The sequence below is a fragment of the Camellia sinensis genome, chromosome 4 (genome assembly GCF_055761805.1).
Source record: "Camellia sinensis isolate YWXY chromosome 4, ASM5576180v1, whole genome shotgun sequence".
Taxonomy (NCBI): Eukaryota; Viridiplantae; Streptophyta; class Magnoliopsida; order Ericales; family Theaceae; genus Camellia; species Camellia sinensis.
In genome coordinates, this window is record NC_138964.1 from 51,319,220 (window position 1) to 51,391,308 (window position 72,089).

A 72,089-nucleotide genomic window follows, 5' to 3' on the forward strand; every position below is an offset into this window, starting at 1 on the left:
AAACGAGCAGTCTCGGCTTTCTTTCGGGCGGCCATTCGCTCGACATTTTTCTTTCTTGCCATCTGCGTGAGATTTTCCCCAGCCATGCCTTCAGAAAAAGTGTCAGGTAGATCTCCCAAGTTTGTAAAAATGTCTCCGAAGAAAAACTCCACCCGACCCAAAGTGGACGAAGAGTTAGGCTCGTTAAGATCGGCTGCTGCAAACGCTGATTTGAGGGCTTCGTCGACTTCTTCGGCCTCCGTAGCGAACACCTTCGTTGATTCGGCAACTACTTTGACCATCGGCTCTAAGCCTTGCTCCGAATCGGAAGCCTCAAGACCAATTTGCCTGAGGGTCTTGAAGCTAGGGAAGACAAGAGCCGTAAGGTGCTGTTCACCGGTTGGGATCGGAATATCGTCCACGGCCGAGAATGTGGTATAAGTAGGCTCGTACCGCAGGAGAATATGGGTGGCCCTCCCTTGCTTCTGTACGTTCGGACAACCAAAGTACTTTAGTGCTGTTTTAATTTCCACAAGGACTGCGTCGTCAGCCGAGGTCAAAATCCTCTTCAGCTTATTGCCTGCAAGAATGAAGGGTAAGGCTTAAAGAAAACGCCGCATAAAAGAAAGGTCAACAGACAAAAAGTTATACGGCAACCTGGTTCACCCCTCCATCTAGGAATAGGGTCTAGGCGATCTTCGCCTTCGCCGAATTCCCAGTTACCTCGGACATTAACCATTACATCATCGACTCGTTTGCCAGAGCTGGCAAGCATTGTCACCAAGTGATGGTCAGTGTCCTTAGCCCTGAGAAAGTAATGCCCAAGCCGACCGGAGGATTTGGCCAAAGCATAGCAATGCCGAATCGGCGGAATGCCAAGGTTGATCCCGAGACGCAAGTTCAGCTCTACGATTCCCATTATGATTCGAAAAAAGTTTACATTGGGTTGCGAAGGAATCAGACTCCAATAGTGGAGGACGGCCCTGAGAAATGGGTGTAGGGGAAAGTGAACTCCGCCCTCCGCAATAGACAGGAAAGGGAAGACGATTGTATTTCGGTCGTCCCTCTCCATATCTAGGGTATTGTTCGTTACCAGAGCAAGATGGACATCCTCAGGAATAGAAAAATGTTTTTGGAATCCAGAAATTCGACCCTCGGAAAGGAGGTCTTTCAAATGCTTAGCCATTCTAGCAAGGACTCAAGGATATTCTAAAATCAAAAATAAATACCAAAAATAGGATTGCAAGAAGAAGAAAAGGAAACTTACAAAAGGCAAATGAGACAAGGAGAGAACGGACAAGAGCTACAGAAAACGCGTCGAAGAAGAGATACCGACTGGCAGTCCAGGAGGTTCGAATATTTGAAAAAGCATGTTTTTGAAGGGACTTAAGTTTCAAATCATAATAAATGCGAGAAAAGCACGAATGGGGCGGGAAAGCGTTACAACGACCCAAAAGCACGCACGCATTCTGACACGCATCGGGAAAAGGATTAACCGCCGAAGTTTTGACTTCTAGTCAAACACGCCGACTAACTGCCGCTAGCGATGTGTTTGGGGGGCAATTGTGGGAGCCGGATAATTGGAATAATCAGAAGCGTGCGCTACAAGACTGACATTACACGGCTTTATCCTGACGATAAGGATGCCGAATATAATAGATGGGCCGAAGAGATACTGAACTATGGAGCCGAGTAAATGAGAGGATAGTGAGTGACAAGTGGGCCTGGCCATGAGGCTCAGGAAACAAGTATAAATAAAGGAACAACAGACTGAAAAAGGTATGTGAGAATTGTAGTGCTTAACTTAGAATGCAAACATTCCTGAGTGTGGTTACTGACTTGTCCGTCGGAGTGCTAATTCCGGCATCCCCGACCGGAGTGTTTATTCCTTTTCAGGTGACCAGAAGAGGATCATGAGCGTTCCCCAGGATCAGAAGAGTATTTCCGAACCACTTCTCCACACCATAAAACAAATGCAAACATTTGGAATATTCCTAGAGATATATGCTTTCAGTTAATAGACCTTATCCACACAAAATATATGAAAACAAGTGTTAGTGATTCAGGCCCGGTTTGGTCGTAGCATCTTTACATGATCTTTCTTTCGATCTAATAATTCCTGATTTTGGGTTTGTTGGTCTTCTTGACCATCATCTTTTGCAAGCTGTTATATACCACTAAACCACAATTTATTGACTACATCAGTTTTTTTCGCTTCTCACTACTAAAAATTCTTGGATATGGGTGCATTTTCACAATAAGAATTCATTACTCTAGTCTCTAGTACATATACTAGCACTTAGAAACAACAATCATGACATGTCGTGAATAGACAAAAATCATCTCGATTGTGCAATTGACAAGGTGATCAAATAAAACACACATTTTGATTAGTTAAAAATGTGATGGAGATCCATCCAACTTGTTTTTTTTTAAGATATAATTCTGCTATCAAATTGCAAGAATAATTATTAAATTTTACTTAGTCACACATTATATGATTAACATGTATGCACAAATTAAAAAATATATATATTTAAAACTAAAAAAATAAAAATAAAAAGATCATTCTATAGAAATAGAATCATATGTACCAGAACAATCATGGAGGTTCAATGTCTCCTCACCGAGTGATTTTCAAATAATAAAAAACAGGAAAATGGCACATATCTAGATGCGATCAAGAAACAAGGAATGCACAATGCACAATATCATGATTGTAAAGCTAAAATTAAAATTAGAAACAAAATCATAATATATGTGAATCACAACAGCAACCATTGTGTAAGAAAGAGTTACCATACCTATTGCTTCTCCTTTCTCCTCCGGATCAAATCCTAACCTAAGATCAGTTTTTACCGGACACATAGAGAGAAACTTCTCTACTGAGGCTGGCTGCTGTTGATGAAAAGTTCAACATTACTTACTGCACACTTATTTTCACTGGTAACATAATATGAAGCTGGACCCAGAGTCCCGTTATTCCTCTCGTAAATAATATGATTGTTAGATGTAATCTGTGGACCACCACACTTAATTGAAATGTTATAATCTGTCAATCAATAGGAAAGAAAAAAATTATCAGATTGAATTCAATTAGGTCATTTAATTAACAAAAAGTAAATATCAGCCATATCTCGTTGTTCATATATGTTTTATGGGTTTAATGCACTTTATGGCTGGGGGTTCTCTCAACAATAGAAAGACAAATTTGAGTCCATTCTGTCCACTACACCAAATTATATAATCTATGTTTCAAAATTGCATATTAAAAATTTATGAGTAAAATTCATACACTGATCTCAAATAGATGTGATCCCATTTATCCTTGTATTATGGATGTACATATTCTACTCTCAGAATCATAGTTTAGGAGATTTCTAAACTGCACTTACAGACAGAAGAATTGTGGTTGCAGGGAAAATTCCTTTGAAGACACCTCACTGCTGAAGGCAGAACACTGAAAGCAGAGGAAGAATGCATATTATTGTAATAGTTTCCTTTAGTTGTCGAACAATCATAAAAATCTTTAGTGTTTCTTTAGTTATCAGGCAATCATATCAAATCCAATACACAAGACCATTATAAAGAATGCAGGAGAGAAATAATGTATACTGAAACACAAAAACATAATTATATACAGTAAATCCCATTCAACTCAATATCTAGACTACATATAAGATCAATGAAATATTCCATATCTTCAGAACTAGAAAGGTGCCCTCGTCATTATTTCACATATATTTATGAGCACATATCAGCATCATAAAAAGTTCAAAAAACTATTGCATTTAGCAGCACTGTCACGTATGTTTGACTGCTCAAGTAGGTGCTGGTAACCAACTCATGTTGTTCAATGCTAAAACAATTTAATGGGAAAGAAACTGAATGTTCATAATCGTATGTAATAAAAACAAAAAGCAGGGAGAGAATCACTTGTTGTTTGAACTTTCCACTGTGAAGTTATTGGCCACTAAATTACTGCATATTAGACCCTAGAAAATCTCAATGTCAGTTTCAGTTCCAACACTTGGAAATCTTACCTCAGTGTGCTCAATAATGTGACCATTTTCATCTCGCAGCCTGAAATAGATTTATGAATCCATTTAATCAAATTTACATTTACAATTCACAAAAGAAAGAAAACTATATCTATGGGTACAAAATGCTAAACCTCAAATGTCAAAAAAAAAAAAAAGAACCCCAATCCTGGTCCTGATTATCAAAGGTGTTGGGAGGAATAAACTAGATACAGACATAACGTTTAACACTAAAAGTCCATGCTCTTAGACCAAAACAGAAATGCTACTTTCACCCCCCCAAAAAAAAAAAAAAAAAAAAAAAAATTTGAAAAAACATTTCAAAGTAACCTCTTAGATAATTGATCTTCTGTACTACTATAATCAGGCAACACCTCATCTGGGTAACAAAAAGGGAATGGAAAAAAAAATGTTACCTACCTCTCACAGTTCATCACAAAATATAGCACACAACAAAACTTACAGTCAAAACAATTATACCAAGAGATTTGGATTGAGGAACATTACACCAAGGAACTTAAGAGGCTATGTTAATGAGCAGAGTGATATGCTTTTTTAGAATAAAGGAAAAGAAAAGTACGAATATAGGAAGTGACAAGATAAGCCTGTCAAAAGATCATTTAATCAGTTCTTGTTTTTCTTAATCAGTTCCAGAATATGATTATTTTATAGATAACAATAAAAATATATTTTTTGTTCTTTTTCTTTTCTTTTCTTCTTCAGATGGATGGCACATATGAATTCTAAAGAACTATTCTCACACTTTAACTAAACATCAGCTTATAACATGCTCAAATAGGGGACGTTCACTGCTACAATATTAGCTGTTTATATTCTTACAACTAGGATGATCATATTTATTTTCACCACATTTTGTTTACCATTTGATGTTACACACGTAATACAAATCCAACCATACAAAAAATAATAAACAAAAGGTGCAACTCTAATGATAAGCTTAACAAAAGGAGGTACAACAAATTTCATTAACTAAGCTTTTGCTAAATCAAGGGCAGGAAGAAGCGTGAGCCCACATTTTATTTGTCTTAACAATGAAATCTAGAGCACAATACAAGCATGCACATAAGAACACAGTTTATTAATTGCCAGAAATCAAAATATGAAATATGAAAACACCGCAATAATTGCTAGTTTTCTAGTTTACCTTCATTAAACACAACAAGAATCAAAATATGAAAAAAGAATTAAAATCAAAAAGTTAAAAACTTGCTAGAAAACACATAAACACAACAATAATTAAAAAACACTGAAAATATGAAAATAGAATCAAAATCAACTAGTTTACCTTCGTTAGTCTGGGCATTGGTGACGATGAGATCAAAATCACGACGAGTATTTCCGCATTTCTTGGATTTGACTCTACTTTTAAGTAAACCAAATGTTCAAATGATCAGACAAGAATCTACACGATTAGACTAACCATAACATCAGTACTACAGACACAGCTATCAAAGAACACATTTAAGATGCAGAAGCCACGCTACCTTTCATGTTCAGATGCTAAATTTATTCCTCGTTCCACTTTATTCTCAAAGTGCCTTTCTTTCAATGATTCCTCAAGAATTGCAATTGCTTCCGTGTAAGAAAGGCAGACAAAGTCGGTCGAAGCAACCAATCGTAGACGATCAATTGCACTTTTGTCATAACTTTTAACCATAAATTCCATATCATCAGGGCAATTATCAAGCAACCATTGACACATGAACTTCACGTATGCCTCTGCACACTTCATATCATTCTACAAAACATAAAAAATGTTTGGTATCTTCTAGAACAACAGGATTCAACAAAACCACAAAGCTTAAAAACCTTAACAATCAAAGATGAACTGCCTTAGCTGTCCTACAAAAGCACAGTTGGTCTATCACATTTTACATAGTAATTTAATAAAATCTTGTTTACAAGTTTCAAGTGGAGCCCTTTCCAATCTCCATCCATCTGTTCTGCCCCTTTACATGTCATCCACTTGTTTCAAAGGAAGATAGACAAGTGAAATAAGAAATTCAATAGGCCTAATATGAACTCTAGAAAAGCGATTGTTATAAATGCTTCTTTTTTTTTTATTATTTATATATGATCATGTAGACATTAGATTAACAGTACTATAATAGCATATGACACCTGGACACCATATAACTGTTCCAATAATTTATTTCAGCCACTAACATGTGAGAAAATAACACCTACTTTTCTCTTATAAATGAGGAAGTCTCAACAACCAAATCAACATTGTACTTTAATAATGAAAATGCTAAAAATGAACTAGATTTTTAGAAGAAAATTTGTCTATCACTACGACTAGATATTTCAGGGTTTTTTTTTTTTTCCCCAAAAACTCCTTCAAAACACTGATTGCAAACCCAAACACAACACTAAAAATATAGAAAATAAATTATTATTTTTAAATATTCTGCGAATAATTACCAATAAATGTAAAAGCAATGATGATCGAGGCTTTAATCAATGCATTGCCAAAGCCCTAATGCTGGAATCAGGAAGAAGAAAGAGTCATCTCTATAGCCCTCTCTCTCTCTCTCTAAAACTCTCAACGTCATCAACTTGAAATGCAAGAAACTCACTGATTTTTCTAGATCCGTTTTCCATCAAAATAACTTTCAGGAAAGAAAACACATACAGATCTTTCGTAACCATGGGAAACTTCTTTGTAAGTTCAATCGAAACGTCGAGATCTTTCGCTATCTGACCAAACTCGACAGGAAGGAAGAGCTTAAGAGAGAGAGAGAGAGACGGTGGTGCTCACCTTAGTAGACGATGGTGCTCGCTCCCCTCGCCGATGCAGATGGTGGAGGCGGTGAAGCTTCGAAATCGAGAGAGAAAGAGAGAGAGAGAACTTCGAAATCAAAATCGAAATCGCCAATCGCTCTGAGATTGGATCTGAGATGAATCACCAATCACTCTGAGATTGGATCAAACGGGGCTGAAGAAGGTTGATTCGATTGGTTGAGAGATATTAGGGTTTAGAGAGGTTGAGAGAGAGAGAGAGAGAGAGAGAGAGAGCGAGCGAGCGAGCGAGTGTTTTGGGTCCTAGGTAGGGATGGGCAACGGTTTATCCGATCCGCAAAAACCGCCCATCCCGCTCAATCTACATATAAATAGGCGGTTTCGCAAATATAATGCGGGTGGATGCAATTTGAAATATGTCATCTTTGCGGGTTGCGGGTTTAACCCGCTCTCGCAAAAAACCGCCCGCACTTTATTTATTTATTTATCTAAACTATTGATTTCATTTCTATATCCCACCTAGATATTTTTGTCCAAAACAAAACACCCTTTATTTTTTGAACTTACTCTAACATTACATTTGCTAATAGTATTATATCAACTGAAACTGAATAAATACTGATCATATTATTATTGTTACATAAATGAACTTGTCCCGGATGAAGTGTGATTTGGAATTTTAAATTCCTTAATGAATATGGAGTTATAGTTTGGGATTTTGAAATATATGCTTGTGTTAGTTTATGATTTGATTTAGGATTATGAATGATTTGTTTGTGTTACGAATTGACTTTGTTGTATTTTTAATTTTATAAGTTTTAATTCATTAATTATTAATGTTGGAGCATTTTAGAAAATGGGGAGAAAAGGGCCCAAAATAAATATTTACCAAATGGGAAAAAAATAAGGCTCAAAAATAATTTTTCAAAGAAAAAAGTCCAATCCGCAAACCGCCCGCAACCGCTCGCACATCCGCGAACCCTATCCGCACAAACCGCAAACCGCACTACGGGCGGTTGCGGGTTGTCTTTTCCCCAAACCGCATAAATGCGGGCGGGTCCAAACCGATCAGCAAACCGTCCAAATCTGAACCGCGAACACCCCTAGTCCTAGGACTCAAAATATACAACATTTGAAAAAAGAGAGAGAGAGCGTGGGATAGTTGGACATTTGGAGGTGTTTTAAAACGCCCTCTTGTATAAAAACGGTGTCGTTTTATGTTTAAAAAAATGTGACGTTCATAAAATGTCATTAAATATTACAAAAGATGACATTTAAAAAAACGTCGTTAAATAAACGCCATTAAATCTCACTTTTCTTGTAGTGTCAATTTCAAATTTTCAAACCCATTTCGTTAAATTCAACTCCTTTAATAACCTAACTACTTTCCCACACTTTCCAAGAAAACACAAATAATTTTCTCCACAAGTGGACTCTTCCTATTTCTCTTAGCCTCCCAACTTCAAATTCCCATCTTGATCTGCCTAACTAGTTGGCAATTAAGCGATGAGAATTCAAAAAGATAGTCAAATTCAATGTTGGAGGCAAGATCTTTGAAACCACAGCAACAACACTTGCCAATGTCGGCTGAAATTCCCTCTCGGCGCAATGTTCGACGAAAATTGGAACCTCTAAACCCACAATTTCGATGAATACTTCATTGACCAAAACCCGAATTGCTTTCCAGTCCTCCTAGACCCTCTCAGAATAAGGGAGCTCTATACATCCCTAAAAAGCTCCTCCAAGGAGAAACCCTATTTTATGGCCTCCTCGACTATGTTCGGACTGTGAAATGGGGCCAATTCGATGGAAACAGGCTCCAATTTTCATAGTTTGTGACGGGCCAAGCACCTGGCGACGGCACTGCCATCCGGCCCGGCCCGGATAGCGGATGCTATGTAGTACATGGTAGTATGGTACATGTCTATGATTGGATGCTAGAAGAGCACCCCCCCAGTCAATCTTGACTACCAGAGAGTTAATGATGTCGGTTGGATCGATTCGAAGACTATCGTGGTCATCGCGTGTGAGCGGTTAGGCCACAGCGGTGGCGGGATATGTCTGTTTAGTACATGAACAGGGTAGCTCAGGCATAGATTTCAAGTCACTCATGATGATCAAGTGAAAAGCTACACAGTTGGTGCTTTGAGTTTTAACTCAAATTACAAGATTTAGTAGTTGTAAAGGTAGGAGCAATGAGTATAGGATTGGTGTTTAGGACCAAATCACTGGAAAACAGATTGATTTTTACTATGAGCCAATTGGGTGGTCACTTGGTGAGGCTGATAGGCTGCAATTTTCACATAGCACTAACCGTTTGTTAGTTGTAACTCTGTTTCCTAGGAACGACAATTGTTACATTAGTCTATTGGATTTTAGGGATAAAAGTATGGTTTGGTCTTGGTCTGATGTTGGAGCTCCAGCAACCAATGAGAGATGGGTCCGGGACGCCATAGTAATGGAGGAGACTGGATCAATATGCGTGGTGAATGAGTATGAGGATTTGGGGTTCATGGACTTGAGGAGTTATGGTGGGAGTGTGTGGTGCTGCTAGAGGAGCCGGTTGATGAAAGGAAGATACCTGAGGAACTGTGTTACCCAAAACTCGCATTGCACGATGGACAGCTTTTTTTGTCGATGAATGATAGTATTTCAGTGTTTTGTGGTACAGATTGGATATTAACATCGAGGCTTCACCAGAGTTATGGTGGTTCAATTTGTGATTTTTCGGTTGGTGGTGATAGGCTTTTTGCTCTTCATAATGAGGAGAATGTGTTTGACATATGGGAGACGCCACTAGCGCAAATCACTTAATTATGTGTTTTTTAATTTTGATCTTAATTGCTTTTCTAGCCTTTTGTCTTTAAATTTGTAGATGGAGTTGGAGATGATGCTTATCGGTTATAAGTTGAGGGTATATGCTGTGTGTAAATGACAAAGTAATGAAACGGATTTCTCAACTACCATAATTTGAAATCTTTGTTTCCCTCCACTAAATGCATTTACAAGTTAAGGATATACTTGCATAGTTGCATTTATTGTCATGTACTTTTCTTTTTTATTTTGCTTTGTTTTGTTTTGTGAAGTACAAGGCACTCTCATTCTCTTGTGGACCTTATTTTCTTTTGACCGCTAGCTTTTTCAAAGTTGATTCCTCTTCTTATTCCCTAGATAGAGAGAGAGAGAGAGAGAGAGAGAGAGAGAGAGGTATATTTGATTTGCATGTGAGTAGTTCAACTGCTTGGGTGGTGAATAGATTTTGAGGTAGCTCACTTGGAAAAAAGTTGTTAGGGTTTGCATTGCTTTCATTCCAGTTTGATGTGTCAGTTTGTGAACTATATGCAAGATCATATATACATTGAATCTTTAATATCTTGAGCATTTTGGGGCACCAAATCTGCATATGATCACAACCACATCAACAAATCATGACTACTTTCTTTTTAATGTCTTTACCATTCAAGCAGTCATCCTTTGTTCGAGGGTCCCTTTGCTTTTGTCAATTTTTTATGACACTAAACTAAGAGGACTATCACTTAGGGTTGGCCTAGTGGATAAAACTCTCCCTTATCATCTGTGATGCTGAGATTGGAGCTTGATTACATCACTAAGGGTTGACCTAATAGATGAAGTGCTCTCTTATTAAGTGTGATGTCCAAATTCGAGTCTTACTATTACGTAAACTACTTAATGCACGAGACTTATACTATAGTGAGATTTGAGAAAGATAATATGTACACAATGTTACTTCTAATTTTGGAGAAATTGTGTTGTTTCTGTGACTCAAACCCACATTATGAGTGACGTTGTAGACACCCCATTTTTGACCGTCCTCAAGACTTGGACGTCACCGCTCGAACACTCGGTGATAATCCATGTTTGTGTTCGTTTGGAGTTCCCGGAGGTCTCGGCTTGCACGCCCTGCCTCAGGATCTCCGAACTTGACCGTTTAGTGTCTGGTTTCACACCGAACACTTGTGTTTTGCCTTGGAAGGGCAGGGAATGCCTTGTGAGGCATCCCCACACACCACTGGCAGTGGCTAGAGGCCACCGGCTGGTCTTTTGCTGCCGTCGGCACTTTTTGTTGCCGGTCGGCACATTTTATTGCCGGTCGGCGTAGTTTTTTGCCGGTCGGCACTTTTTTTTGTCGAAATGACATTTTTGGGCAGCCGACCACTGTTCATCCACTTTTTGGAGATATTTTGTGCCAGCTGTGATAGTTGGCACCAACTCTGCCTCCCTCCATGCACGTGTATGGAGGGATCTCCCTCTAACCAAGCTTGTTGTATAAGCTTTGCAAGAGGGAGTCTTGTAAGAGGAGGGGTCTTCCTCTTTGATCTAGGTTAGAAAGTTAGAAGCAAAAACCAGAGCTTAGAGATATAGATATATCCTATCTCTATATCTCCCTCTCTCTCCTCCTTTGTGTGTGATTTTTGGCCCAAAAGTGTGTTTTTACCTTACTTTTGCACCATTACACACACTATTACACCTTACTCTGAGATTGAGGGACTTGGAGGGTTGATTCTTGAGTTTTTGGACTGGTTTTGATCAAAAGAAGAGGGCTAGACCATTTGTTCTTCAAAGGTTCTTCAAGGGTGAGCATCTTGCTTTATATTCCCCAAACTTGCAATAGTTTTTTACCTATCTTGCTTGCTGTTTTAGCTCTTGTGTATAACATAAAAAGGGCTTGTATTTTCATGCTTTAGAACTTTCATTAAGGTTGTTTTGTGGTTTGAGTGCAAACTCACCCTTCTAGGCCTTGTTTGGTCCATTTTGGTGCCTCTTTGGTAAGGCTTTGTTCACTTCAGTGTTTTGGTCCTTTCACTACTAAAAACCAGTTGATTTTCAGTGTTAAAAAAGGTGGTTTGAAGTCTTGCATAGGGGAGGGACACCCCTCTCCCTTCATTGTTTTGTTTCCTTACTTTTTGGCTTAAAAGGGTAGCATGTGTGCTTGATCATTCTTGGCCTTATTTCAGAAGTTTTTTTAGGTGTTTTAGGTCATATGTAACCTCTGTTTTTGGCCGGATTTGTGCCTCCTTGTATGCTTGTAGTACTTGCTTTGTATTGCTCCATTTTGCTTAGAAGTGCATCTCATGATTAGGCCATGATTCTTGCGTGTGTTGGCTTAGTTCCATGAAGCTTTTAGTATTGTTTTTCCATGCTTAAAGTCTGTTGGTTATCCATTTGGTCATGCTTGACATGTTTGTTATGGGTGCTATGTATTTTGGCTTGAAAGCTTTGAGCATGTTGACCTTTAGCATGCATGGTTGTGATCACCCTCATGATTTAACATCATTTAGGACCACATTTTAGTCCAAGAATCATGTTTGTATGTGTGCATGCATGACCTCTTTTATGCCTTGAGGGTGTACCCTCTTATGCCTAGGAATGAGCCTTGGTGCACATGCCTCTTGGGAGTCACCTTGGCTGCCATATTAGGAGGGTTTCGAGTCCTATCTTGGTCTGTAAAATTCTGTTTTTACTTGTTTTAATCATGCCATGAGAGGTCATGTTGGTGGGGGTAAAATGTCTTTTTTTTGTGCCTTAACCTTGGGACCATTAGTTTGCTTGTTAGCATGAGTATTGGCCCACCTTTTAGACATCTTTTGGCCACTGTTTTGGGGCAGATTAAGGTCTGTCCCTTTATGGCTTAAGGCCCCATTGCATGCTTGTTCCATGTTTGTCGCATGGTTGCTTCATTAAGCCTCGTAGCATGTTAATCCCATTCCCAAATTGGTCCATGTTTGCATCACATTTGCACCTTGTATGCTTGGCATTACACATTTGTCATGTTGGTTGCATAGTACTTGTTGTGCCTTGCATCTTGGTATCATGTTGCATTTTGAGCCATGTTTGCATAACATGCATTGCATTTACTTGGTTTGGGGTGTCAAACCAAGTGTGGGAATCAAGGAACATTCATACTTCAAGTGATGTAATGTGCCTCGATTCCCGGTCACCGGGGCTTTTGACTCCAACTTGATAAGGCTTCGGTTCTCATTTTGTTTGTTGCATGCATCTTTATATCAAATGGCAAATTTGATTCTTTGAGCCACCATGCACCATTGATGGTTCGGGGATCGAGGGACATGCTTCCTTGAGTTCCAAGCATGATAGGAAATATGACCATGCTTACATGTGCCTGAAAACCCCATGCCATGCACTGTCTATTCTCTGTTTGCTGTCAAAACTGTCTCTGCAGGAAGTTTCTGCCGACCGGCAGAATTCAGCCCCGGCCGGCAATATTTTAAGTGCCGATTATCAATTCAACAGCCGATGGAAATTCTGGAGTGCCGGTGGGAATTCTGTCTGGCCGGTGGTGCTCTGCAATGTGTGAGGAACCTGCTCCAGGACTTTGGCAATTTTCAGAGAGACAGGGCAGTGTAAACAGAGGCAGCAATGCTATGGCAGCGAGTTTCCGGGCAAGGCGGACCGAGCATGCATCATCTGTGCATCCCGAGGCAAAGGCTGTGGCCACCCTCTTCTTTTTTTTGCATCTTTTTTTAATTAATTAGAAATTCTGTAATAATTTTATTTGTTTATTATTTGGGACTGTAATATTTATTTGGGCCCTCCGAGTGAGGGCAAATCTGTAATAAGTGTGTGTGAGTGTGTGTATGTCTTCCAACCTCACGTTTTTCTTCCCTTTTATTTACCTGCTTATGATGGTAGATTAGGGCATGTTTAATTTAGCATACCTTATGCTATGCATGTGTGCATCCATGCATTTATATTACATGCATTAGGCTCGGTACATCACGCTAACTGCATTTGTACTTCAATTCAAAAATTGAATATGTGATAGTTGATCGCATTACATATGCCATGCTTAGGTTAACCGAGCCTATCTAAATTGCATCCTGTATGTGTTGCATTAGGCAATTTAACATGAACTAGGACACGCATGTTTGCTAACTAGTTTACTGTTTTGGCACAGAGTACGATGTAAGTATTTATGCTTTAGCATCTCGCATGTATGTGAATGTTAACATGACAGTATGCTTGCCATGCGGCTAAATGCTTATATGTTAAACTGTTTGAATGCCTGTGGGTGAAGGTTGGATTGTTTGAGTTGGAAAAAACTCATTCAAATCCGTGTTTTAGCCTACTTGCGAGTAGCAAATTTCAAAGCATTTTCAAAACAAACGGATATGCAATGTTTCTTTCCAAATTAGGCAATCTAGTCTATACTTGTTTGCTGCGCGCATAACATAGTAATTCTAGGCTAATAAATGGAATAAGAACACATAACGTTTTCAAAATCGGATATCATGGTTAGTAGAGGCCGGTCTTCGGACCGGGCGAAAGGGGGTGCTCATAGCTGACCTTCCCCGATCGTACCCAAGCTCCCGAGCCGAGACAACTCCGGTGATGACGGACATGTGGCCTTCGGCACCGAGTCAGGGTTTCCTAAATTTCCCCATTTTAAAAATATTTAGGTGGCAACTCTGTATCTGGCAAAGCAGTCCATGTTTGGCACTACTTTTTCAAAAATCTGTTTCTCAAAACGATTTGCCAGATTTGGACTCTTTGGTTCAGATTAAGAACCGCGACAACAAAAATCGCGAGTCCGAACTGTAGCAGCGAGGTCCCCCTCGCGGACTTGTTACAGTTTCTGGCGACTCTGCTGGGGAGTTTAGAGAGCTTGACTCGAACTCATGATATCCTGTTTTGATTTCATTTTTGTGTTTCTTTGCATTGCATGTGCATTGGTGCGCCTAGGAACACAGTGTTTGCCATCTGCCATTCTTGAACGGTTTGCCGGAGGCTTGTCTTGTCAAGGCATGTCCATAAGGCTGACCGGCTATGGGCTCTGACAGTATGGGAACACAAACCCCGGTTTACCGGGGCACCCTTTTTGACCATTCGACCTAGTGCATATTCGGAATCCATAGTGACCATTCCAAGTTAGGACAGGTTGCTTACCCGATGTTAGGTTGTTTGAAAACCGCTGTGTGTGTAGTGAAACCCTAGCTCCTGACAAAATAGGACAGGGAAACTCTACCCCAACATAGGGGTGTTTTTGTTCTCTTTACTTGCTATGTGCTTCTAGAATGTATTTCTATAGGGAAAGTACATGTCAGTTTGCAAGTTTGAGTATCAAACCTGAGGACACCAGTATCAGTGTCAGTTATGAGAATCAGTTATCTGCGGGTATCGGGTTCAGTTTTCGGGAACAGTGATTTCTGGGAACCGTGATCAGCGGTAGGGTACAGTTGTTTGGCTACACCCGTGTTTGATCAGTTTGGGCTGAGATGCTGTCTGTTTTTCCTTTCAGTTCAGAGAGTTGCAGAGTTGATACAGAATAGCCAGTGTCTCCCCTTGCTGAGGCAAGATTTATGGCGGCACAAAATTCAGAAGAAATTGTGGTTATGACGGCTGCATTGGAGCAGGGAACCGCTCCGCAGAGTGAGGCCAGCATCAGTATGTCACATCCACCCAGGTCGCCCGTTGTGCACCCGGTCTGGGCTCCCCAGTTATATCAGGCTCATGAGCCCACCACCTTTGAATTGATGGGAATGATAGGTGACCTCCAGAGGTCCGTGGCCGATCTGGCCTATGGAATGTCGGCTTCACCGCCAGCGGCGCCATATGCCGGGAATTTCATACCACAGGAGCCCCCGCTACTGGGGCGGATTGTGATAGAGCTCAACCAGCCAGAGGTGGCTTCCGGCTACAGCCGCGACATGCCAGCACCAACCCAGACCCTTGATCAGGCTGAGGCTAGAGGAAAGGACAAGGCAAAGGTAGATGTCGATCCTATTGAACAACTGTTGTGGGCAGTCGAGGCTCTGAAAGTCAGAGGGATGAACAAGAAACAAACATCTGCGGTCGTGACCAAAGCTGTGGATGATGCTTTCCCCACTCCAATCAAAGGCAGTTCAAGCCAGGTAGAAAATCGGGATGGGCCCCGTCATGCCCAGACAATTCCTGTAGTTCCCAACCCTACACCAGGAAAGGTTCAAAAAGCCAAGGCAGTGCCAGCCGACCCTTTCGCTAGCGCATCTGGCAATAATCCTCAAACTTCAAAGTACCTGCCCCGAGGGCGCAGGGTCTTTCACGACCTCTACATGCCTTTGTCTAGAGCATTACTAATATTGGCGAAGAATGGGCATCTTAAACCTTTGGAGCCTCGGCCACTCCCGAAGAATCTCCCCGCCACTCATGATGCTACCTTGTACTGCGCGTACCACCAACAGTCCGGTCACAGTACTGATGGATGTTCCCGCCTTCGTCATGAAGTGCAGGATTTGATCGATAACAAGGTTATCCTCCCACCCACCTCAGCCAAGTCCGTTACCACCCAGTTGTTGGATTTCGAGGGCTCAGATACTGCGAGTATGTAAAGTGAACCGCCTGCGGGCGACATTTGGTATATTTTGGATGAAACGTCTGGCACGCATTTTTGAGCATCGGTGAAACCGAGTTTTGTAAATCCTGGCTTGGATATCGAGTCAGTCTTTGATTTTGAGTCTGTCTCTTTGTCTTGAGTCAGTCTTTTTGCTTAAGGGTCTGTCTTGTTGTATTGAGCCAGTCCCCTTTGTATATAATACCAGGTGATTCTGGGGTCGTTGTCCAGAACGCCGTTTTGTTTTGTAATTATCTGTTTTTGTTTTGAGTCTGTTTCTGCTGAGGGGCCAGTTGCACCAACAAACCCGAGTGAAACAGCTGTTGCTATCTCAACTTCATGCTTGCTTTCAGCATAAGTGCCAGAGAATTTGATTGGGCTGACAGTACATCTCGCCTGCTCTCCTGCGCGCCAAACTCATTGCATTAACCTAAGTTTTTCAAAAAAAACAAACCTTTTGAACACTGCGGTGATGAAAACGAAGAGGAAGGAATTCCTCGGGTTTTGAAAAATTTTGATCATTTTGAGAGAAAGAGAGGCGCGCTAAGTTTTTTTTTTATGAATGAAACCATGCTTGTCGGCGTAAGTACTGAGAAGGATCCTGGCCTGATCCAGATTGGTTCCACACTATCTTCGGCGCGAGCGATTTGTCGCTTTCTTAAAAACTTTCAAAAACAAATGTTTTACGCGGCCCTGTGAAGACTTGTGTGGAATCCCTCTTGAGGTCGCGCAGCCTAGGATCGCTCTCAGCCTCAAGATTCAACCCGTTTGTTTTCCGACTTTGAACCCGTTTAGAACGTTCAGAAAGTTCAACGGACAAACGCCATGAAAGGTCTGTATGGCCAGTTTCGAAACAGCCCTCGAGCAAGAGGCACCAAAGCCGAATCGGAAGGAGTAGATCTCACCGGAAGAAGCTCGTGGAGCAACCGTGATGGATTCTTCGCAAATCAGTGCAATGGCCGTTCTCCTAGACACAGAGAGGCTTCAACTTCAAAAAAAAACATTTGGCATGGACTTGCTACACTTTTACCCTTTGAGAGGCTCGCTGGGCCGAAAACCCGGAAGGGCGACCTAGGCAAAAGTTAGAGCAAGAGAAAAATACAAAAAAAGAGAGCAAAACAATACAAAAGAAATGAAAAGAAAAGAAAAGAAAAAAAAAAGAAGAAAAATGTGAAAAAGAAATGAAATTTATTTTTTTTGAAAAGAAGCTCGCAAGGTCGAAAACCCGCATTGGGCGCCTTGGCAAAAGTGAGAGCCTAAAAAGGAGAGGTTAATACCCGAGTGTACCTTAACCGGAACTACGTAAGGCTTGATTCCCATGTTTGGGATACGTAGGCAACTTCATCATGAAGTCCAGCCCCCAACGCTTTCATAGCGTCTCAGTCCATGCAATGGTGTCAATTTCATCCCAAAGTCTAGTCGCCAACGCTTCCAAGGCGACTGTGTCCATATATTTGTTGTGACCGTCTTCGTCATCGCTGTGTCCAAGAGCTCGACCACCGCCAATGAAGACTGTCTGCGGATTGCAGCGGCACCATCCCAAACAAGGGGCAACTTTCCGTTGCCACGAGCCGCTGTGAGCTGCCATTCAAACTAGGGGCAACTTTCCGTTGCCTCCCACCCCCCTTCAAACCAGGGGCAATTTTCCATTGCCTCCGATCCGAGGTTGCGCATCTCGAAGAGTAAGTTCTATGCTTGTTGAGCATCAGCTGTAACGCCCTTAAAAAAAACAACATTAAACCCATCAGATAAGACATGCATTTATATACAAACTAACCACATTCTTTTATTCATTAGAGTTCCATATACATATGTATTACATGTTAACATCAAAACAAAATGCCCTACGGGCTTACAGCTTTCCAAGTTAACACTTGGTTACAACAAAAGAGTACTAACTCGTACACATTAAGCCCTTGGCTTGAGGTTACATGTAATACATCAAAAGTTAAGCGACAAAGGTATGTCCGCCTCTAGCCTCCCAGCTATGTCCTTGGAGGTGGCATGCTACTTGCACCTGAAAATGATATTCCCATATAGGGTGAGCCACAGCCCAGTAGAAATACATTAAACCAACCATGAACAATGTCTAAAATATTAGCAATTGATAGATGGCCAACACTGATACATTCACATAAATTACATATTTATGTCATACGACTTATGAGTCCAAGTTACCTTTCATTTTCCCTTTTTCCAGATAGGCATATAAACTCTATCCACATACTCATCAGATATGTATAACAACAATATCCACATTCTCAGATAAGCAAATAAGCTATATCCACATTCTACAACAGATATGTATAACCACAATATCCACAGATAAGCATATGAGCTATATCCACACATCACAAAGATAAGCATATAAGCTCTATCTTCACTTCTCTAGACAAGCATATGAGCTGTATCTACGGAGTTCATCCCCTATCTTCTCCCAACACTATCCGGTTTAGAGGTACATCCCCTATCTTCCCCTAAACCGCGGAGTACATCCCCCATCTCCTCCTCTACACATAACGTATACAAACACAATGGTTCTATATACAATCACTCAATACATATAATTAATGTATTCTATTAACCGTCAAGTTCCATGACACATTCCATTGATTAGTTTCAGTTTGCCTAATCATCATGCATTGTCTACAACAATCACGACTATCCTCCACCGATAGCCCAAAGCAGTTATTTCTAAACAGAAAATAAATGCACAAATGGATATTCAATCAACATTTCATTTCTTCGTTTCTCACAATTAATTATCCCAATTAATTAAACAATGTAATTAGGTCAATTCCCATAATTAACATTTCAACCCTTAGGTCCCATTTTCATCAATGATTTAACATTTATTCCATTTCTCTATGCCAAACATGCATTCAGGTTTATTATGAATAAAACCCCAACTTTTGTAAAATTACACAAAAGCCCCAAACTTTCACAAATTACCAAACCAACCCCAACATCTCAAAATACTAAAATTTAAAGACAAAATCCATAGAGAGGAGTAGGATATCCCTACCTCGAAGTTTGAGCCAAAAAGGAGATGACGACTCGAAGACCAACGTGCTCCAAATCCCAACTTTTTCAGATTAGAACAAAGCTCCCAATGCCCTCTAACTTTTTAACAAAGGCCCTAGGCTAGAATCATACTCTAGGGAGATCAATTCTTAGAGAGAATATAAGTGTAGAGAGAGAGAGTCTCGGATCTAGGTTTTGGATCAAAAAGCAAGTAAAAAAGTGAAGTTCAAAATCGCTACTGTCCGCTGATATAAAACACTCTCGCTCGAGCGAAGACTTCGTCGCTCGAGCTACCAGACACAGAAAACTCTCGCTCGAGCCAAAAACTCAAAAGTGCGCTCGAGCTAAGGAATACTCGCTCGAGCCAACAACTCAAACCCTCAGGTCAGCAACCACAAGCACGCTCGAGCGACGGACCTCTCGCTCGAGCGAATAGCGAACCAGACCGCTCGAGCCAAGATAAGCTCGCTCGAGCCAAGAAATACAACTCTCAGGTCCAGAACTAGGTGCAAGCGCTCGCTCGAGCGAAGCCACTCTGGCTCGACCCACCAGACACGAACCTCACTCTCGCTCGAGCGATCAACTCCTCGCTCGAACGAAGGTCCAAAAATCTGGGCAGCAACACTAGGCTCCCAAACACAACCAACCTGTAACAAACCTGCCCAACACATCCTATAACTCAAATATGAAGTAAAGAGGATGCAAACAAGATAATAAACAACTACCAACATCCACGGACACATGTCCGGATCACTGTACAACATGGATAAACCCGGGATCGCTATAACTGTTTGAAAAATAGTTTTTGAAAATTTTTACTGAGGTTGACTATTTTCTCGAAAACTATTTCATTTTCCAAAACCGGATCATTTTCTTGGACCCCAAAAAGGAAAATTTTCAGTGCTTGCAGCCTGACTCGCATACTTTTCAAATCAAAAATCGAACAAGTACGTTAATCCGACCCTCATTTTGATCAAAATTGTTTTAGTAGAAAGCAAAAACAAAGAATGGTTAAAATGATGAACTAGGGGCACAGTTAAGCCAGGCGTTCTGTCTTTCCCCCGTCATCGACGTACTTGCCAGAAGAGCGCTCTACCCGTCAGAAGAAATGGCCGTGAGCTAACGGTGTTGAGCATGAACCCACGCCTTCTTATTCATCCATCAATCACCCCGGGGAGGGATGAAAAATGAGAGAATGAAGAATAGAGAGGTGTAAGTTGAGAGAAAAGTGAGGAAAAGGGTTTTGAGAGAAAATCCGAGCTCGAGAGCCGAGTGATGAGAGAATCACAAATCAGAAAGGGCGGGAAACAATACCCAGGTTGAACTGGCTCCTCGTGATCTGAGGTCCCCCGTCTTCGTCAGCGCGTCTGTATGTCGTGTCTTTGGTTTTGTTTATCTCAACCTTTGTGTTAGGTCTTTTTCGAGCGTGTCTCGTTGCGATTAGGTCGTGTACCTCTTTATTTGAGTCCTCCCCGCTGTGTTCAGTTGTAGGCTCGATATCCCGGTTTGAAAAACCCTCATTCGATTTCAAAAATCATTTACACTCGGAATGCTGTGCCATTCTCTACATTTGAACATGTTTCGACACCAACCGGTTCCATCTTTGAGCTCCGTCTTGTCAGATTGGGCTGTTTGTTCGGGGTGTGCCATGTGCAGAATGAGCCGAATGCTGTGTTATGGGCTGTATGCAGATTAATCCCCACAGAGTAAGGGTTGTGTGTCTAAGAATCAGGCAGTGAGTTGCTTGGGTTATTTTGCCGTTGGCTGTTTAAGTTATCTGATTATTACAGTGCGAGTGTTCAATTTTCAGACAACCAATCAATTTCATTTACATTGAGGTGTAACATGATGAGATGCGATGCAATGCATGAGATGTGTAAATGTAAACACTTTTTCAGATAAAAAGTCCGTTTCATTTCATTATCTTTTCAAATGTACAAGTTTTGGAAACAAAAATCTGCCTGCGGCAGTACAAGGTAATCTAACTACCAACAAAAGGAAAAGTACAGAGAAGAAAAGATAGCAAAAATCTGCATCCATGTCAAGCACTCCGGAGGGCCGTCAGTCCGTCCTAGTCCTCTTCCTGGACGAGGGTCCAGGAGCATCATCAGCGTCGTCATCAGAGCCCGAGCTGGTGCCGCCTCCGGTCTCCTCCTCTGATGACTCTGACCCCGCCTTCGCCTCCGCCTCTGACTCCTCGTCATCATCATCGTCCGGGACTGGAGCTCGCGAGCTACTCCCGACACGAGTACGCCCTCCCCTGGTACGGGGAAATATCCGGCCCTTCTCATCTCTCCCCCGGGCAGGGACAGAAGGCCCAGCTGGAGCACCTCCTGCCATGGGAATCTGGAAAGGAGGCTGAAAAAGTACACAAAAGGGAAATGCATCAGTATGCCGTAGACAGTTTATCAGTGCAGAATGCAGTGTATGAGTACAGTGTGAGAATGCTGTGAGCAGTCTATCAGTGCAGAATGCAATGCCGAGTACAGTGTATGAATGCCGTGAGCAGTCTATCAGTGCAGAATGCAGTGTGTGAGTACAGTGTATGAATGCCGTGGGCAGTTTAACAGTGCAGAATGCAGTGTATGCAGTGTGCCAGATACTGTGAGATCAGTGTATCAGGTGTTGTGCCGTGCATCAGATTATGTAAAGCAGTGTATGAATGGTTTGAGGCCAGTGTCAGAAGAACATACCGGTATGCTGTAGAGGGCTAGGAGGTCAAAAGTCCGCTGAAGCATCCCCATCATCGAGGCATTCATCGCCAACGACTGACGGGTATACCCAGAAGAAGCCTGCAGAAGTGTCAGATGCATTAGTATTCTGTGGAATATCAAATAAATTGAAACGAAATGACTGTACAAAATGCAGTAGTACATACCGGAGGTAGATTGGGGACATCGATGAACTCGTGACCAGCCGGTGGAGGGGCGAAGGGGATCTGATAGGTCGCCCCACCCTGTCCCTGGAAAGTCAGTACAGCGGGCAGGGCAGGCCAGCCAGCTCCCCGTCCTCCCTGCACTCCGCCCCTGCCACGAACCCGGGCCCTCCTCGCAGCCCCTACTCCAACTCCCGCTCCGGCCCCAGCTGCCGATGCCACAGGCCTGGCCCCCTCTGCTCGACGGCCGCTCAAAGGTCGCATCAGGTACGTCCGCACGTACTCCTGATAGTCTCCGGTGCCTCGGAAGCCGGCCTCCTCCCAGCCAATGGTGTAATCGTCCATCTGCTCGCTGGTGAGCCTCTCGGTCTCCCTCATATCCGCAGGAGGGTGAACCGGGACTATCTGCTCAGGTAACCCCAGGGTCTGGCGTAGGAAACGCTCACCCAGGTACCAAGCCCGACAGACCGGGCCCTCCAACAAGATCTGGAAACGCGAGGTCTCCTCAGCACCAGCAAACCGATCCCGCATCGCCGCCGGCAATGGAGCCCACGGCCGCCAAGTGATTTGAAAGTGCCATACAGTTTGTTATCTACTGTTTTGGAAATATACAGTGGAAAAGCGAAGCTTAAATGAACTGTAAGTAAAACATACCTCGGCAGGGGTAATGGTATCGAAGTATCGGCGGAAAAAGCCGAATGTCTCTCGTGGTCGCCGGGTGCACCTCCCGTCAAAGCGCTGTGAGAAGGGGACGGCCAAAGGAGTCTCCGCAACTGGCACATGAGCGAGCCTAGGGAAGTAGGCGTAAACCCACAACTGCAAGATAAATACCAGTGCATTTATCAGTTGAAGCAGAATGCAGAATAAAGCAGAAATGGCAGAGCCATGTGTTGTGCAGTGTATTATGTGCAGTGTACAGTGTGAGCAGTGTACAGTCAGTGTAAAGCAGAATGTATGTGTGTGCCGGGTGTACAGTATACAGCAAGTGTAAAGCAGACTACAGTGTGTGCAGTGTACAGAGTACAGAAAGTACGAGACAGAAATGAAAAAGCGGAGAAGAAGTGTACCTCTCAAGCCCGCCAGTAGCCTCCGAGTAGCTGGCCGCTGCCGCGCGAAGCCGAGCTCATGTACCTGTAGAGAGTGGACAGAGCGGCGCCGCCCCAGTCATAGTGCAAAATGTCCCGGACGTCCACCAGTGCGCTGAGAAGAAAGAGAGGCACGGTGTTCGCCCGGTCGGCGAAGATGGTAGTCCCGAACAGGAACATGAGGAAGCCGCGAGCATACCTCTCCACGTCCTCCTGGGTCATCTGCGCCTCCTCCTTCAACACAGGCTGAACCCGGAACTGTACCCCGAACCAGGAGTACCGCACGAAGCCTGGACGAGCAAGAGGTGGGGCCTCCCCCAGTAGATAAACCTGAGCGGCGGTCCACTCATCCATCGCTATGTCAAAAGGGATCGGATCACCCCCTACCCCGATGCCTGTGAGCATCGAGAAGTCGTAAGGGGTCATCGTCATGTCCCCTGCAGCGGAAAAGTGAAAAGAATCGGTGGTGTCCCAGCATCTCTCCGTCAGAGCGGCAAGGAGAGGTCTGCATGTGGAGAGCCTGGAGAGTCCTCAGCAGAAGGCGCCGAAACCCGCTCGATCCACGATACGTCGGACCGCACCAGGGAGCTCATCATACCACTCCCGAGCACCAGTATTCCCATACCCGCGAATGGTATGGGAACCCTCCTGTAAACAGAAAATAACAATCGCAAGACAACATTCAAAATACAGTTTTGAAAAAGCAGATGAAGCATGTGTGCAAGTTTGACAGATTTAGACAAATACCGAGTGCCGGTGTGCTTACAGTGAACTACAACGTGTGATGTGTCAGCGTGTTTGGGTGTTTCAGAACAGATATAGCATGCGTGCAAGTTTGACAGATTCAGACAAATACTGGATGCCAGTGTGTATGCAGTGAAATACAGTGAGTGCAGTATGTTTGAGTGATTCGGGGCTAGTGTAGTGTGTGTGCATGTGTCAGTCTCAAACAGATATCAGTTGTATGTATGTTTACAGTCAACTACAGTCTACGGTATATCAAATTCAGCGGTTAAAGAATACAACTAGCTATGACAATTTTTGTATCCTACATTGCGGAAAGTAAAGCAGAAGACAAAGAATTACCTCGGAAGTGCCGAATGAAAGGTGGGAGGTAGGCTCACGCAGTAGTAGCTCAGGCGCCACGTGCCTCTCGAAGCTCCGGAACTGACGCAGGCCGTCGGGGGGCAGAACATGGATCGCCGGTCGGTAGGTCGCCGGGTCGAACGGGCGCTCGCTTAACGGTAGGAGCTCGACCCCGGGATCCATCTCGTGGTCCGGGGGAGTCCCGCCACGTGGAATGTCGTCCGCCATATCGAAAATGATGAGAAAATGGCCGGAGGAAGGAAAACTGGGCCGAAATACGAAGAGTCAACCGAAAAGTCGACTCCCGAGAGGGTCGGAAATGGCCGGGAAGGCCGGAATGTGAAAAGGCACAGGAATGAAGAGGAAAGCAAGGGGAACAAACCCCGAAAAGGCAGGAACGCCAAACGAGGCACCGAAACAAAAATGTGATCGGTTGAAAATGTCCGAAACGCGAAGAAAATCGCGAATCCGACGACGAAACGGGCGTAGAACGCGAAGAAACGAAGAAACGGGGAAGGAAAAACACTCTAGAGAGAGTGTGTGAAGGATTTCGGCGGTAGGGAAGTGAGGCACTAGGGTTTGGAACCCTATTTTATAACACCCGTGGTGAATTGTCAAAACTGCCCCGATTCAGCAACTGTTTGCCGGTCGGCAATGTTTTGTGCCGGCCGGCACTTTTTTGTGCCGATGGAATTATTCTTCAGCCGGTGGACAGCCGGTGACCTCCCCTCCCAGCCGGTGATGTTCCCACAGCCTTGTTTAGGCCATACGAGGAGTTTTTGGTCTTCATAGCTCAAGAAAGTGCAAGAAAGTGTACCTCCGATGGTCAACCGGCCTCCGTTCTGACTTCGGACTGCATCTGCCGTGCGTAGCACTCCAAACCCATGCAAGGTGTATCCTTTTCGTATCCTTTTGACTTTTACAAGGTCCAAAAGTTGCCCCATGTATATCGCATATCATCGCACTGTTTTGTGCACTTCAAACCGGCGCACTGTTTTGCGCATGTCAAACTGTCGCACTGTTTTGTGCATTTCAAATCGTCGCACTGTTTTGTGCATTTCCAATCGTCGCACTGTTTTGTGCATTTCAAATCGTCGCACTGTTTTGTGCATTTCAAATCATCGCACTGTTTTGTGCATTTCAAATCGGCACACTGTTTTGTGCATTTCAAATCGGCACACTGTTTTGTGCATTTCAAACCATCGCACTGTTTTGTGCATTTCAAATTGTCGCACTGTTTTGTGCATTGTATTTCAATCGCGCTGTTTTGCGCATCGCACTGTTTTGTGCAGTTTACATTCGCGCTATCTTGCGCATCTCACTTGTACATTGCATTGTTTTGAACACAAACCGGCTTCGCGTAGCGTATAAGTCCAATTGTCAAAATCTTCTTTCATATCATTCTCGCATCTTATAAGGCATGCGTGTCTCATTTGTATCACCTTACATTCCGTATGGCACGCGTGTCGCACTTGCATCATGTGCATCTCAAAAAAAAAAAACACAAAAAAAAAAAAACAATCATAGTGCATTGTCATGCATTTCCATTGTAGCTTGCATGCATCCATTGCATTTTTCCCAGTAGTCGCATCGCACTGCATTGTCATGCATTTTTGTATCCATATCCATGCCATTGCATATTTGTAGATATTGCATTGTAGATTGCATGCATTCATTGCATCGCCTTCCGCCTATGGCTTGCGCTTTTCCAGGTTGAGCTTGGTTCGGTATGTGCCCTTACTTTTCATGTTAAAACACAGTTCTGCATGTGTATCGCGCCGATTCCACGCTGATATGTTGGTTGAGGGTTGCGGCACCTTTTCTGTGTTACACATGGCTCGTATGTGTACATGCCTTTCCTAGGCAAGATTTGGTTTGGCTTGCGTGCCATATTCATTGTATCCATATCCATTCCATTGCATATTTGTAGACATTGCATTGTAGATTGCATGCATTCATTGCATCGCCTTCCGCCTATGGCTTGCGCCTTTCCAGGTTGAGCTTGGTTCGGTATGTGCCCTTACTTTTTATGTTAAAACACAGTTCTGCATGTGTATCGCGCCGATTCCACGCTGATATGTTGGTTGAGGGTTGCGGCACCTTTTCTGTGTTACACATGGCCTGTATGCGTACATACCTTTCCTAGGCAAGATTTGGTTTGGCCTGCGTGCCATATCCATTGCCATCTTCCTAGCATATCTATATATATTACATTGTAGTGTAATTTTTGCATCCGGCATTAGGATCGTAGTCCTTTCTCCAGCGGGTCGTCTCCCCACTTATGTCAATTCCACCCAATACTTGTTCTTGCGTCTGTCTACAATGCTCATAGTTCAGTTGACCGTTCTATGGTAGACAGACTTGTTATCTCCATCAATCTATTTGACATAGGTATGGTTTCGAACCGCTCGTGATTGGATCGTGATTCAATTGCTTTGCATGTAGCTTGCATTGTTTCAATTACATTGCATCTTCATTTGCATTGTTTATACATTGTTTTGTATATATTGCATATCGTTTTGCATCCGTTTTGCATCCATTTTGCATTGTCATGCATGTTGCTAACGATATTGTACCTGTTAAGTTTGTTTTCTTTTCAGGCACGATATTGTATGTACGGTTCATTTGAGGTTGGTGCAACCAGACGAGCCGCACAGGTATTGTATCTCCCGAGTGAGACGTATTGAGAATTGCATAATTCTCTTACATCCTTTCTGCATTGTAGTGTAGTTTGATGTATGCTAGCTTAAAACTGTCGCATGTCTGCTTCATTACAGCTTTCTTTGCATGATCATAAGTTATGCTCGGCTTCGTGCATTGTCTTGCATTTTGCCCCTGCCTTCGGGCGCATATCTTGATTGTCTTGCATGTTTGTCTAAGTCTTCGGCCTTGTCAAAAATGGGTCGTCTCTGTGTCACCGGATTCCAAAACCTTGCCGCGGCATGAAGGAACGGGAAGTGCAAGGGGGTGCGACCCAGAGTGAATAGTGTATTTATGCCAAAACCCTAGAAATTCACTTTTTCCGAGCCATCCAAGCTAGCAATCCAAGCTGTGAGGTTTTGAGCAAGAAACTCTTCCATTGAAGCAAATCAGTGTGAAAATGAGAAAAACTACGAAGTTGAGATCTTTTGTAGGAGATAAGGTTGAGTGGGGGACAGGTGTCAACATTATGCTGATCCCCTCATTTAGTGCCAACCGGCCAAACTTTTTGCCGACCGGCCATAATAGTTTGCCGACCAAGAAATTTCATGGCCGGTAGCCATTCCTTGTAGCCGGTGGTCTCTACTCCAAGCCGATGGGCTTCCTTCTAGTTTCCTAAGCTGATTATGATAGGCATTGGGGAACTTCACCACCTCCAACCCCTCCCCGGCGATCGATCCTTGCGGGGGCACGCCTGTCCGATTGACAAATTGTTGTGCATTTGCTTATCGAGTTGTATTTCACCCTCTTTGAGCTCTTGATTTGTTTATCGAGTTGTACTCACGCTTGTTTGGTTATATCATGTCTTTGTTTTGCTTATCGAGTTGTAAGTTGATTCACTACCTGATTATTACGATGCAAATTTCCAAAATGAGTTCAATTTCGTTCACATTGTGGTGTGATACCTTGCGATGCGATGCATAGGAAGTTTACAAATACAACATCTTTTGAATAAAATGATTTGTTTCATTCCCATCACGTGTTTTGCAAAATGTGTGATTTTGAGAAAAAATTAGAACCTGCCCGAAGCAGTGCAATGTGCTTAAACTACCAGTAAAAAGCAAAGTAAAGCATAGAGTGACAAGGTAGCAAAGTATCAGAATTGTTACCGGTGAAACTCCCCTTTGCGGTCGACGCACCTTCCATGCCTTTGTTCGGGTCAACGACGCGTTTTCGCACCTTCGTTACTTTAAACCATGCGAGGACGCACACTTTTGAAAAGAGAACCTTCGAGTTGATCTCAGGCCACAACTTCTGCAAACAATGCTCGATGCGTGCGAAGAATGTCCCGCCCTGTATCCTTTTCATGCCTTGTGAATTCCACAAATTGTTTCGATCATGCTGTGTAACAATACCTTTCATTACTTGCGTAGACCGCATATTAATTTCATTACCGGCGTAGACCGCATGTTTTGATTGCGTAGACCGCATCTTTATTAATTTCATTACCTGCGTAGACCGCATGTTTTGATTGCGTAGACCGCATCTTCATTAATTTCATTACCTGCGTAGACCGCATGTTTATTAAATTCGTTACCTGCGTAGACCGCATGTTTTGATTGCGTAGACCGCATCTTTATTAATTCCATTACCTGCGTAGACCGCATGTTTTGATTGCGTAGACCGCATCTTTATTAATTTCATTACCTGCATAGACCGCATGTTTTGATTGCGTAGACCACATGTTTATTAAATTCATTACCTGCGTAGACCGCATGTTTTGATTGCGTAGACCACATCTTTATTAATTTCATTACCTGCGTAGACCGCATGTTTTGATTGCGTAGACCGCATCTTTATTAATTCCATTACCTGCGTAGACCGCATGTTTTGATTGCGTAGACCGCATCTTTATTAATTCCATTATCTGCGTAGACCGCATGTTTTGCTTGCGTAGACCGCATATTAATTTCATTACCTGCGTAGACCGCCTGTACTGCCTGCGTAGACCGCATGCTCCACTTACATGTCTGTATTTTCGCAGCATTGTGATGCTCCCCACTTGCTTTGCGCTGTCACGCATTTCGAGTACACTACTATGCACCTTGTTAACAATATTGTACCTGTTAAGTTTGTCTTCTTTGCAGGCACGATATTGTGTGTACGGTTCATTCGAGGCTGGTGCAACCAGACGAGCCGCACAGGTATTGTATCCTCCGAGTGAGACGTATTGAGAATTGCATAATTCTCTTACATCCTTTCTGTATTGTAGTGTAGTTTGATGTATGCTAGCTTAAAATTGTCGCATGTGTGCTTCATTACAGCTTTCTTTGCATGATCATAAGCTATGCCCGGCTCTGTGCACTGTCTTGCATTTTGCCCCTGCCTTCGGGCGCATATCTTGTTTGTCTTGCATGTTTGTCTGAGTCTTCGGCCTTGTCAAAGATGGGTCGTCTCTGGGCTTTGACATTCACTCCCGTCATCGTTATGACTTTCGAGTTCTGTCAAAGAGGGGCAACTGTAGACACCCCATTTTTGACCGTCCTCAAGACTTGGATGTCACCGCTCGAACACTCGGTGATAATCCATGTTTGTGTTCGTTTGGAGTTCCCGGAGGTCTCGGCTTGCACGCCCTGCCTCAGGATCTCCGAACTTGACCGTTTAGTGTCTGGTTTCACACCGAGCACTTGTGTTTTGCCTTGGAAGGGCAGGGAATGCCTTGTGAGGCATCCCCACACACCACCGGCAGTGGCTAGAGGCCACCGGCTGGTCTTTTGCTACCGCCGGCACTTTTTGTTGCCGGTCGGCACATTTTATTGCCGGTCGGCGTAGTTTTTTTGCCGGTCGGCACTTTTTTTTGTCGAAATGACATTTTTGGGCAGCCGACCACTGTTCATCCACTTTTTGGAGATATTTTGTGCCAGCTGTGATAGCTGGCACCAACTCTGCCTCCACGTGTATGGAGGGATCTCCCTCTAACCAAGCTTGTTGTATAAGCTTTGCAAGAGGGAGTCTTATAAGAGGAGGGGTCTTCCTCTTTGATCTAGGTTAGAAAGAAGCAAAAACCAGAGCTTAGAGATATAGATATATCCTATCTCTATATCTCCCTCTCTCTCCTCCTTTGTGTGTGATTTTTGGCCCAAAAGTGTGTTTTTACCTTACTTTTGCACCATTACACACACTATTACACCTTACTCCGAGATTGAGGGACTTGGAGGGTTGATTCTTGAGTTTTTGGACTGGTTTTGATCAAAAGAAGAGGGCTAGACCATTTGTTCTTCAAAGGTTCTTCAAGGGTGAGCATCTTGCTTTATATTCCCCAAACTTGCAATAGTTTTTTACCTATCTTGCTTGCTGTTTTAGCTCTTGTGTATAACATAAAAAGGGCTTGTATTTTCATGCTTTAGAACTTTCATTAAGGTCGTTTTGTGGTTTGAGTGCAAACTCACCCTTCTAGGCCTTGTTTGGTCCATTTTGGTGCCTCTTTGGTAAGGCTTTGTTCACTTCAGTGTTTTGGTCCTTTCACCACTAAAAACCAGTTGATTTTCAGTGTTAAAAAAGGTGGTTTGAAGTCTTGCATAGGAGAGGGACACCCCTCTCCCTTCATTGTTTTGTTTCCTTGCTTTTTGGCTTAAAAGGGTAGCATGTGTGCTTGATCATTCTTGGCCTTATTTCAGAAGTTTTTTTTAGGTGTTTTAGGTCATATGTAACTCTGTTTTTGGCCGGATTTGTGCCTCCTTGTATGCTTGTAGTACATGCTTTGTATTGCTCCATTTTGCTTAGAAGTGCATCTCATGATTAGGCCATGATTCTTGCGTGTGTTGGCTTAGTTCCATGAAGCTTTTAGTATTGTTTTTCCATGCTTAAAGTTTGTTGGTTATCCATTTGGTCATGCTTGACATGTTTGTTATGGGTGCTATGTATTTTGGCTTGAAAGCTTTGAGCATGTTGACCTCTAGCATGCATGGTTGTGATCATGATAGCCACCCCATTTTTGACTGTCCTCAAGACTTGGACGTCACCGTTTGAACACTTGGTGATTATCTATGTTTGTGTTCGTTTGGAGTTCCCGGAGGTCTCGGCCACGCGCCTTGCCTCAAGATCTCCGAACTCGACCGTTTAGTGTCTGGTTTCACACCAAACACTTGTGTTTTGCCTTTGAGAGGCAGGGTAGGACTTGTAGACCATCCCCACCCACCACCGGCAGTGGCTAGAGGCCACCGGCCGGTTTTTGCTGCCACCGGCAACGTTTATTGCCGGCCGGCACTATTTGTTGCCGGTCAGCACTTTTTAGTGCCGGCCGGCACTCTTTTTGGCCAAGATGGCATCTTTGGCCGGCCGATTACTGTGCATCTGCTTTTGCAGATATTTTAAGACAGCTGTCTTGCCTTTTTCTCCCCTCCATACACGTGTATGGAGGGATCTCCCTCTTATGAAGCTTGTCTTGTAAGCTTTACAAGACAAGAAGTGCCATATAGAGAGAGGTAGCTCTCTTGGCTTAGGGGTGAGAGACTTAGGAATTTTTTTGAGAGCTTAGACAGCCATTGTTAGGGTTTGAGTTCTAGGGTTAGGGTTAGATACACACTCTATCTCTCTTTCCCTCTCTTTTGTGCTCTTGTGTGTGTTTTAGTCCATACTATTGCACACAAGCACCTAGTGTTTCACCTTCCTCTTGGGACTGAGGTTCTAAAGGACTGATTTTGGAGTTTTGGTGTTGGATTCAAGCTAAGGAAGGCCATTGGAGCATCATTGTTGAAGAAGGCTTCAAGGGTAAGAATCTCACCCCTTTTTACCCCATTTTTGCATTGTATTTCTACCTATCTTAAATTCGTTTTTGAGCTTAGTGTATAATACAAAAAAGTTCTGTTTTTAGGCCCTCTTTATTGTTTATTAAGAGTGTTTTGTTGTTTGAGGGTGGTTGACCCCCCTTAGGCCTTGAAAGGCCTCATTTTGTGCCCTTTTGTGTTAGCTCCGGGATTTTGGTGTTGGGGTCTCTTCACCACTGAAATCTTGAGGGATTTCAGTGGTGAAGGTGATGCCTTGAAGTCCCAAGAAGGAGAGGGCCACCCCCTCTCCTTGTTGTCCTTGAAAAGGGCATGTTTTGGCCTCTTGAGGGAGCATTATGCTTGAGTGTGTGTTGAGCATGTTTAGGCTGTTTTTCATGCTTATATATCCATAATATAACATGATTTTAAATTGGTTTTGGTACTCCATGCATGCTTAGCATAGTTGCCATGTAATGCCTTGTTATGCCTTAACATGTCTTAGGTTGTGTGCCTTTGTTTCTAGCATGTTTTAGGCTTACATTTGTGAAGATTTTGTGCTTATCTTGACATGTTTTAGGTCTGTCCATAAGTATTTGGGTTGATTTTGGCATGCTTGGTATAGCTCATTTGTATTTGGGCTTGTTGGCCTTGAGCATATGAATGTATAGCATGACATCTTTGCATTGATTTGATGATTTGGGGTCACCCTACATGCTATTTCAGTCCCATTTTCATGCATATGTGTTTGCCTTGAATGCTTCTTTAATGCTTTGAAAGCATGTGTAGCATGTTCCATGTTTTGGTGATTATGCATGCCTTTATTTTTGAGTCATTTGGATGCCATCTAAGTGGTCCTTAGGCCTTGTATTAATGTCCCAAAACTCTGTTTTTGGTCAATGATTTCATGCCATGTTTGGTCTTGCTAAGTGTAGTCCAATGCTCCATTGGTTTGCTTTGAGCACTTAGGCCATTTGTTGCATGCTTGGCTTGATTTATTGCTTGGTTTGGCACCATGTTTTAGCATGATTTCAATGCTTATGTTGCATGCTAATTTGTCCATGAATGCCTCTTTCAAGTGTGCTTGAGGGTTGTTCAATTTGTGCTTAAGTGTTGGCCTTCAATTAGGTGCATGTGTGCATGTATTTGGTCCCTCATATTATAGCATTTTGGCCACTGTTTTAGGCCTATTTAGAGTTGCCTAATCCATGTTTAAGTCCATCTTTGCATCCATTTGCATGCCCCTATGTTTGCTTGTATGCTTGCATAAGTTAGTTGCCATGCCATGTTGCATCCTTAGCTTGCATGCTTAGGTTGCATTGCATCTTGCATGCATGCCTTGTTCCTTGACTTGATGATAGGAATTGGACCTTGTTTGGTTTGATTGGTTTGCATTGCATTTGAAATCAAAGTTGCATACTTGATCCTTTGGGCCATCATGCATGGAAATGCGTGATTGGTGGTCCGAGAATCGAGGCACATGCCCCTTTGAGTCATTATCATGATAAGGGACGTGGTTGGTGCATATATGCCTTGAATTGTGCTGCCATGCTTTGCCTTGCCCTCTGTTGCTGTCATTTGCAGATTCTGCAGGAACACTCTACCGACCGACAGTGTAAGGTGCCGACCGGCAACAATTTCTCTGCCGACAGCTTCATTTTGTGCCGATGGCCACATACCACTGCCGGTGGTAATTCCACTCAGCCGGTGGCACTCCTTAGTGTCCAGGGATGCAGTCCTGAGGTTTTGACAGCCTCTAGATGAGTGAAGGAAGGAAAACAGAGGCAGCCTATGCATGGCGGTGCGTTTCCCGAGGCGATTTATCTATTTTCTTAGCTTAATTTAATTTGTTAATTAAATTAATTAATTTGTAATATTTAATTAGCTTGCGTAGTTAATTAATTTGTAATATTCATTTGGTCCCTCCGAGTGAGGGTAAAGATGTAATAAGTGTGCGTGAGTGTGTGTATGTCTTCCAACCTCACGTCTTTCCTCCCTTTTATTTACCTGCTTATGATGGTAGATTAGGGCACGTTTAATTTAGCATACCTTATGCTATGCATGTGTGCATCCATTTGTATTGCATGCATTAGGCCCGGTACATCACGCTAACTGCATTTGTACTTCAATTCACAAATTGAATATGTGATAGTTGATCGCATTTCACATGCCATGTTTAGGGTTAGCCGAGCCTGCCTAGATTGCATTTTTGCATGTGATGCATTAGCCATTTTTAACATGAACTAGGACATGCATGTTTGCTAACTAGTTTACTGTTTTGGCACGGAGTACGATGTAAGTATTTATGCTTTAGCATCCCGCATGCGTGTGAGTGTTGCCATGACAGTATGCCTGCCATGCGGCTAAGTGCTTATGTGTTAAATTGTTTGAATGCCTGTGGGTGAAGGTTGGATTGTTTGAGTTGGAAAAACTCATTGAAATCCGTGTTTTAGCCTACTTGCGAGTAGCAAATTCCAAAGAATTTTTCGAAACAAACGGATATGCAATGTTTCTTTCCAAATTAGGCAATCTAGTCTATACTTGTTTGCTGCGCGCATAACATAGTAATTCTAGGCTAACAAATGGAATAAGAACACATAACATTTTCAAAATCGGATATCATGGTTAGTAGAGGCCGGTCTTCGGACCGGGCGAAAGGGGGTGCTCATAGCTGACCTTCCCCGATCGTACCCAAGCTCCCGAGCCGAGACAACTCCGGTGATGACGGACATGTGGCCTTCGGCACCGAGTCAGGGTTTCCTAAATTTCCCCATTTTAAAAATATTTAGGTGGCGACTCTGTATCTGGCAAAGCAGTCCATGTTTGGCACTACTTTTTCAAAAATCTGTTTCTCAAAACGATTTGCCAGATTTGGACTCTTTGGTTCAGATTAAGAACCGCGACAACAAAAATCGCGAGTCCGAACTGTAGCAGCGAGGTCCCCCTCCGCGGACTTGTTACAGACGTTAACGACAAGTCTTACTGTTACGACAAGCCTTATTATTGGGCCAAGCTGTCCTTTTGTTATATTTAAAAAAAAAAAAAAAATAAAAATAAAACTAGTAGGGCTCCCTCTATCCTTGTGCAACTTTGAAATATTCATGAAATTGTAGTAGATTAAATTATGTTCAAGCTCCTACAAAAGGAACAAATTCCAATTTAATCAGAGCCCCATAGAGAAATATAAAACTCATTTCGTATTGACTCTCTCAAAGGCCAACAGTTTTTTAACTAAACAACAGAAAAACAAGCCAACTCTAGTGAATTTTAAAAAATTTCTATCATTAATGTTGATAATAAATTATGCTAAAATATGATTGCCTTAGTTCAAGTTAAAAGATTTGTTAGCGTCGCACCTATATACAAGTCAATAGCATGAACATTTTAATCAAAAAAATAACTCTGGAAGGAGAAATCATTGTCTCACAGCAAATGGATCCAAACAATGTATCTTACTTTTGTACATATATAATTCATAAGCTGAGAGTTCTGACACCAGATCAATCTCTGCAGAAAACAATATTAAAATCCAACATTTATCGATAATGTCGCAAGAAAGTTTTGTTAATCCAACGAATAATCCACGCTCAACGTGCAAAATTCAAAAGTTGTTCCTAAATCACAACACGAAGCTTTCTACAATGCTTTTTTTTGTTGTTGTTGTTAAAGCATGCAGTTAATTTGAACTAGAACGGAGAAGAACAGCAAATAAGAAAGAATGAATGGACAACATGAGGCACATCAACGAATCAAGCATAATTCGACATTGTATTTTTGCTCAAAGGCAAGTTCATTGAAAGGCGATGTAATTTGCTCCTTGTTGTAAGCATGGCATATCGTCAATATGGTCTTCATTAGACGCCAATTCCAAGTAGCCTCGCTCAGATACAGTTGGTGACAAGAGAAACCAGATAGATGAAAAGAACAAGTTTGTTAGCATCATTAGGGAACTTATGGACACCATAAAGTAATCACAACTTGTGATTATTTGTAATTATTTATTTTTTGTGCATGCGTGCATTCGTGTACGGAGGAGGGAGCGCTTCATGATTCATTCAAAGGATGGAATGTGCTTTTTAATGTAAACAAAAATAAAAAGGAGTAAGTTCAAACTTGAAATAAAGAAATGGAAATGTAACATAATATGCACCAATTTTAGCATAGTGCTATATTTTGAGAAAGAATTTCAAGAGATTCATTTTTGTCGAAATATCAAACAAATAAAAAATTTGACAAATTTAAAATTGACATTGTTAGAAATTGGGCTGGGTATTGAACCCAGGTTTGGGCGCCCATGTGGAATGACCCATGGCCTATTCAAATTACCCATGTAATTTGAATTTGATTTACTGACTATCCTATTTGTTAGGATAACCCACTATCTATCTATATCTATCATATCCTTAGGAGATAGGATAGATGGTCAGTCTATATATCAAATACGATATATGGGATGATGGGATGAATAAAATGACGAATGATTTTTTTCCATATTCTCTGTCTAACTCTCTCCCATTAGAATAATGATCTAGCCTTTGCATTGTGAATAGAATAGGTGATACTCATATTGTGGTATCACTCCATTGCTAGGTGTTTTTAATTCATGGCTGTGAAGCACGTGATTTACCCACAAGGTTCCACATTTCGGATTCTATCACACAAGGTATGGTTTGAATCATTTTATCCGATGCGTTATCTGATTCTTACATTGGTATCAGAGCCATAAATGGGTATTTTTGTGTTTGTTTTTTGTGCATTAAAATATGTATGCAATTATATATATATATATATACATGATATATGCATGAAAAATTAATATTTTTTCAAATTTTTTCCGATCAACCTAAAATTTACATATGTTGTAGTACATTTCATGTAGAACATATATGCAAAGTTTCATGAAAATCCAACTGTTAGATTTTAAGAAAAATGGAGACCCATTTTGTATTCTTGAAATTTTGTTTGCATGACGGTTTTACATGCTTTAGTTTTAGCCTACAAATGTTACATATTTAGAATCCTTGTTTCAAGACCTTCGAAACCATATATTATTCAGTAGATTTGGACCTACGATTGAATGAAAAATCAAACCCTAATTTGGGTTCGTTTGGAGTTTTTGGTAGCTTAACGAAGAAGATTAAGTGTAGAGTTTTTGCACTTCCACTCTCATTAGAGAGAGAGTGTCATACACCCCGTTATTTGTGTTTGTTAAATGTGATTTTTGAGACAACCATTGTTTTTATTTTGGAAAATGGAGTCCAGCAGTACCAAAATTGGACTAGAAAACACCCCGGAAGGCGGCTTGTGAGCTGCATGCGCCAGATGATGCCATCAGCGTTGCCCATGCGTCATTGCCAGCCCACACGCTATAGGCATGCTTTCTACGCGCGTGTTGTCCGCACTTCCCGAGCACGCTCCTTGCATCCTGCCCACACGCGCACCGAGCCACGTTAGCCGAGCCGTGCTGAGCCACCCTGCACCGTTTTTCGTGCCAGCTTAACTGGCTTGGCTGCTGGATGTAAGGCTCTGTGTGTTTGTTTTAAAAATCCAGAATTGCTTTAAATGGCCATAAATAATTAATTATAGCTTTGTTTTAAGCATGGTTGGTACTGTTAGACTTAGAATTAATTTTTTTTTATCTACTGTAAAATTTTCAAAATTTTATGAAAATAAAAAATATTTTTCCTAAAATAATAATTCAATATTTTTGCTTTAAAATGCTTCTGATGTTGCATGACTAAGTTTCTGGGGCTGGAATGTTTACTGTAGACTACTGTAATGGTTTACTATTTACTGGTATGATTGTTGCATTTTCTCAGATTCTAGAATATTTATTTTTGATTTTATGTGTATTTATTAATTATTTAAAATTCTAGAAAATACTAGAAAATTTCAAAAAAAATTCGGAAGTGATATACTTTCTGTTATGGCATAATCTGAATATTAAACACAACATATTGTTAATTTTTGCCTAGATTTTCTAATATGTTGTGATTAGAATAGCATGATTAATTATTTTTTTTATTATTTAAATTCCATTATTAAATGTTACATATCATGAGTTGATTGTGAATCTACATTAAGATGCTATTGTATGGAATTAGAATATTTTATGATACTTTAGACATGCCATAGTCAGTGGAAGGTTGTTCAGTTGAGAGAAATCTTTGTAGATTTACTCTCGAAAACTAATATTTTGCTCATGAATTAAATTAAATTTTGGATAACTGTCACTTGTGGCACAAGTAGGGTTGCAAACGAACCGAGCCGAGCCGAGCCGAGCTTTGTTGAGCTCGAGCTTGGCTCGTTTACTTATGGAGCTCGAGCTCGGCTCGATAAGGAATTGGGCTCGAGCTCGGCTCGACTCGATAATTTTTTTTAATATTATTTAAATATAAATATTTAAATAAAAAATATTATTTATATTATTTAATATATAAAAAATGTATTTATATTATTATATATATATATTTATATATTTTTAATATATAAATAATGTATTTATATATATTTATATATTGTTTAATATATAAATAATATATTTATTATATAATTTAAATAAAGATAAACGAGCCGAGCTTAATGAGTCGAGCTTATGCGAGCTCGAGCTCAGCTCGTTTACTAAACGAGCCTAATATTCGAGCTCGAGCTCGTTCATGAACAGCTCGGTTCATTTGCAGCCCAAGGCGCAAGAGATGATTACGAGCATAGCGAATTTTTGATCTTGCGACTTGTGTAATATCGTCACTATTTAATTTAGATTTTTGCAGCAAAATTATATTATGCTAATCAAATTAATCCCAATGCGAATTTCCCTCTAAATTGACTTAGCTTATGAAAGTTAATTTGGTTGACCTAGACTTAGTAGAGATGTTCAAATGTGAATAATGTAATCCTATTCTTTAGATGAGCAGAAAGTCTTAGAGACTTTAGATCAGATCTTAATTGAGCCAAAGTAAGGAAACATGACTCAAAGTTGCCGTAGTTTTGTTGCCTTGATTGTCGCAATAAAAACTGATGTGTGCGCTATGGTTAGCAGCATGTTAAGTAGTTTTGATTGGCGAGTTTGGAGTTGTGAAATGAGTAAGCCCTCAATAGATCTAGATATGATCTTGACTATTGAGCTGCGCGAATTGACTATGTAATTTGACTTGTAATAATGTTGCATCATTGGATGAAGCAACATTCAAGAGTCACGTCATCTAAGAAATGCGAGCTTAAATGAGTTAGTCATTAAGTGTAAGAGTATTTTGCTCTCTACCCAACTGTTGGGAGTGTATGGAGCAAAATTTCACGCACTATAATAGTGTGCATTGAAGTATCACTTGAAGTTAAAAGATTAGCGCTTAGTAGCAGCAAAATCTATCAACACTAAGTGAAAAGATTAGTGCCAAGTGACTGCAAAATCTATTAGCATTGCCAACCTGTCTAAGTCTGGACACTTACTATTTCCACACTTGAGTGTGAGACATGAGTAGGTGCTTCTTTGTATGATTCCTTAGCTAGGCTGACGCTTTTGAATGACGTTTACCACTCAGCGCAAACGTTGTAGCATAGTAATGAAAAGGTCAAGGCCGACAAGGTTGTTATGACTCTAGGAATTTGACGCATCGCTCGTGAGAGCATTGTGTTGAATTAGACTCTTTAGCCTAATTCGTGCTTAAGTTACTTTAGGAGCTATCATAAATTGATAGCTTATTCTCTCTTTCTTGTGGATAGTAGAATTAATTGCAACTAACTATGAAGCGAGAAACAGAGATGGCAAGAGAAGTATCGTCATGTTTCAACTAGATGCATTAAAGTGTATGGAGAATAAAATTGACTTGAAAGTGCAGGGGATTAGCACTTACTAGTTAAATTTGCGACTTAAGCACACTTGATATCTCCATGACATCCTTTTATGATCTAGTGAACATGAATTAGTCGTGAGTCATTGCCTAGTTAGGCTTAAACCTTTAAACTTGTCTTCGAGAATTCACACACTAGGATGATTGGAATTAGTTTATGACATTGGTCATGAACCGGTGGCTTATTATACTTAATCACATTAATGAGAAGATGACATGGATGGTTTGAGTAGGCCCTCTTGGGCCTACTCGCTTGTGACATCCTACTCTCATGTGAATGTATAACTTTGTTCGCAATGGTTGCGCACAAGTAAGTAGGAAAGCCATAGAAGGGCATCTGTATTGGCGCATTTAGTCCACTATGATATTTGTGATTGGATATGTGCAAGGGTATGATAGCTAGCCCCAATCTCGACACATTTATAGATTACGATACGCATCTTAGTCAAGACTATTTGATGTCCCATAAGTCAAAAGTTTTGAGATGATTTTTGACATTGCACATATGAGGTCGAGATCAATTAGATAAGAGCTTTCGTGCTTTTAGTTTTGACCAAGGTGGCGAGTATCTATTTGAGTTGTTTTTTAGAAAGCACTGTGAAGAGAAATGGATGTTTAGAAAATTGATTATTCCTAGTACTCAGCAACACAATGGTGTAGTGTAGACACCCCATTTTTGACCGACCTTAAGACTCAGATGTCATCGTTTGTGCGCGCGATGATTGTGCATGTTTGCACTCGTTTTGAGTGTCCGAAGTTCTCGGCCGAGTGTCTTGTCTTTGAGCCTCTTAACACTCTGTGTTTTGGCTTTGTTTTTGGGCCAAACCTTGATGCCTCTTGGTTGGAGGGGAGAAAGGCCTTGCCGGCCACTTGTGGCACTTGCCAGCCACTTTCCTCCCTTGTAGGCCACTTGAAGTGGTTGGCCAGCTAGGGGAAGTGGCCGGCCACCAATTTTCTCATTTTTTAGATATTTTCAGATCTTTTGAGCTAGCTGTTGCTCACTGAGGCTCATCTCCATGCACGTGTATGGAGGGATGAAACAAGATTTTTGCTTGCTTGCTCTATAAAAGGGGAGGTCTCTCCCCCTTTAGAGGGGTTCTGAAATTTGAGAAACAAAATTTCACTTTCTCTCTAGAACTCTCTCTCTCTCTCTCTCTCTCTCTATATATATATATATATATTGTGCTTAAAAGTGAGTTTTCTTCGCATTTTTGCACACAACCCCTTAGCCAAACACTACTACCTTGTTGCTGAGGTGCTTGAAGGTCCTATTTGGGCTGTTGAAGGTTGGTTTTTCGCTCAGAAGTTACTGTTTGCTGTTGTGCTGTTGTGCTTCAAGGGTAAGGCATTTACCCTTTTTAAGCTTGTTTTTGTATACTAGTTTAGGCCACCTTTGCATGCTATTTTGGCCAAGTTGTCAACTGCAAAAACCTCATTTTTGAGTGTTAAAAATGGTTGCTTGAGGCCCTTTTGGAGTTAGGGGTGATCCACTCTCCTTATAGCTTTATTTGCTAAGCTCTCTGCCATCCTTTAAAGCTTTTAAAACAATTCTTTTTTGGTCTTTCTACCACTGAAACTCAGAGGTTTTGCAGTGGTAGAAAGCTGGTTTTGAGGACCAAATTAGGGGGGGGGGGGGTTTGGTCCCCCCTCCTCACATCTTGTTTGCATGTGTTACTGGCCTGGTAGTTGAGCATGTTTTTCCTACCATCTCATGGCTTGTTCTCAGCATGTTTTTGTGACTTTTTTGACATGCTATAACTCTATTTTTGGCTGGTTTGGTCAACTCTTGCTTGCTTCTTACACTTGTAGTGTAATCATGCTTGCTAGTCTAGCTTACTCGATGTAGTAGCCTATTATTCTAGCATGTGTTAGCTCCATTCCAGCATGTTTTTGGCCTTGCTTTGACATGCTTAAGCTCTATTTTGAGTGGTCTTGGTCACATGTGCTTTGCTTTGTATAGCTATAGTGTAAATGGTCCTACTAGCTTTGTGCTTTAAGGCTCTTAGCATGCTTCATTTGAGTTATTTGCATGATATGGCATCATTTAGCATGTGGTTTCAGAGCATATTCCGCTGCCACACGCTCACATGTATTACTCTTTAAATGCTTTTGAGAGTTGCACCTTATGCCTTGCTTGTGAGCCAAGTTGTGAGCATGATTTTCTTCCCTTTTAAGCTTCAATCTCAGCATGATTTAGCCTTTGTTTTGGCATGCTTTAAATCTGTTTTGAGTTGATTTGGCTCTTTGAGGCTTGTGTTGCGAGGTTGTAGTATAGCCCCTTTCATCAGCTTAATGAGTTAAGCCTTTAAATATGCATTACATGAGTTGTTTGCATGATTTTGAGCCACTTAGCATATTATTTTAGTGCTGAAATATATGTCATTGCACTCCATTATTTCAAAATTTCATTCTCTTTGAAAGTAGTCTTGAGCCCCTTGATGGCTTGAATGTGGAATTGAGGTTCGCATGCCTAATGGTTTTAATCCTCCCTTGAGGATTTCTACTAACCAACAGCATGAAACCTCTTTCATGCTCAAGGCACTTGTGGCTTAGACCATCTTTCCAATTAGAGTACTTTTCACATTAGACTTAATCGGTTAATGGACTAATCGGTAATCTAAAATGTGTAAACAAAATGAGAAAGGTAAAACATGACTAAGTTAAGCATGTTGTTTGCATTGCATGTGTTTGGATCCGACGTTAATCCAAACACAAGAAATGTGAAACGTTTTATACTTGAAGTGATTAAACGTGTCGCATTTCTTGGTCATTGTCACCCTTGATCATGCATGATAGGGTGACGACACTTTGAGTCTTGTGTGCGCATTCACTAAACTTGTACAAGCTTGGTTCTTCGGCCATCATGCATTGAGATGCTTGATTGGTGGCTTGAGAGCCAAGCACCACACTCCTTTGAGCTTGAGACATGATGATGAGGGTAGTGGTACACACATTTCTTGCCAAATACATCGTCTTGGCTCTGTTGCTCTCTGTTGCAGCAAAGGCAGAATTCTGGAAAGAGAAGTGGTCGGCCGGCCACTTGCACTAGCCTACCGACCACTTGCACTAGCCGGCTGGCCAGTTGAGGTAGCCTACTGACCGATTGAGGTGGTCGGCCGGCCATCTGCAGGAGAAATTGTCCAAAGTGTTCTGGTTTTGGGGTAGATGCAATCTGGAAGTTCACATGATGTTCTGAGATCACCGCGAGTGCAAACAGAGGCAACTCATAGCAAGGCAATGCATTTTCGGGCGAAGCAAACTGAGCATGCATGTCTCCCTCCCCCTCGAGGCCATTTTACTACTTTACTTAGCTTGTTAATTTGCCATTTTTTATAATCAATTAGTTAATGTGCTTAGCTAATTTAATTCATCTCTGTAATATTCTATTTAGCTTATCCCCGACCGGAGTGTTTATTCCTTTTCAGGTGACCAGAAGAGGATCATGAGCGTTCCCCAGGATCAGAAGAGTATTTCCGAACCACTTCTCCACACCATAAAACAAATGCAAACATTTGGAATATTCCTAGAGATATATGCTTTCAGTTAATAGACCTTATCCACACAAAATATATGAAAACAAGTGTTAGTGATTCAGGCCCGGTTTGGTCGTAGCATCTTTACATGATCTTTCTTTCGATCTAATAATTCCTGATTTTGGGTTTGTTGGTCTTCTTGACCATCATCTTTTGCAAGCTGTTATATACCACTAAACCACAATTTATTGACTACATCAGTTTTTTTCGCTTCTCACTACTAAAAATTCTTGGATATGGGTGCATTTTCACAATAAGAATTCATTACTCTAGTCTCTAGTACATATACTAGCACTTAGAAACAACAATCATGACATGTCGTGAATAGACAAAAATCATCTCGATTGTGCAATTGACAAGGTGATCAAATAAAACACACATTTTGATTAGTTAAAAATGTGATGGAGATCCATCCAACTTGTTTTTTTTTAAGATATAATTCTGCTATCAAATTGCAAGAATAATTATTAAATTTTACTTAGTCACACATTATATGATTAACATGTATGCACAAATTAAAAAATATATATATTTAAAACTAAAAAAATAAAAATAAAAAGATCATTCTATAGAAATAGAATCATATGTACCAGAACAATCATGGAGGTTCAATGTCTCCTCACCGAGTGATTTTCAAATAATAAAAAACAGGAAAATGGCACATATCTAGATGCGATCAAGAAACAAGGAATGCACAATGCACAATATCATGATTGTAAAGCTAAAATTAAAATTAGAAACAAAATCATAATATATGTGAATCACAACAGCAACCATTGTGTAAGAAAGAGTTACCATACCTATTGCTTCTCCTTTCTCCTCCGGATCAAATCCTAACCTAAGATCAGTTTTTACCGGACACATAGAGAGAAACTTCTCTACTGAGGCTGGCTGCTGTTGATGAAAAGTTCAACATTACTTACTGCACACTTATTTTCACTGGTAACATAATATGAAGCTGGACCCAGAGTCCCGTTATTCCTCTCGTAAATAATATGATTGTTAGATGTAATCTGTGGACCACCACACTTAATTGAAATGTTATAATCTGTCAATCAATAGGAAAGAAAAAAATTATCAGATTGAATTCAATTAGGTCATTTAATTAACAAAAAGTAAATATCAGCCATATCTCGTTGTTCATATATGTTTTATGGGTTTAATGCACTTTATGGCTGGGGGTTCTCTCAACAATAGAAAGACAAATTTGAGTCCATTCTGTCCACTACACCAAATTATATAATCTATGTTTCAAAATTGCATATTAAAAATTTATGAGTAAAATTCATACACTGATCTCAAATAGATGTGATCCCATTTATCCTTGTATTATGGATGTACATATTCTACTCTCAGAATCATAGTTTAGGAGATTTCTAAACTGCACTTACAGACAGAAGAATTGTGGTTGCAGGGAAAATTCCTTTGAAGACACCTCACTGCTGAAGGCAAAACACTGAAAGCAGAGGAAGAATGCATATTATTGTAATAGTTTCCTTTAGTTGTCGAACAATCATAAAAATCTTTAGTGTTTCTTTAGTTATCAGGCAATCATATCAAATCCAATACACAAGACCATTATAAAGAATGCAGGAGAGAAATAATGTATACTGAAACACAAAAACATAATTATATACAGTAAATCCCATTCAACTCAATATCTAGACTACATATAAGATCAATGAAATATTCCATATCTTCAGAACTAGAAAGGTGCCCTCGTCATTATTTCACATATATTTATGAGCACATATCAGCATCATAAAAAGTTCAAAAAACTATTGCATTTAGCAGCACTGTCACGTATGTTTGACTGCTCAAGTAGGTGCTGGTAACCAACTCATGTTGTTCAATGCTAAAACAATTTAATGGGAAAGAAACTGAATGTTCATAATCGTATGTAATAAAAACAAAAAGCAGGGAGAGAATCACTTGTTGTTTGAACTTTCCACTGTGAAGTTATTGGCCACTAAATTACTGCATATTAGACCCTAGAAAATCTCAATGTCAGTTTCAGTTCCAACACTTGGAAATCTTACCTCAGTGTGCTCAATAATGTGACCATTTTCATCTCGCAGCCTGAAATAGATTTATGAATCCATTTAATCAAATTTACATTTACAATTCACAAAAGAAAGAAAACTATATCTATGGGTACAAAATGCTAAACCTCAAATGTCAAAAAAAAAAAAAAGAACCCCAATCCTGGTCCTGATTATCAAAGGTGTTGGGAGGAATAAACTAGATACAGACATAACGTTTAACACTAAAAGTCCATGCTCTTAGACCAAAACAGAAATGCTACTTTCACCCCCCCCAAAAAAAAAAAAAAAAAAAAAAAATTTGAAAAAACATTTCAAAGTAACCTCTTAGATAATTGATCTTCTGTACTACTATAATCAGGCAACACCTCATCTGGGTAACAAAAAGGGAATGGAAAAAAAAATGTTACCTACCTCTCACAGTTCATCACAAAATATAGCACACAACAAAACTTACAGTCAAAACAATTATACCAAGAGATTTGGATTGAGGAACATTACACCAAGGAACTTAAGAGGCTATGTTAATGAGCAGAGTGATATGCTTTTTTAGAATAAAGGAAAAGAAAAGTACGAATATAGGAAGTGACAAGATAAGCCTGTCAAAAGATCATTTAATCAGTTCTTGTTTTTCTTAATCAGTTCCAGAATATGATTATTTTATAGATAACAATAAAAATATATTTTTTGTTCTTTTTCTTTTCTTTTCTTCTTCAGATGGATGGCACATATGAATTCTAAAGAACTATTCTCACACTTTAACTAAACATCAGCTTATAACATGCTCAAATAGGGGACGTTCACTGCTACAATATTAGCTGTTTATATTCTTACAACTAGGATGATCATATTTATTTTCACCACATTTTGTTTACCATTTGATGTTACACACGTAATACAAATCCAACCATACAAAAAATAATAAACAAAAGGTGCAACTCTAATGATAAGCTTAACAAAAGGAGGTACAACAAATTTCATTAACTAAGCTTTTGCTAAATCAAGGGCAGGAAGAAGCGTGAGCCCACATTTTATTTGTCTTAACAATGAAATCTAGAGCACAATACAAGCATGCACATAAGAACACAGTTTATTAATTGCCAGAAATCAAAATATGAAATATGAAAACACCGCAATAATTGCTAGTTTTCTAGTTTACCTTCATTAAACACAACAAGAATCAAAATATGAAAAAAGAATTAAAATCAAAAAGTTAAAAACTTGCTAGAAAACACATAAACACAACAATAATTAAAAAACACTGAAAATATGAAAATAGAATCAAAATCAACTAGTTTACCTTCGTTAGTCTGGGCATTGGTGACGATGAGATCAAAATCACGACGAGTATTTCCGCATTTCTTGGATTTGACTCTACTTTTAAGTAAACCAAATGTTCAAATGATCAGACAAGAATCTACACGATTAGACTAACCATAACATCAGTACTACAGACACAGCTATCAAAGAACACATTTAAGATGCAGAAGCCACGCTACCTTTCATGTTCAGATGCTAAATTTATTCCTCGTTCCACTTTATTCTCAAAGTGCCTTTCTTTCAATGATTCCTCAAGAATTGCAATTGCTTCCGTGTAAGAAAGGCAGACAAAGTCGGTCGAAGCAACCAATCGTAGACGATCAATTGCACTTTTGTCATAACTTTTAACCATAAATTCCATATCATCAGGGCAATTATCAAGCAACCATTGACACATGAACTTCACGTATGCCTCTGCACACTTCATATCATTCTACAAAACATAAAAAATGTTTGGTATCTTCTAGAACAACAGGATTCAACAAAACCACAAAGCTTAAAAACCTTAACAATCAAAGATGAACTGCCTTAGCTGTCCTACAAAAGCACAGTTGGTCTATCACATTTTACATAGTAATTTAATAAAATCTTGTTTACAAGTTTCAAGTGGAGCCCTTTCCAATCTCCATCCATCTGTTCTGCCCCTTTACATGTCATCCACTTGTTTCAAAGGAAGATAGACAAGTGAAATAAGAAATTCAATAGGCCTAATATGAACTCTAGAAAAGCGATTGTTATAAATGCTTCTTTTTTTTTTATTATTTATATATGATCATGTAGACATTAGATTAACAGTACTATAATAGCATATGACACCTGGACACCATATAACTGTTCCAATAATTTATTTCAGCCACTAACATGTGAGAAAATAACACCTACTTTTCTCTTATAAATGAGGAAGTCTCAACAACCAAATCAACATTGTACTTTAATAATGAAAATGCTAAAAATGAACTAGATTTTTAGAAGAAAATTTGTCTATCACTACGACTAGATATTTCAGGGTTTTTTTTTTTTTCCCCAAAAACTCCTTCAAAACACTGATTGCAAACCCAAACACAACACTAAAAATATAGAAAATAAATTATTATTTTTAAATATTCTGCGAATAATTACCAATAAATGTAAAAGCAATGATGATCGAGGCTTTAATCAATGCATTGCCAAAGCCCTAATGCTGGAATCAGGAAGAAGAAAGAGTCATCTCTATAGCCCTCTCTCTCTCTCTCTAAAACTCTCAACGTCATCAACTTGAAATGCAAGAAACTCACTGATTTTTCTAGATCCGTTTTCCATCAAAATAACTTTCAGGAAAGAAAACACATACAGATCTTTCGTAACCATGGGAAACTTCTTTGTAAGTTCAATCGAAACGTCGAGATCTTTCGCTATCTGACCAAACTCGACAGGAAGGAAGAGCTTAAGAGAGAGAGAGAGAGACGGTGGTGCTCACCTTAGTAGACGATGGTGCTCGCTCCCCTCGCCGATGCAGATGGTGGAGGCGGTGAAGCTTCGAAATCGAGAGAGAAAGAGAGAGAGAGAACTTCGAAATCAAAATCGAAATCGCCAATCGCTCTGAGATTGGATCTGAGATGAATCACCAATCACTCTGAGATTGGATCAAACGGGGCTGAAGAAGGTTGATTCGATTGGTTGAGAGATATTAGGGTTTAGAGAGGTTGAGAGAGAGAGAGAGAGAGAGAGAGAGCGAGCGAGCGAGCGAGTGTTTTGGGTCCTAGGTAGGGATGGGCAACGGTTTATCCGATCCGCAAAAACCGCCCATCCCGCTCAATCTACATATAAATAGGCGGTTTCGCAAATATAATGCGGGTGGATGCAATTTGAAATATGTCATCTTTGCGGGTTGCGGGTTTAACCCGCTCTCGCAAAAAACCGCCCGCACTTTATTTATTTATTTATCTAAACTATTGATTTCATTTCTATATCCCACCTAGATATTTTTGTCCAAAACAAAACACCCTTTATTTTTTGAACTTACTCTAACATTACATTTGCTAATAGTATTATATCAACTGAAACTGAATAAATACTGATCATATTATTATTGTTACATAAATGAACTTGTCCCGGATGAAGTGTGATTTGGAATTTTAAATTCCTTAATGAATATGGAGTTATAGTTTGGGATTTTGAAATATATGCTTGTGTTAGTTTATGATTTGATTTAGGATTATGAATGATTTGTTTGTGTTACGAATTGACTTTGTTGTATTTTTAATTTTATAAGTTTTAATTCATTAATTATTAATGTTGGAGCATTTTAGAAAATGGGGAGAAAAGGGCCCAAAATAAATATTTACCAAATGGGAAAAAAATAAGGCTCAAAAATAATTTTTCAAAGAAAAAAGTCCAATCCGCAAACCGCCCGCAACCGCTCGCACATCCGCGAACCCTATCCGCACAAACCGCAAACCGCACTACGGGCGGTTGCGGGTTGTCTTTTCCCCAAACCGCATAAATGCGGGCGGGTCCAAACCGATCAGCAAACCGTCCAAATCTGAACCGCGAACACCTCTAGTCCTAGGACTCAAAATATACAACATTTGAAAAAAGAGAGAGAGAGCGTGGGATAGTTGGACATTTGGAGGTGTTTTAAAACGCCCTCTTGTATAAAAACGGTGTCGTTTTATGTTAAAAAAAATGTGACGTTCATAAAATGTCATTAAATATTACAAAAGATGACATTTAAAAAAACGTCGTTAAATAAACGCCATTAAATCTCACTTTTCTTGTAGTGTCAATTTCAAATTTTCAAACCCATTTCGTTAAATTCAACTCCTTTAATAACCTAACTACTTTCCCACACTTTCCAAGAAAACACAAATAATTTTCTCCACAAGTGGACTCTTCCTATTTCTCTTAGCCTCCCAACTTCAAATTCCCATCTTGATCTGCCTAACTAGTTGGCAATTAAGCGATGAGAATTCAAAAAGATAGTCAAATTCAATGTTGGAGGCAAGATCTTTGAAACCACAGCAACAACACTTGCCAATGTCGGCTGAAATTCCCTCTTCGGCGCAATGTTCGACGAAAATTGGAACCTCTAAACCCACAATTTCGATGAATACTTCATTGACCAAAACCCGAATTGCTTTCCAGTCCTCCTAGACCCTCTCAGAATAAGGGAGCTCTATACATCCCTAAAAAGCTCCTCCAAGGAGAAACCCTATTTTATGGCCTCCTCGACTATGTTCGGACTGTGAAATGGGGCCAATTCGATGGAAACAGGCTCCAATTTTCATAGTTTGTGACGGGCCAAGCACCTGGCGACGGCACTGCCATCCGGCCCGGCCCGGATAGCGGATGCTATGTAGTACATGGTAGTATGGTACATGTCTATGATTGGATGCTAGAAGAGCACCCCCCCAGTCAATCTTGACTACCAGAGAGTTAATGATGTCGGTTGGATCGATTCGAAGACTATCGTGGTCATCGCGTGTGAGCGGTTAGGCCACAGCGGTGGCGGGATATGTCTGTTTAGTACATGAACAGGGTAGCTCAGGCATAGATTTCAAGTCACTCATGATGATCAAGTGAAAAGCTACACAGTTGGTGCTTTGAGTTTTAACTCAAATTACAAGATTTAGTAGTTGTAAAGGTAGGAGCAATGAGTATAGGATTGGTGTTTAGGACCAAATCACTGGAAAACAGATTGATTTTTACTATGAGCCAATTGGGTGGTCACTTGGTGAGGCTGATAGGCTGCAATTTTCACATAGCACTAACCGTTTGTTAGTTGTAACTCTGTTTCCTAGGAACGACAATTGTTACATTAGTCTATTGGATTTTAGGGATAAAAGTATGGTTTGGTCTTGGTCTGATGTTGGAGCTCCAGCAACCAATGAGAGATGGGTCCGGGACGCCATAGTAATGGAGGAGACTGGATCAATATGCGTGGTGAATGAGTATGAGGATTTGGGGTTCATGGACTTGAGGAGTTATGGTGGGAGTGTGTGGTGCTGCTAGAGGAGCCGGTTGATGAAAGGAAGATACCTGAGGAACTGTGTTACCCAAAACTCGCATTGCACGATGGACAGCTTTTTTTGTCGATGAATGATAGTATTTCAGTGTTTTGTGGTACAGATTGGATATTAACATCGAGGCTTCACCAGAGTTATGGTGGTTCAATTTGTGATTTTTCGGTTGGTGGTGATAGGCTTTTTGCTCTTCATAATGAGGAGAATGTGTTTGACATATGGGAGACGCCACTAGCGCAAATCACTTAATTATGTGTTTTTTAATTTTGATCTTAATTGCTTTTCTAGCCTTTTGTCTTTAAATTTGTAGATGGAGTTGGAGATGATGCTTATCGGTTATAAGTTGAGGGTATATGCTGTGTGTAAATGACAAAGTAATGAAACGGATTTCTCAACTACCATAATTTGAAATCTTTGTTTCCCTCCACTAAATGCATTTACAAGTTAAGGATATACTTGCATAGTTGCATTTATTGTCATGTACTTTTCTTTTTTATTTTGCTTTGTTTTGTTTTGTGAAGTACAAGGCACTCTCATTCTCTTGTGGACCTTATTTTCTTTTGACCGCTAGCTTTTTCAAAGTTGATTCCTCTTCTTATTCCCTAGATAGAGAGAGAGAGAGAGAGAGAGAGAGAGAGAGAGAGAGAGAGAGAGGTATATTTGATTTGCATGTGAGTAGTTCAACTGCTTGGGTGGTGAATAGATTTTGAGGTAGCTCACTTGGAAAAAAGTTGTTAGGGTTTGCATTGCTTTCATTCCAGTTTGATGTGTCAGTTTGTGAACTATATGCAAGATCATATATACATTGAATCTTTAATATCTTGAGCATTTTGGGGCACCAAATCTGCATATGATCACAACCACATCAACAAATCATGACTACTTTCTTTTTAATGTCTTTACCATTCAAGCAGTCATCCTTTGTTCGAGGGTCCCTTTGCTTTTGTCAATTTTTTATGACACTAAACTAAGAGGACTATCACTTAGGGTTGGCCTAGTGGATAAAACTCTCCCTTATCATCTGTGATGCTGAGATTGGAGCTTGATTACATCACTAAGGGTTGACCTAATAGATGAAGTGCTCTCTTATTAAGTGTGATGTCCAAATTCGAGTCTTACTATTACGTAAACTACTTAATGCACGAGACTTATACTATAGTGAGATTTGAGAAAGATAATATGTACACAATGTTACTTCTAATTTTGGAGAAATTGTGTTGTTTCTGTGACTCAAACCCACATTATGAGTGACGTTGTAGACACCCCATTTTTGACCGTCCTCAAGACTTGGACGTCACCGCTCGAACACTCGGTGATAATCCATGTTTGTGTTCGTTTGGAGTTCCCGGAGGTCTCGGCTTGCACGCCCTGCCTCAGGATCTCCGAACTTGACCGTTTAGTGTCTGGTTTCACACCGAACACTTGTGTTTTGCCTTGGAAGGGCAGGGAATGCCTTGTGAGGCATCCCCACACACCACTGGCAGTGGCTAGAGGCCACCGGCTGGTCTTTTGCTGCCGTCGGCACTTTTTGTTGCCGGTCGGCACATTTTATTGCCGGTCGGCGTAGTTTTTTGCCGGTCGGCACTTTTTTTTGTCGAAATGACATTTTTGGGCAGCCGACCACTGTTCATCCACTTTTTGGAGATATTTTGTGCCAGCTGTGATAGTTGGCACCAACTCTGCCTCCCTCCATGCACGTGTATGGAGGGATCTCCCTCTAACCAAGCTTGTTGTATAAGCTTTGCAAGAGGGAGTCTTGTAAGAGGAGGGGTCTTCCTCTTTGATCTAGGTTAGAAAGTTAGAAGCAAAAACCAGAGCTTAGAGATATAGATATATCCTATCTCTATATCTCCCTCTCTCTCCTCCTTTGTGTGTGATTTTTGGCCCAAAAGTGTGTTTTTACCTTACTTTTGCACCATTACACACACTATTACACCTTACTCTGAGATTGAGGGACTTGGAGGGTTGATTCTTGAGTTTTTGGACTGGTTTTGATCAAAAGAAGAGGGCTAGACCATTTGTTCTTCAAAGGTTCTTCAAGGGTGAGCATCTTGCTTTATATTCCCCAAACTTGCAATAGTTTTTTACCTATCTTGCTTGCTGTTTTAGCTCTTGTGTATAACATAAAAAGGGCTTGTATTTTCATGCTTTAGAACTTTCATTAAGGTTGTTTTGTGGTTTGAGTGCAAACTCACCCTTCTAGGCCTTGTTTGGTCCATTTTGGTGCCTCTTTGGTAAGGCTTTGTTCACTTCAGTGTTTTGGTCCTTTCACTACTAAAAACCAGTTGATTTTCAGTGTTAAAAAAGGTGGTTTGAAGTCTTGCATAGGGGAGGGACACCCCTCTCCCTTCATTGTTTTGTTTCCTTACTTTTTGGCTTAAAAGGGTAGCATGTGTGCTTGATCATTCTTGGCCTTATTTCAGAAGTTTTTTTAGGTGTTTTAGGTCATATGTAACCTCTGTTTTTGGCCGGATTTGTGCCTCCTTGTATGCTTGTAGTACTTGCTTTGTATTGCTCCATTTTGCTTAGAAGTGCATCTCATGATTAGGCCATGATTCTTGCGTGTGTTGGCTTAGTTCCATGAAGCTTTTAGTATTGTTTTTCCATGCTTAAAGTCTGTTGGTTATCCATTTGGTCATGCTTGACATGTTTGTTATGGGTGCTATGTATTTTGGCTTGAAAGCTTTGAGCATGTTGACCTTTAGCATGCATGGTTGTGATCACCCTCATGATTTAACATCATTTAGGACCACATTTTAGTCCAAGAATCATGTTTGTATGTGTGCATGCATGACCTCTTTTATGCCTTGAGGGTGTACCCTCTTATGCCTAGGAATGAGCCTTGGTGCACATGCCTCTTGGGAGTCACCTTGGCTGCCATATTAGGAGGGTTTCGAGTCCTATCTTGGTCTGTAAAATTCTGTTTTTACTTGTTTTAATCATGCCATGAGAGGTCATGTTGGTGGGGGTAAAATGTCTTTTTTTTGTGCCTTAACCTTGGGACCATTAGTTTGCTTGTTAGCATGAGTATTGGCCCACCTTTTAGACATCTTTTGGCCACTGTTTTGGGGCGGATTAAGGTCTGTCCCTTTATGGCTTAAGGCCCCATTGCATGCTTGTTCCATGTTTGTCGCATGGTTGCTTCATTAAGCCTCGTAGCATGTTAATCCCATTCCCAAATTGGTCCATGTTTGCATCACATTTGCACCTTGTATGCTTGGCATTACACATTTGTCATGTTGGTTGCATAGTACTTGTTGTGCCTTGCATCTTGGTATCATGTTGCATTTTGAGCCATGTTTGCATAACATGCATTGCATTTACTTGGTTTGGGGTGTCAAACCAAGTGTGGGAATCAAGGAACATTCATACTTCAAGTGATGTAATGTGCCTCGATTCCCGGTCACCGGGGCTTTTGACTCCAACTTGATAAGGCTTCGGTTCTCATTTTGTTTGTTGCATGCATCTTTATATCAAATGGCAAATTTGATTCTTTGAGCCACCATGCACCATTGATGGTTCGGGGATCGAGGGACATGCTTCCTTGAGTTCCAAGCATGATAGGAAATATGACCATGCTTACATGTGCCTGAAAACCCCATGCCATGCACTGTCTATTCTCTGTTTGCTGTCAAAACTGTCTCTGCAGGAAGTTTCTGCCGACCGGCAGAATTCAGCCCCGGCCGGCAATATTTTAAGTGCCGATTATCAATTCAACAGCCGATGGAAATTCTGGAGTGCCGGTGGGAATTCTGTCTGGCCGGTGGTGCTCTGCAATGTGTGAGGAACCTGCTCCAGGACTTTGGCAATTTTCAGAGAGACAGGGCAGTGTAAACAGAGGCAGCAATGCTATGGCAGCGAGTTTCCGGGCAAGGCGGACCGAGCATGCATCATCTGTGCATCCCGAGGCAAAGGCTGTGGCCACCCTCTTCTTTTTTTTGCATCTTTTTTTAATTAATTAGAAATTCTGTAATAATTTTATTTGTTTATTATTTGGGACTGTAATATTTATTTGGGCCCTCCGAGTGAGGGCAAATCTGTAATAAGTGTGTGTGAGTGTGTGTATGTCTTCCAACCTCACGTTTTTCTTCCCTTTTATTTACCTGCTTATGATGGTAGATTAGGGCATGTTTAATTTAGCATACCTTATGCTATGCATGTGTGCATCCATGCATTTATATTACATGCATTAGGCTCGGTACATCACGCTAACTGCATTTGTACTTCAATTCAAAAATTGAATATGTGATAGTTGATCGCATTACATATGCCATGCTTAGGTTAACCGAGCCTATCTAAATTGCATCCTGTATGTGTTGCATTAGGCAATTTAACATGAACTAGGACACGCATGTTTGCTAACTAGTTTACTGTTTTGGCACAGAGTACGATGTAAGTATTTATGCTTTAGCATCTCGCATGTATGTGAATGTTAACATGACAGTATGCTTGCCATGCGGCTAAATGCTTATATGTTAAACTGTTTGAATGCCTGTGGGTGAAGGTTGGATTGTTTGAGTTGGAAAAAACTCATTCAAATCCGTGTTTTAGCCTACTTGCGAGTAGCAAATTTCAAAGCATTTTCAAAACAAACGGATATGCAATGTTTCTTTCCAAATTAGGCAATCTAGTCTATACTTGTTTGCTGCGCGCATAACATAGTAATTCTAGGCTAATAAATGGAATAAGAACACATAACGTTTTCAAAATCGGATATCATGGTTAGTAGAGGCCGGTCTTCGGACCGGGCGAAAGGGGGTGCTCATAGCTGACCTTCCCCGATCGTACCCAAGCTCCCGAGCCGAGACAACTCCGGTGATGACGGACATGTGGCCTTCGGCATCGAGTCAGGGTTTCCTAAATTTCCCCATTTTAAAAATATTTAGGTGGCAACTCTGTATCTGGCAAAGCAGTCCATGTTTGGCACTACTTTTTCAAAAATCTGTTTCTCAAAACGATTTGCCAGATTTGGACTCTTTGGTTCAGATTAAGAACCGCGACAACAAAAATCGCGAGTCCGAACTGTAGCAGCGAGGTCCCCCTCGCGGACTTGTTACAGTTTCTGGCGACTCTGCTGGGGAGTTTAGAGAGCTTGACTCGAACTCATGATATCCTGTTTTGATTTCATTTTTGTGTTTCTTTGCATTGCATGTGCATTGGTGCGCCTAGGAACATAGTGTTTGCCATCTGCCATTCTTGAACGGTTTGCCGGAGGCTTGTCTTGTCAAGGCATGTCCATAAGGCTGACCGGCTATGGGCTCTGACAGTATGGGAACACAAACCCCGGTTTACCGGGGCACCCTTTTTGACCATTCGACCTAGTGCATATTCGGAATCCATAGTGACCATTCCAAGTTAGGACAGGTTGCTTACCCGATGTTAGGTTGTTTGAAAACCGCTGTGTGTGTAGTGAAACCCTAGCTCCTGACAAAATAGGACAGGGAAACTCTACCCCAACATAGGGGTGTTTTTGTTCTCTTTACTTGCTATGTGCTTCTAGAATGTATTTCTATAGGGAAAGTACATGTCAGTTTGCAAGTTTGAGTATCAAACCTGAGGACACCAGTATCAGTGTCAGTTATGAGAATCAGTTATCTGCGGGTATCGGGTTCAGTTTTCGGGAACAGTGATTTCTGGGAACCGTGATCAGCGGTAGGGTACAGTTGTTTGGCTACACCCGTGTTTGATCAGTTTGGGCTGAGATGCTGTCTGTTTTTCCTTTCAGTTCAGAGAGTTGCAGAGTTGATACAGAATAGCCAGTGTCTCCCCTTGCTGAGGCAAGATTTATGGCGGCACAAAATTCAGAAGAAATTGTGGTTATGACGGCTGCATTGGAGCAGGGAACCGCTCCGCAGAGTGAGGCCAGCATCAGTATGTCACATCCACCCAGGTCGCCCGTTGTGCACCCGGTCTGGGCTCCCCAGTTATATCAGGCTCATGAGCCCACCACCTTTGAATTGATGGGAATGATAGGTGACCTCCAGAGGTCCGTGGCCGATCTGGCCTATGGAATGTCGGCTTCACCGCCAGCGGCGCCATATGCCGGGAATTTCATACCACAGGAGCCCCCGCTACTGGGGCGGATTGTGATAGAGCTCAACCAGCCAGAGGTGGCTTCCGGCTACAGCCGCGACATACCAGCACCAACCCAGACCCTTGATCAGGCTGAGGCTAGAGGAAAGGACAAGGCAAAGGTAGATGTCGATCCTATTGAACAACTGTTGTGGGCAGTCGAGGCTCTGAAAGTCAGAGGGATGAACAAGAAACAAACATCTGCGGTCGTGACCAAAGCTGTGGATGATGCTTTCCCCACTCCAATCAAAGGCAGTTCAAGCCAGGTAGAAAATCGGGATGGGCCCCGTCATGCCCAGACAATTCCTGTAGTTCCCAACCCTACACCGGGAAAGGTTCAAAAAGCCAAGGCAGTGCCAGCCGACCCTTTCGCTAGCGCATCTGGCAATAATCCTCAAACTTCAAAGTACCTGCCCCGAGGGCGCAGGGTCTTTCACGACCTCTACATGCCTTTGTCTAGAGCATTACTAATATTGGCGAAGAATGGGCATCTTAAACCTTTGGAGCCTCGGCCACTCCCGAAGAATCTCCCCGCCACTCATGATGCTACCTTGTACTGCGCGTACCACCAACAGTCCGGTCACAGTACTGATGGATGTTCCCGCCTTCGTCATGAAGTGCAGGATTTGATCGATAACAAGGTTATCCTCCCACCCACCTCAGCCAAGTCCGTTACCACCCAGTTGTTGGATTTCGAGGGCTCAGATACTGCGAGTATGTAAAGTGAACCGCCTGCGGGCGACATTTGGTATATTTTGGATGAAACGTCTGGCACGCATTTTTGAGCATCGGTGAAACCGAGTTTTGTAAATCCTGGCTTGGATATCGAGTCAGTCTTTGATTTTGAGTCTGTCTCTTTGTCTTGAGTCAGTCTTTTTGCTTAAGGGTCTGTCTTGTTGTATTGAGCCAGTCCCCTTTGTATATAATACCAGGTGATTCTGGGGTCGTTGTCCAGAACGCCGTTTTGTTTTGTAATTATCTGTTTTTGTTTTGAGTCTGTTTCTGCTGAGGGGCCAGTTGCACCAACAAACCCGAGTGAAACAGCTGTTGCTATCTCAACTTCATGCTTGCTTTCAGCATAAGTGCCAGAGAATTTGATTGGGCTGACAGTACATCTCGCCTGCTCTCCTGCGCGCCAAACTCATTGCATTAACCTAAGTTTTTCAAAAAAAACAAACCTTTTGAACACTGCGGTGATGAAAACGAAGAGGAAGGAATTCCTCGGGTTTTGAAAAATTTTGATCATTTTGAGAGAAAGAGAGGCGCGCTAAGTTTTTTTTTTATGAATGAAACCATGCTTGTCGGCGTAAGTACTGAGAAGGATCCTGGCCTGATCCAGATTGGTTCCACACTATCTTCGGCGCGAGCGATTTGTCGCTTTCTTAAAAACTTTCAAAAACAAATGTTTTACGCGGCCCTGTGAAGACTTGTGTGGAATCCCTCTTGAGGTCGCGCAGCCTAGGATCGCTCTCAGCCTCAAGATTCAACCCGTTTGTTTTCCGACTTTGAACCCGTTTAGAACGTTCAGAAAGTTCAACGGACAAACGCCATGAAAGGTCTGTATGGCCAGTTTCGAAACAGCCCTCGAGCAAGAGGCACCAAAGCCGAATCGGAAGGAGTAGATCTCACCGGAAGAAGCTCGTGGAGCAACCGTGATGGATTCTTCGCAAATCAGTGCAATGGCCGTTCTCCTAGACACAGAGAGGCTTCAACTTCAAAAAAAAACATTTGGCATGGACTTGCTACACTTTTACCCTTTGAGAGGCTCGCTGGGCCGAAAACCCGGAAGGGCGACCTAGGCAAAAGTTAGAGCAAGAGAAAAATACAAAAAAAGAGAGCAAAACAATACAAAAGAAATGAAAAGAAAAGAAAAGAAAAAAAAAAGAAGAAAAATGTGAAAAAGAAATGAAATTTATTTTTTTTGAAAAGAAGCTCGCAAGGTCGAAAACCCGCATTGGGCGCCTTGGCAAAAGTGAGAGCCTAAAAAGGAGAGGTTAATACCCGAGTGTACCTTAACCGGAACTACGTAAGGCTTGATTCCCATGTTTGGGATACGTAGGCAACTTCATCATGAAGTCCAGCCCCCAACGCTTTCATAGCGTCTCAGTCCATGCAATGGTGTCAATTTCATCCCAAAGTCTAGTCGCCAACGCTTCCAAGGCGACTGTGTCCATATATTTGTTGTGACCGTCTTCGTCATCGCTGTGTCCAAGAGCTCGACCACCGCCAATGAAGACTGTCTGCGGATTGCCGCGGCACCATCCCAAACAAGGGGCAACTTTCCGTTGCCACGAGCCGCTGTGAGCTGCCATTCAAACTAGGGGCAACTTTCCGTTGCCTCCCACCCCCCTTCAAACCAGGGGCAATTTTCCATTGCCTCCGATCCGAGGTTGCGCATCTCGAAGAGTAAGTTCTATGCTTGTTGAGCATCAGCTGTAACGCCCTTAAAAAAAACAACATTAAACCCATCAGATAAGACATGCATTTATATACAAACTAACCACATTCTTTTATTCATTAGAGTTCCATATACATATGTATTACATGTTAACATCAAAACAAAATGCCCTACGGGCTTACAGCTTTCCAAGTTAACACTTGGTTACAACAAAAGAGTACTAACTCGTACACATTAAGCCCTTGGCTTGAGGTTACATGTAATACATCAAAAGTTAAGCGACAAAGGTATGTCCGCCTCTAGCCTCCCAGCTATGTCCTTGGAGGTGGCATGCTACTTGCACCTGAAAATGATATTCCCATATAGGGTGAGCCACAGCCCAGTAGAAATACATTAAACCAACCATGAACAATGTCTAAAATATTAGCAATTGATAGATGGCCAACACTGATACATTCACATAAATTACATATTTATGTCATACGACTTATGAGTCCAAGTTACCTTTCATTTTCCCTTTTTCCAGATAGGCATATAAACTCTATCCACATACTCATCAGATATGTATAACAACAATATCCACATTCTCAGATAAGCAAATAAGCTATATCCACATTCTACAACAGATATGTATAACCACAATATCCACAGATAAGCATATGAGCTATATCCACACATCACAAAGATAAGCATATAAGCTCTATCTTCACTTCTCTAGACAAGCATATGAGCTGTATCTACGGAGTTCATCCCCTATCTTCTCCCAACACTATCCGGTTTAGAGGTACATCCCCTATCTTCCCCTAAACCGCGGAGTACATCCCCCATCTCCTCCTCTACACATAACGTATACAAACACAATGGTTCTATATACAATCACTCAATACATATAATTAATGTATTCTATTAACCGTCAAGTTCCATGACACATTCCATTGATTAGTTTCAGTTTGCCTAATCATCATGCATTGTCTACAACAATCACGACTATCCTCCACCGATAGCCCAAAGCAGTTATTTCTAAACAGAAAATAAATGCACAAATGGATATTCAATCAACATTTCATTTCTTCGTTTCTCACAATTAATTATCCCAATTAATTAAACAATGTAATTAGGTCAATTCCCATAATTAACATTTCAACCCTTAGGTCCCATTTTCATCAATGATTTAACATTTATTCCATTTCTCTATGCCAAACATGCATTCAGGTTTATTATGAATAAAACCCCAACTTTTGTAAAATTACACAAAAGCCCCAAACTTTCACAAATTACCAAACCAACCCCAACATCTCAAAATACTAAAATTTAAAGACAAAATCCATAGAGAGGAGTAGGATATCCCTACCTCGAAGTTTGAGCCAAAAAGGAGATGACGACTCGAAGACCAACGTGCTCCAAATCCCAACTTTTTCAGATTAGAACAAAGCTCCCAATGCCCTCTAACTTTTTAACAAAGGCCCTAGGCTAGAATCATACTCTAGGGAGATCAATTCTTAGAGAGAATATAAGTGTAGAGAGAGAGAGTCTCGGATCTAGGTTTTGGATCAAAAAGCAAGTAAAAAAGTGAAGTTCAAAATCGCTACTGTCCGCTGATATAAAACACTCTCGCTCGAGCGAAGACTTCGTCGCTCGAGCTACCAGACACAGAAAACTCTCGCTCGAGCCAAAAACTCAAAAGTGCGCTCGAGCTAAGGAATACTCGCTCGAGCCAACAACTCAAACCCTCAGGTCAGCAACCACAAGCACGCTCGAGCGACGGACCTCTCGCTCGAGCGAATAGCGAACCAGACCGCTCGAGCGAATAGCGAACCAGACCGCTCGAGCCAAGATAAGCTCGCTCGAGCCAAGAAATACAACTCTCAGGTCCAGAACTAGGTGCAAGCGCTCGCTCGAGCGAAGCCACTCTGGCTCGACCCACCAGACACGAACCTCACTCTCGCTCGAGCGATCAACTCCTCGCTCGAACGAAGGTCCAAAAATCTGGGCAGCAACACTAGGCTCCCAAACACAACCAACCTGTAACAAACCTGCCCAACACATCCTATAACTCAAATATGAAGTAAAGAGGATGCAAACAAGATAATAAACAACTACCAACATCCACGGACACATGTCCGGATCACTGTACAACATGGATAAACCCGGGATCGCTATAACTGTTTGAAAAATAGTTTTTGAAAATTTTTACTGAGGTTGACTATTTTCTCGAAAACTATTTCATTTTCCAAAACCGGATCATTTTCTTGGACCCCAAAAAGGAAAATTTTCAGTGCTTGCAGCCTGACTCGCATACTTTTCAAATCAAAAATCGAACAAGTACGTTAATCCGACCCTCATTTTGATCAAAATTGTTTTAGTAGAAAGCAAAAACAAAGAATGGTTAAAATGATGAACTAGGGGCACAGTTAAGCCAGGCGTTCTGTCTTTCCCCCGTCATCGACGTACTTGCCAGAAGAGCGCTCTACCCGTCAGAAGAAATGGCCGTGAGCTAACGGTGTTGAGCATGAACCCACGCCTTCTTATTCATCCATCAATCACCCCGGGGAGGGATGAAAAATGAGAGAATGAAGAATAGAGAGGTGTAAGTTGAGAGAAAAGTGAGGAAAAGGGTTTTGAGAGAAAATCCGAGCTCGAGAGCCGAGTGATGAGAGAATCACAAATCAGAAAGGGCGGGAAACAATACCCAGGTTGAACTGGCTCCTCGTGATCTGAGGTCCCCCGTCTTCGTCAGCGCGTCTGTATGTCGTGTCTTTGGTTTTGTTTATCTCAACCTTTGTGTTAGGTCTTTTTCGAGCGTGTCTCGTTGCGATTAGGTCGTGTACCTCTTTATTTGAGTCCTCCCCGCTGTGTTCAGTTGTAGGCTCGATATCCCGGTTTGAAAAACCCTCATTCGATTTCAAAAATCATTTACACTCGGAATGCTGTGCCATTCTCTACATTTGAACATGTTTCGACACCAACCGGTTCCATCTTTGAGCTCCGTCTTGTCAGATTGGGCTGTTTGTTCGGGGTGTGCCATGTGCAGAATGAGCCGAATGCTGTGTTATGGGCTGTATGCAGATTAATCCCCACAGAGTAAGGGTTGTGTGTCTAAGAATCAGGCAGTGAGTTGCTTGGGTTATTTTGCCGTTGGCTGTTTAAGTTATCTGATTATTACAGTGCGAGTGTTCAATTTTCAGACAACCAATCAATTTCATTTACATTGAGGTGTAACATGATGAGATGCGATGCAATGCATGAGATGTGTAAATGTAAACACTTTTTCAGATAAAAAGTCCGTTTCATTTCATTATCTTTTCAAATGTACAAGTTTTGGAAACAAAAATCTGCCTGCGGCAGTACAAGGTAATCTAACTACCAACAAAAGGAAAAGTACAGAGAAGAAAAGATAGCAAAAATCTGCATCCATGTCAAGCACTCCGGAGGGCCGTCAGTCCGTCCTAGTCCTCTTCCTGGACGAGGGTCCAGGAGCATCATCAGCGTCGTCATCAGAGCCCGAGCTGGTGCCGCCTCCGGTCTCCTCCTCTGATGACTCTGACCCCGCCTTCGCCTCCGCCTCTGACTCCTCGTCATCATCATCGTCCGGGACTGGAGCTCGCGAGCTACTCCCGACACGAGTACGCCCTCCCCTGGTACGGGGAAATATCCGGCCCTTCTCATCTCTCCCCCGGGCAGGGACAGAAGGCCCAGCTGGAGCACCTCCTGCCATGGGAATCTGGAAAGGAGGCTGAAAAAGTACACAAAAGGGAAATGCATCAGTATGCCGTAGACAGTTTATCAGTGCAGAATGCAGTGTATGAGTACAGTGTGAGAATGCTGTGAGCAGTCTATCAGTGCAGAATGCAATGCCGAGTACAGTGTATGAATGCCGTGAGCAGTCTATCAGTGCAGAATGCAGTGTGTGAGTACAGTGTATGAATGCCGTGGGCAGTTTAACAGTGCAGAATGCAGTGTATGCAGTGTGCCAGATACTGTGAGATCAGTGTATCAGGTGTTGTGCCGTGCATCAGATTATGTAAAGCAGTGTATGAATGGTTTGAGGCCAGTGTCAGAAGAACATACCGGTATGCTGTAGAGGGCTAGGAGGTCAAAAGTCCGCTGAAGCATCCCCATCATCGAGGCATTCATCGCCAACGACTGACGGGTATACCCAGAAGAAGCCTGCAGAAGTGTCAGATGCATTAGTATTCTGTGGAATATCAAATAAATTGAAACGAAATGACTGTACAAAATGCAGTAGTACATACCGGAGGTAGATTGGGGACATCGATGAACTCGTGACCAGCCGGTGGAGGGGCGAAGGGGATCTGATAGGTCGCCCCACCCTGTCCCTGGAAAGTCAGTACAGCGGGCAGGGCAGGCCAGCCAGCTCCCCGTCCTCCCTGCACTCCGCCCCTGCCACGAACCCGGGCCCTCCTCGCAGCCCCTACTCCAACTCCCGCTCCGGCCCCAGCTGCCGATGCCACAGGCCTGGCCCCCTCTGCTCGACGGCCGCTCAAAGGTCGCATCAGGTACGTCCGCACGTACTCCTGATAGTCTCCGGTGCCTCGGAAGCCGGCCTCCTCCCAGCCAATGGTGTAATCGTCCATCTGCTCGCTGGTGAGCCTCTCGGTCTCCCTCATATCCGCAGGAGGGTGAACCGGGACTATCTGCTCAGGTAACCCCAGGGTCTGGCGTAGGAAACGCTCACCCAGGTACCAAGCCCGACAGACCGGGCCCTCCAACAAGATCTGGAAACGCGAGGTCTCCTCAGCACCAGCAAACCGATCCCGCATCGCCGCCGGCAATGGAGCCCACGGCCGCCAAGTGATTTGAAAGTGCCATACAGTTTGTTATCTACTGTTTTGGAAATATACAGTGGAAAAGCGAAGCTTAAATGAACTGTAAGTAAAACATACCTCGGCAGGGGTAATGGTATCGAAGTATCGGCGGAAAAAGCCGAATGTCTCTCGTGGTCGCCGGGTGCACCTCCCGTCAAAGCGCTGTGAGAAGGGGACGGCCAAAGGAGTCTCCGCAACTGGCACATGAGCGAGCCTAGGGAAGTAGGCGTAAACCCACAACTGCAAGATAAATACCAGTGCATTTATCAGTTGAAGCAGAATGCAGAATAAAGCAGAAATGGCAGAGCCATGTGTTGTGCAGTGTATTATGTGCAGTGTACAGTGTGAGCAGTGTACAGTCAGTGTAAAGCAGAATGTATGTGTGTGCCGGGTGTACAGTATACAGCAAGTGTAAAGCAGACTACAGTGTGTGCAGTGTACAGAGTACAGAAAGTACGAGACAGAAATGAAAAAGCGGAGAAGAAGTGTACCTCTCAAGCCCGCCAGTAGCCTCCGAGTAGCTGGCCGCTGCCGCGCGAAGCCGAGCTCATGTACCTGTAGAGAGTGGACAGAGCGGCGCCGCCCCAGTCATAGTGCAAAATGTCCCGGACGTCCACCAGTGCGCTGAGAAGAAAGAGAGGCACGGTGTTCGCCCGGTCGGCGAAGATGGTAGTCCCGAACAGGAACATGAGGAAGCCGCGAGCATACCTCTCCACGTCCTCCTGGGTCATCTGCGCCTCCTCCTTCAACACAGGCTGAACCCGGAACTATACCTCGAACCAGGAGTACCGCACGAAGCCTGGACGAGCAAGAGGTGGGGCCTCCCCCAGTAGATAAACCTGAGCGGCGGTCCACTCATCCATCGCTATGTCAAAAGGGATCGGATCACCCCCTACCCCGATGCCTGTGAGCATCGAGAAGTCGTAAGGGGTCATCGTCATGTCCCCTGCAGCGGAAAAGTGAAAAGAATCGGTGGTGTCCCACCATCTCTCCGTCAGAGCGGCAAGGAGAGGTCTGCATGTGGAGAGCCTGGAGAGTCCTCGGCAGAAGGCGCCGAAACCCGCTCGATCCACGATACGTCGGACCGCACCAGGGAGCTCATCATACCACTCCCGAGCACCAGTATTCCCATACCCGCGAATGGTATGGGAACCCTCCTGTAAACAGAAAATAACAATCGCAAGACAACATTCAAAATACAGTTTTGAAAAAGCAGATGAAGCATGTGTGCAAGTTTGACAGATTTAGACAAATACCGAGTGCCGGTGTGCTTACAGTGAACTACAACGTGTGATGTGTCAGCGTGTTTGGGTGTTTCAGAACAGATATAGCATGCGTGCAAGTTTGACAGATTCAGACAAATACTGGATGCCAGTGTGTATGCAGTGAAATACAGTGAGTGCAGTATGTTTGAGTGATTCGGGGCTAGTGTAGTGTGTGTGCATGTGTCAGTCTCAAACAGATATCAGTTGTATGTATGTTTACAGTCAACTACAGTCTACGGTATATCAAATTCAGCGGTTAAAGAATACAACTAGCTATGACAATTTTTGTATCCTACATTGCGGAAAGTAAAGCAGAAGACAAAGAATTACCTCGGAAGTGCCGAATGAAAGGTGGGAGGTAGGCTCACGCAGTAGTAGCTCAGGCGCCACGTGCCTCTCGAAGCTCCGGAACTGACGCAGGCCGTCGGGGGGCAGAACATGGATCGCCGGTCGGTAGGTCGCCGGGTCGAACGGGCGCTCGCTTAACGGTAGGAGCTCGACCCCGGGATCCATCTCGTGGTCCGGGGGAGTCCCGCCACGTGGAATGTCGTCCGCCATATCGAAAATGATGAGAAAATGGCCGGAGGAAGGAAAACTGGGCCGAAATACGAAGAGTCAACCGAAAAGTCGACTCCCGAGAGGGTCGGAAATGGCCGGGAAGGCCGGAATGTGAAAAGGCACAGGAATGAAGAGGAAAGCAAGGGGAACAAACCCTGAAAAGGCAGGAACGCCAAACGAGGCACCGAAACAAAAATGTGATCGGTTGAAAATGTCCGAAACGCGAAGAAAATCGCGAATCCGACGACGAAACGGGCGTAGAACGCGAAGAAACGAAGAAACGGGGAAGGAAAAACACTCTAGAGAGAGTGTGTGAAGGATTTCGGCGGTAGGGAAGTGAGGCACTAGGGTTTGGAACCCTATTTTATAACACCCGTGGTGAATTGTCAAAACTGCCCCGATTCAGCAACTGTTTGCCGGTCGGCAATGTTTTGTGCCGGCCGGCACTTTTTTGTGCCGATGGAATTATTCTTCAGCCGGTGGACAGCCGGTGACCTCCCCTCCCAGCCGGTGATGTTCCCACAGCCTTGTTTAGGCCATACGAGGAGTTTTTGGTCTTCATAGCTCAAGAAAGTGCAAGAAAGTGTACCTCCGATGGTCAACCGGCCTCCGTTCTGACTTCGGACTGCATCTGCCGTGCGTAGCACTCCAAACCCATGCAAGGTGTATCCTTTTCGTATCCTTTTGACTTTTACAAGGTCCAAAAGTTGCCCCATGTATATCGCATATCATCGCACTGTTTTGTGCACTTCAAACCGGCGCACTGTTTTGCGCATGTCAAACTGTCGCACTGTTTTGTGCATTTCAAATCGTCGCACTGTTTTGTGCATTTCCAATCGTCGCACTGTTTTGTGCATTTCAAATCGTCGCACTGTTTTGTGCATTTCAAATCATCGCACTGTTTTGTGCATTTCAAATCGGCACACTGTTTTGTGCATTTCAAATCGGCACACTGTTTTGTGCATTTCAAACCATCGCACTGTTTTGTGCATTTCAAATTGTCGCACTGTTTTGTGCATTGTATTTCAATCGCGCTGTTTTGCGCATCGCACTGTTTTGTGCAGTTTACATTCGCGCTATCTTGCGCATCTCACTTGTACATTGCATTGTTTTGAACACAAACCGGCTTCGCGTAGCGTATAAGTCCAATTGTCAAAATCTTCTTTCATATCATTCTCGCATCTTATAAGGCATGCGTGTCTCATTTGTATCACCTTACATTCCGTATGGCACGCGTGTCGCACTTGCATCATGTGCATCTCAAAAAAAAAAAACACAAAAAAAAAAAAACAATCATAGTGCATTGTCATGCATTTCCATTGTAGCTTGCATGCATCCATTGCATTTTTCCCAGTAGTCGCATCGCACTGCATTGTCATGCATTTTTGTATCCATATCCATGCCATTGCATATTTGTAGATATTGCATTGTAGATTGCATGCATTCATTGCATCGCCTTCCGCCTATGGCTTGCGCTTTTCCAGGTTGAGCTTGGTTCGGTATGTGCCCTTACTTTTCATGTTAAAACACAGTTCTGCATGTGTATCGCGCCGATTCCACGCTGATATGTTGGTTGAGGGTTGCGGCACCTTTTCTGTGTTACACATGGCTCGTATGTGTACATGCCTTTCCTAGGCAAGATTTGGTTTGGCTTGCGTGCCATATTCATTGTATCCATATCCATTCCATTGCATATTTGTAGACATTGCATTGTAGATTGCATGCATTCATTGCATCGCCTTCCGCCTATGGCTTGCGCCTTTCCAGGTTGAGCTTGGTTCGGTATGTGCCCTTACTTTTCATGTTAAAACACAGTTCTGCATGTGTATCGCGCCGATTCCACGCTGATATGTTGGTTGAGGGTTGCGGCACCTTTTCTGTGTTACACATGGCCTGTATGCGTACATACCTTTCCTAGGCAAGATTTGGTTTGGCCTGCGTGCCATATCCATTGCCATCTTCCTAGCATATCTATATATATTACATTGTAGTGTAATTTTTGCATCCGGCATTAGGATCGTAGTCCTTTCTCCAGCGGGTCGTCTCCCCACTTATGTCAATTCCACCCAATACTTGTTCTTGCGTCTGTCTACAATGCTCATAGTTCAGTTGACCGTTCTATGGTAGACAGACTTGTTATCTCCATCAATCTATTTGACATAGGTATGGTTTCGAACCGCTCGTGATTGGATCGTGATTCAATTGCTTTGCATGTAGCTTGCATTGTTTCAATTACATTGCATCTTCATTTGCATTGTTTATACATTGTTTTGTATATATTGCATATCGTTTTGCATCCGTTTTGCATCCATTTTGCATTGTCATGCATGTTGCTAACGATATTGTACCTGTTAAGTTTGTTTTCTTTTCAGGCACGATATTGTATGTACGGTTCATTTGAGGTTGGTGCAACCAGACGAGCCGCACAGGTATTGTATCTCCCGAGTGAGACGTATTGAGAATTGCATAATTCTCTTACATCCTTTCTGCATTGTAGTGTAGTTTGATGTATGCTAGCTTAAAACTGTCGCATGTCTGCTTCATTACAGCTTTCTTTGCATGATCATAAGTTATGCTCGGCTTCGTGCATTGTCTTGCATTTTGCCCCTGCCTTCGGGCGCATATCTTGATTGTCTTGCATGTTTGTCTAAGTCTTCGGCCTTGTCAAAAATGGGTCGTCTCTGTGTCACCGGATTCCAAAACCTTGCCGCGGCATGAAGGAACGGGAAGTGCAAGGGGGTGCGACCCAGAGTGAATAGTGTATTTATGCCAAAACCCTAGAAATTCACTTTTTCCGAGCCATCCAAGCTAGCAATCCAAGCTGTGAGGTTTTGAGCAAGAAACTCTTCCATTGAAGCAAATCAGTGTGAAAATGAGAAAAACTACGAAGTTGAGATCTTTTGTAGGAGATAAGGTTGAGTGGGGGACAGGTGTCAACATTATGCTGATCCCCTCATTTAGTGCCAACCGGCCAAACTTTTTGCCGACCGGCCATAATAGTTTGCCGACCAAGAAATTTCATGGCCGGTAGCCATTCCTTGTAGCCGGTGGTCTCTACTCCAAGCCGATGGGCTTCCTTCTAGTTTCCTAAGCTGATTATGATAGGCATTGGGGAACTTCACCACCTCCAACCCCTCCCCGGCGATCGATCCTTGCGGGGGCACGCCTGTCCGATTGACAAATTGTTGTGCATTTGCTTATCGAGTTGTATTTCACCCTCTTTGAGCTCTTGATTTGTTTATCGAGTTGTACTCACGCTTGTTTGGTTATATCATGTCTTTGTTTTGCTTATCGAGTTGTAAGTTGATTCACTACCTGATTATTACGATGCAAATTTCCAAAATGAGTTCAATTTCGTTCACATTGTGGTGTGATACCTTGCGATGCGATGCATAGGAAGTTTACAAATACAACATCTTTTGAATAAAATGATTTGTTTCATTCCCATCACGTGTTTTGCAAAATGTGTGATTTTGAGAAAAAATTAGAACCTGCCCGAAGCAGTGCAATGTGCTTAAACTACCAGTAAAAAGCAAAGTAAAGCATAGAGTGACAAGGTAGCAAAGTATCAGAATTGTTACCGGTGAAACTCCCCTTTGCGGTCGACGCACCTTCCATGCCTTTGTTCGGGTCAACGACGCATTTTCGCACCTTCGTTACTTTAAACCATGCGAGGACGCACACTTTTGAAAAGAGAACCTTCGAGTTGATCTCAGGCCACAACTTCTGCAAACAATGCTCGATGCGTGCGAAGAATGTCCCGCCCTGTATCCTTTTCATGCCTTGTGAATTCCACAAATTGTTTCGATCATGCTGTGTAACAATACCTTTCATTACTTGCGTAGACCGCATATTAATTTCATTACCGGCGTAGACCGCATGTTTTGATTGCGTAGACCGCATCTTTATTAATTTCATTACCTGCGTAGACCGCATGTTTTGATTGCGTAGACCGCATCTTCATTAATTTCATTACCTGCGTAGACCGCATGTTTATTAAATTCGTTACCTGCGTAGACCGCATGTTTTGATTGCGTAGACCGCATCTTTATTAATTCCATTACCTGCGTAGACCGCATGTTTTGATTGCGTAGACCGCATCTTTATTAATTTCATTACCTGCATAGACCGCATGTTTTGATTGCGTAGACCACATGTTTATTAAATTCATTACCTGCGTAGACCGCATGTTTTGATTGCGTAGACCACATCTTTATTAATTTCATTACCTGCGTAGACCGCATGTTTTGATTGCGTAGACCGCATCTTTATTAATTCCATTACCTGCGTAGACCGCATGTTTTGATTGCGTAGACCGCATCTTTATTAATTCCATTATCTGCGTAGACCGCATGTTTTGCTTGCGTAGACCGCATATTAATTTCATTACCTGCGTAGACCGCCTGTACTGCCTGCGTAGACCGCATGCTCCACTTACATGTCTGTATTTTCGCAGCATTGTGATGCTCCCCACTTGCTTTGCGCTGTCACGCATTTCGAGTACACTACTATGCACCTTGTTAACAATATTGTACCTGTTAAGTTTGTCTTCTTTGCAGGCACGATATTGTATGTACGGTTCATTCGAGGCTGGTGCAACCAGACGAGCCGCACAGGTATTGTATCCTCCGAGTGAGACGTATTGAGAATTGCATAATTCTCTTACATCCTTTCTGCATTGTAGTGTAGTTTGATGTATGCTAGCTTAAAATTGTCGCATGTGTGCTTCATTACAGCTTTCTTTGCATGATCATAAGCTATGCCCGGCTCTGTGCACTGTCTTGCATTTTGCCCCTGCCTTCGGGCGCATATCTTGTTTGTCTTGCATGTTTGTCTGAGTCTTCGGCCTTGTCAAAGATGGGTCGTCTCTGGGCTTTGACATTCACTCCCGTCATCGTTATGACTTTCGAGTTCTGTCAAAGAGGGGCAACTGTAGACACCCCATTTTTGACCGTCCTCAAGACTTGGATGTCACCGCTCGAACACTCGGTGATAATCCATGTTTGTGTTCGTTTGGAGTTCCCGGAGGTCTCGGCTTGCACGCCCTGCCTCAGGATCTCCGAACTTGACCGTTTAGTGTCTGGTTTCACACCGAGCACTTGTGTTTTGCCTTGGAAGGGCAGGGAATGCCTTGTGAGGCATCCCCACACACCACCGGCAGTGGCTAGAGGCCACCGGCTGGTCTTTTGCTACCGCCGGCACTTTTTGTTGCCGGTCGGCACATTTTATTGCCGGTCGGCGTAGTTTTTTTGCCGGTCGGCACTTTTTTTTGTCGAAATGACATTTTTGGGCAGCCGACCACTGTTCATCCACTTTTTGGAGATATTTTGTGCCAGCTGTGATAGCTGGCACCAACTCTGCCTCCACGTGTATGGAGGGATCTCCCTCTAACCAAGCTTGTTGTATAAGCTTTGCAAGAGGGAGTCTTATAAGAGGAGGGGTCTTCCTCTTTGATCTAGGTTAGAAAGAAGCAAAAACCAGAGCTTAGAGATATAGATATATCCTATCTCTATATCTCCCTCTCTCTCCTCCTTTGTGTGTGATTTTTGGCCCAAAAGTGTGTTTTTACCTTACTTTTGCACCATTACACACACTATTACACCTTACTCCGAGATTGAGGGACTTGGAGGGTTGATTCTTGAGTTTTTGGACTGGTTTTGATCAAAAGAAGAGGGCTAGACCATTTGTTCTTCAAAGGTTCTTCAAGGGTGAGCATCTTGCTTTATATTCCCCAAACTTGCAATAGTTTTTTACCTATCTTGCTTGCTGTTTTAGCTCTTGTGTATAACATAAAAAGGGCTTGTATTTTCATGCTTTAGAACTTTCATTAAGGTCGTTTTGTGGTTTGAGTGCAAACTCACCCTTCTAGGCCTTGTTTGGTCCATTTTGGTGCCTCTTTGGTAAGGCTTTGTTCACTTCAGTGTTTTGGTCCTTTCACCACTAAAAACCAGTTGATTTTCAGTGTTAAAAAAGGTGGTTTGAAGTCTTGCATAGGAGAGGGACACCCCTCTCCCTTCATTGTTTTGTTTCCTTGCTTTTTGGCTTAAAAGGGTAGCATGTGTGCTTGATCATTCTTGGCCTTATTTCAGAAGTTTTTTTTAGGTGTTTTAGGTCATATGTAACTCTGTTTTTGGCCGGATTTGTGCCTCCTTGTATGCTTGTAGTACATGCTTTGTATTGCTCCATTTTGCTTAGAAGTGCATCTCATGATTAGGCCATGATTCTTGCGTGTGTTGGCTTAGTTCCATGAAGCTTTTAGTATTGTTTTTCCATGCTTAAAGTTTGTTGGTTATCCATTTGGTCATGCTTGACATGTTTGTTATGGGTGCTATGTATTTTGGCTTGAAAGCTTTGAGCATGTTGACCTCTAGCATGCATGGTTGTGATCATGATAGCCACCCCATTTTTGACTGTCCTCAAGACTTGGACGTCACCGTTTGAACACTTGGTGATTATCTATGTTTGTGTTCGTTTGGAGTTCCCGGAGGTCTCGGCCACGCGCCTTGCCTCAAGATCTCCGAACTCGACCGTTTAGTGTCTGGTTTCACACCAAACACTTGTGTTTTGCCTTTGAGAGGCAGGGTAGGACTTGTAGACCATCCCCACCCACCACCGGCAGTGGC

General features: G+C 42.1%; 2 protein-coding genes and 2 pseudogenes across 2 annotated transcripts; 2 read left to right on the forward strand and 2 right to left on the reverse strand.

Annotated features, from left to right (window-relative positions):
• Positions 1-1,892: 1,892 nt before the first annotated feature.
• On the forward strand, positions 1,893-9,596 carry LOC145823330 (BTB/POZ domain-containing protein At2g24240-like; annotated as a pseudogene).
• LOC145823331 (asparagine--tRNA ligase, cytoplasmic 1-like) lies at positions 3,912-6,133 on the reverse strand. Its single transcript, XM_082922896.1, has 3 exons — positions 5,525-6,133; positions 5,326-5,399; positions 3,912-4,062 (listed from the first exon to the last, which is right to left on the reverse strand). Exons 1-3 carry the CDS (start codon positions 5,770-5,772, stop codon positions 4,019-4,021), a joined length of 366 nt encoding a protein of 121 aa, XP_082779022.1. The 5' UTR covers positions 5,773-6,133; the 3' UTR covers positions 3,912-4,018.
• Positions 9,597-42,893: 33,297 nt separating the features above from the next.
• Positions 42,894-50,596, forward strand: LOC145823333 (BTB/POZ domain-containing protein At2g24240-like; annotated as a pseudogene).
• Positions 44,913-47,134, reverse strand: LOC145823332 (asparagine--tRNA ligase, cytoplasmic 1-like). The gene is made up of 3 exons (XM_082922897.1): positions 46,526-47,134; positions 46,327-46,400; positions 44,913-45,063 (listed from the first exon to the last, which is right to left on the reverse strand). Exons 1-3 carry the CDS (start codon positions 46,771-46,773, stop codon positions 45,020-45,022), a joined length of 366 nt encoding a protein of 121 aa, XP_082779023.1. The 5' UTR covers positions 46,774-47,134; the 3' UTR covers positions 44,913-45,019.
• Positions 50,597-72,089: the final 21,493 nt, after the last annotated feature.

What these genes read in the sequence shown, in the direction of transcription:
- LOC145823331 (XM_082922896.1), bottom strand. Translation starts at nt 5,772, where the DNA reads ATGAAGTGTGCAGAGGCATACGTGAAGTTCATGTGTCAATGGTTGCTT. An exon ending in TTAGCATCTGAACATGAAAG is followed by an intron (nt 5,400 to 5,524) that starts GTAGCGTGGCTT and finishes ACTTAAAAGTAG; the next exon opens with AGTCAAATCCAAGAAATGCG. An exon ending in CAATGCCCAGACTAACGAAG is followed by an intron (nt 4,063 to 5,325) that starts GTAAACTAGTTG and finishes AATCTATTTCAG; the next exon opens with GCTGCGAGATGAAAATGGTC.
- LOC145823332 (XM_082922897.1), bottom strand. Translation starts at nt 46,773, where the DNA reads ATGAAGTGTGCAGAGGCATACGTGAAGTTCATGTGTCAATGGTTGCTT. An exon ending in TTAGCATCTGAACATGAAAG is followed by an intron (nt 46,401 to 46,525) that starts GTAGCGTGGCTT and finishes ACTTAAAAGTAG; the next exon opens with AGTCAAATCCAAGAAATGCG. An exon ending in CAATGCCCAGACTAACGAAG is followed by an intron (nt 45,064 to 46,326) that starts GTAAACTAGTTG and finishes AATCTATTTCAG; the next exon opens with GCTGCGAGATGAAAATGGTC.